At 37.9% G+C, this 72,089-nt stretch overlaps 1 long non-coding RNA gene across 1 annotated transcript; it reads left to right on the top strand.

The window, feature by feature from the left end:
* Nucleotides 1-41,070: 41,070 nt before the first annotated feature.
* LOC139358819 (uncharacterized) lies at nt 41,071-45,133 on the top strand. Its single transcript, XR_011614323.1, has 3 exons — nt 41,071-41,101; nt 42,860-42,955; nt 44,507-45,133. It is a non-coding gene; the product is annotated as an uncharacterized lncRNA (long non-coding RNA).
* The last annotated feature ends 26,956 nt before the right edge of the window (nt 45,134-72,089 follow it).

Here is a 72,089-nt window from a genome sequence, read left to right as displayed (position 1 = left end):
TTCAATTTTAGGCACATTTAAAATCTTCTCCAGTTCTTACTCTTTATGATATCCAATATGATACTCATTAAAATAATTTTTTTTAAAAAACACCTTTCATTTCATTTTACTCTAGGAAAACAAATCCACTTTACAAATTCCAAAGAATTCCATCCAGACACGATGTAATTCATGCCAAGCTGGAAGAGGGTGCTTGAAATTAAAGGCTATATTTTCTGGTAGGGTGGGGTGTAATGCTGCTTGTTAAAAGATAATCGCTGTGTTATAAAACGTCAGCTAGGCACTTCTGAAGAACAGACCCCCTAATCTGAAGAGGCCAGGCGTGGTTCTCTAAATGTGGAAACATTTTCAAAAAAATCAACAAAAGAACATCTCTCTGACTGCTTGGGGTGCTTTCTCAAAGGCAGACTATGATTATGGCAAGATAGTGAGACTTAGAGTTTCAGGACCCCGGATGCGCTACATACATACCACCATCAAAGCTACTGCTGCTTCTGCTAAAAATATTAATAATAACAAGAGTTAATCTAAAGAGATAAGAAAAACCCAAAGTGTTTTTTCCCTATGCACACTCACCACTCAATACAACACTTCTGATATCAGATGTGTGGAGTTTTTTTCAGGGGAAAAAACACATCAACCAAGCAAACCTGCATAGACTCCCCAAGTGGGTGTCTTCTAATTCAATTCAATTCTGACACTATATACCCAGAGATACATCAAATCCCACAAGTGAGGGCTCAGTCAGTCCCACAAGATTGATCCCCACTTCAGATGCCAGTCACACATGGTAGGTTTTCACCTGTATTTCTGACCCATCAGCTATAAGTTGGGGGTTTGTTCCCATGACCCCCTTCTCAGGCTTGGTTAATTTGCTAGAGCAACTCACAGAACTCAGGGAGACATTTGACTTATGTTTACACACTTGTTATAAAAGCTATCAGAAAGGATACAGGTGAGCAACCAAACGGAAGGGATGTATGGTGAGAGGTCTAGGAGAAGGAACATGGCTCCCGCATACCCTCTCTGGGTGGCACCCTCTAAGCACCTCCAAGCGTCCACGTATCTGGGAAGCTACACCATAGTTCAGGGATTTTTACGGAGGCTTCACATGATCAACTATTAAGTCCATTTCTAGCCCCTTGCCTCCCTCTGGAGAATGGGAATAGAGGCTGTAAACCCCAAGCTTCTCATCCTGGCTTGGGCTTTCTGTTGAACAGCCCCCATCCAGGAGCCCAGGAATAGTAGCCTCATTAGAAAGTAAATATTCTTAATACCCAGAAAACACCAAGGGATTTAAGAACTCTGTGTCAGGAACTGGGATCAAAGACAAAATATTAGAACAAAAGATTGTCCTAGCACTACTATTGCTCAGGAAATTATAAGAGTTTTAGGAGCAGTATGTCAGGGACTGTAGTCAGAGAACAAATAATCTATTTCTTATTATATTACAATATCATAGCTAATATTTATTGAGTGCTCACTATATGCTAAGGAGTGTGCTAAGCACTCTAGTATAAATGATCTCACTTAGTCCTCATAATCCTATTATGTTCACTTGGAGAGTGATGAAACAAAAGCATATAGGCTTAGAAACTTGCTCAGGCCACACAGCTCATTCATGGACACAAACCTAGGATATCTGAAAATAGCTTTGATTTCTGCAGCCACACTACAGTTTATCGCTTTTGGGAAACTTTCAGTTAACAGCTCCATTTTTACTTCCCAGAAACTTGTAACAAATCTACATGTTGGGGATAAGGTGGAGTGCCATGGTGCCTTATACACATCCTCCATCTTTATTAGTCAACCATGAATTTGGCACCGGCCCTGGACATCTCAGGTGTGTCCTCTGTCAAAGGAAGACTTCATTCACCTGGGCATTCCTTCATTTTCTGGGTAGGCTTTGACTCCTTTCTCTGTTTGAAATTATTTGACTTGGGATTCAATTTTAAGTTTAAGGGAGCTTTCTCTTCATTGACTTTTTCAGAAAAGCCACCAGATCCTTTTGCAAAAGGAAAAACTTCTAGTGGCTCAACTGAGCATACTTGGTTTCTTCCCAATAGCATGTTTATGAGACTGCCTTCCTGACAGCTTCATGATAAATATTATCATCAAATAGTAGCCAAGGACTAAGGTCCAATTCAAACTCTACCCTTCCACCAACTGGCCAACATGAGCATATGTTCCTGGTACAGCACTGACCTTAGAACAATCATTTATCTAACCATTTATCTCTCTTTCTATTCCCTGGTCATAAGAGTATGAGAAGTCATGCTATATTTTTGGGAAATGTTACAAACACATTTACTAGACTAAGGAAGGTGTTGAATAAAGCCATCACAACTTATGTTGGATAAAAATTTAAGAGAACATGGTCAAATATGTCAAGTTCAATACACTTTTAGTTTTGTTTTATTTCATTCATTTTCCAGATAAATGAAAATTTAGAAATTCATGACATCAGAGCTATAATTCAAGGGCCTGTGGAAGATACTAACTTTTCCCACCAATTGCTTATTTCAATCAAATGTACTTTATAAGACCAAAAAATAACTTAACGTCTTTGTATCAGTATTTTTCAATATGGGGTCAGTGCAGCAAAATTCTTTGGGTATCTGGCTAAATGCCAATTCCTGATCTTATTCCAGGCATATCAAAGCAGAATTTCTGGAATGGAGGCTTAGGAACCTCAGATTTTATATTTCCCTTAGTTAATCTTATTGACTCTTATTCACTGCTCTAGCATCTCCCCTCACGTTGCAGGCTCAGAGGAACTGCATACAAAACTCAAGTGCCAGAAACAATGGAAGCTGACCTGTCATCAATGCTTCTCCTAAAATCTGGGCAGATTTCTGCCCCACTCTAGGCCTTTCTGTCTTCCTGACACTTTTGGTAAAATTCATGTAAGTCAGGAGAATTTCCGAGTAGATTAACTACGACACAAAAGACTTCTAGGTGGCTGAACCTACCACAGAATAAATGATTTTATGAAACATTTTATGAATGATCTCAAACACCCCTGCTGATCTTCTCTAGGAATGAAAATGAAAGGATGATAAGGATTTAACCAGTAGTCCTAGAGAACCACTGCTGAGAGAGAGAGACACAGGGTGGAAGAGAGGTTAGACAAAATTTTGAAAACACCTGCCTGATTCTGTGGAAGGAGCAGCAAGTCACTTCTAATCCCTGGAGTTATGCTGCCTCACAGGGAAGTAGAGTTGGATTTTAAATGAAAATTTTATGAGACATTCTTGATCTCAAATATTCTATACTAGGACCCCGTTACCGTACTAAGGTCTATTGGGTTACGGGTAACAATTGTGTATTTAGAAAATATCACCACAGTAATTTCAAGAGAGCGCTGAGCTCTTTGATTTGTTTGGGCTTTGTTTTAGAGGCATGTGAGGCAGGAACATTATTGTAATTCCTTAAGTGAGAAATCCTGCCTTTCTTGTATGCATCTAGTTTCCAATCCCATTGTAAGGATGTGAAATAATCAAAATCAACAGCACCTGTGATTAGTCACTCATTTATCCTTGAATTCACTCATTTGCCAAATTGTTATTGATTACCTCCTATATGGATCACAAAAATTCTCCTCATTGTTGGGGAAAAAATGTAACCAACAGGTGCAGTCCCTGCCTACATGGAGCTTATGGTCTGATGAGGGAGTATATAAGTAAATAGGCAAATTTAATATGGAATGAATGCTATGAAAGGATTAAGTCTCAATGAAAGGGAGTCAACTAAGAGAACAAAGAAAGCAAGAACTAGAGACAGGAGACTTGTTGGGGTCTTTGGCAACCATCCAGGTGAGAGCGGCACCAGTGAGCATGAAGAACCATTGATTTCTTTTGATGGATTTTTGCTCATTTTTCTTTCTAAATATTGGAGGTTAGGCAGAGCCTAATCATTCACCTCTGTTAATGGCTTCTAACCAATTAATCAGTGTACATAGGCCAGATGTGAACCAAAATACATCATCACTAGTAATGCTGGGCTTCCTCTCTTTCACTCCAATTTGAATTTATCCACTCAGCTCTAGGGCAGGCAGTCAAATAAAGAAGGAGTCTTCTAAAGAGGAGTCACATCCAACCCCGTATTATGGCCACCATTTTCCATGCCCCCTGTGTTCATGCACCTTGGTTGTGTCCTCATAGAAGACTCTGGGCCTGGCCTTACATTCTGCATTGACCAACAGGATGTGCAGGAAATGACACTGCTGAATCTGCCTGCAGCCTCAGGAAGCCTTGTGCTCTTTTTTCACACTCCTTCGAAACCTCAGATACTTTGTGAAGAAGCCTGGGCTACATTGCTGGAGGATAAGCAACCAAGAGGAAAAGAGCCAAGTTGTCCCATCCAAGGTCATCCCAACCATGTGAAACTGTCCAGCCAAGATGAGAAGAGGTGTTTACCACAATTGGCAACCATTGTATCCGTGAGCAGAGATGAAATCAGAAGATCCATGTACTTGACCCATATATCTTGTGAATGATAAATGCTATTGTTTTAAGCCACTGAGTTTTGATGTGGTTTGTTACACAGCAATATCTAGATGATATATTTCGTGAGACCTAAGAGATTCAAGAAACACAGGGACAAGACAAAGAAGAACTGGTACTGCTATTTTATGGCTGTAATTTTGTGGCTTATATTACTATGGCCAAGTTCCCAAAAAGTTTCTCTCTAGTTTAATCAACCATGAAAAAGAAGAGCTCAGAGAGGGAGAGAGGTCACATATTTCCTCTGACACTTCTTGAGCCAGGGTCTGAAGCAAAGTCTTAGCTGGAGGAAGAACTTCTTTCTTCTGTGTACCTACGTCATTCACCACCATACTTGCATTCTTAGTCTTCTTGTGAATAACGCACTAACTTGGATAAACCACTCTTTAAAGAATATAATAAGCTCATTTGAGAGCTGTGCATTGGCTAGGACAAAAAGAAAAACAAAATAACAAAAACACAGAAAGTTAACCAAAGCTTAACTAATAGACTTTTCATCTTATTTCTTTATTTCTCTCCTAAAACAGTACCCATGCTTGAGTGTAACAAAATATATATAAAAATAAGCTGCCAGGCTTCTGACACAGTAGATGCCTAAAGGCAAATATTTCTGCTAAAAGTTTTGATGGAGCCCTGGGGAGAGGAGAAAAGGGTCCCAAGCTGAGAGGGATTGGCAGCTGGCTGGGAGCGCAATCTGACGCTCCCTTCCCATTTCACAAAGAAGGTTTTGTTTGGATTGTGGGGCATGGTGAGTGACTCCTTAGCACCATGGGATTATGCTGGATTCTGGGGGAACATCTGGGCTGCCAGTTCAAGCAAGGCTGAAACCCTATCCTGGCCAGAGCTGCTCCAATGAATCAGGTGTAGGTGTATTTTTCCAGGATGTTCAAAACCACGTCTTACTCTGAGAAACAGGGTTTTGTCCATAGAAGCCTCATTCAAAAGGGCAAGCCATCCTCCTTGGTTCCCATGAAGGGTATGTTTACTGAGGCTTCATGCCCAAAGAATCAAATCCAATAACTGAAAGTATGACCTCCATACATCCTTTTTCAAAGTATGTTAGGAACCCTCACCAACAAAATCTCTATTCTCACTCCATGCCATTCCCACCTTGTGTTTATAACACGGTTTCAAAAGATTGATCTCTCGTTTGGAGCTGAAATACTGTATTTTTTTTTCTTTAAGTTCCAGGATACAAGTGTAGAACATGTATGTTTGTTACATAGATATACGTGTGCCATGGTGGTTTGCATGCCTATCAACCCATCATCTAGGTTTTAAGCCCCACATGCATTAGCTGTTTGTCCTAATGCTCTCCTTCCCCTCGCCCCCCACCTCCTAACTGGCCCCAGTGTGTGTTGTTCCCCTCCCTATGTCATGTGTTATTATTCAACTCTCACTTATGAGTGAGAACATGCAGTGTTTGGTTTTCTGTTTCTATATTAGTTTGTTGAAGATGATGGCATTCAGCTTCATCCATGTCCCTGCAAAAGACATGATCTCATTCTTTTTTATGGTTGCATAGTATTTCATGGTGTATATGTACCACATTTTCTTTATCCAGTCTGTCATTGGTGGGCATTTGGGTTGGTTCCATGTCTTTGCTATTGTAAATAGTGCTGCAGTAAACATACATATGCAAGTGTCTTTATAGTAGAACGATTTATATTCCTTTGGGTAAATACTCAGTAAAGGGATTGCTGGGTCAAATGGTATTTCTGATTCTAGATCCTTGATGAATTGCCACACTGTCTTCCACAATGGTTGAACTAATTTACATTCCCACCAAAAGTGTAAAAGCGTTCCTATTTCTTGACAGCCTCACCAGCAGCTATTGTTTCTTGACTTTTTAATAACCACCATTCTGACTGGCATGAGATGGTATCTCATCATGGTTTTGATTTGCATTTCTCTAATGATCAGTTATGTTGAGCTTTTCTTCATATGTTTGTTGTCTGCATAAATGTCTTCTTTTGAGAAATGTCTGTTCATATCCTTTGCTCATTGTTTGATGGGGCTGTTTTTTTCTTGTAAATTTGTTTGATTTACAGAAACAAATCAAAGGGGTAGATTGCAAAAATTTTCTCCCATTCTGTAAGTTGTCTGTTCACTCTGATGCTAGTTTCTTTTGCTGTGCAGAAGCTCTTTAGTTCGATTAGATCCCATTTGTCAATTTTGGCTTTTGTTGCAATTGCTTTTGGCATCTTCATCATGAAATCTTTGCCCATGCCTATGTCCTGAATGGTATTGCTTAGGTTTTCTTCTAGGGTTTTTATGGCTTTGGTTTTTACATTTACATCTCTAATCTATCTTGAGTTAATTTTTGTATAAGGTGTAAGGAATGGGTCCAGTTTCAATTTTCTGAATATGGCCAGCCAGTTTTCCCGGCACCATTTATTAAATAGGGAATTCTTTCCCCATTGCTTGTTTATCAAAGATCAGATGTGTGGTGTTATTTCTGAAATCTCTGTTCTGTTCCATTGGTCAATATGCCTGTTTTGGTATCAGTACCATGCTGTTTTTGTTACTGTAGTCTTGCGACATAGTTTGAAGTCAGGTAGCTTGATGCCTCCAGCTTTGTTCTTTCTGCTTAGAATTGTCCTGGCTATACAGGCTCTTTTTTGGTCCCATGTGAAATTTAAAGTAGTTTTTTATAATTCTGTGAAGAATGTTAATGGTAGTTTGATGGGAATAGCATTGAATCTATAAATTACTTTGGCCAGTATGGCCATTTTCATGATATTGCATCTTCCTCGTTATGAGGATGGAATGTTTTTCCATTTGTGTGTGTCCTCTCTTATTTCCTTGAGCAGTGGTTTGTAGTTCTCCTTGAAGAGGTCCTTCACATCCCTTGTTGGCTCTATTCCTAGGTATTTTATTCTCTTTGTGGCAATTGTGAATGGGAGTTCACTCATGATTTGGCTCTCTGCTTGTCTATTGTTGGTGAATAGGCATCCTTGTGATTTTTGCACATTGCTTTTGTGTCCTACTACGCTGAAGTTGCTTATCAGCTTAAGGAGTTTTTTGGCTGAGACGATGGGGTTTGCTAAATATAGAAACATGTCATATGCAAATAGAGACAATTTGACTCCCTCTCTTCCTATTTAAACACTTTTTTTTTTTTTCTTTTGCGTGATTGACCTGGCCAGAACTTCCAATACGATTTTGAATAGGAGTGGTGAGAGAGGGTATCCTTGTCTTGTGCCAGTTTTTAAAGGGAATGCTTCCAGTTCTTGCTCATTCAGTATGATATTGGCTGTGGGTTATCATAAATAGCTCTTATTATTTTGAGATATATTCCATCAATACTTAGTTTATTGAGAGCTTGTAACATGAAGGGATGTTGAATTTTATTGAAGGTCTTTTCTGCATCTATTGAGGTGATCATGGGGTTTTTGTCATTGGTTCTGTTTATGTGATGGATTACATTTATTGATTTGCATATATTGAACCAGCCTTGCATCCCAGGGATGAAGCCAACTTGATCATGGTGAATAAGCTTTTTTTTTTTTTTTTTTTTTTTTTGAGACAGAGTCTTGCTCTGTCGCCCAGGCTGGGGTGCAGTGGCCGGATCTCAGCTCACTGCAAGCTCCGCCTCCCGGGTTTAGACCATTCTCCTGCCTCAGCCTCCCGAGTAGCTGGGACTACAGGCGCCCGCCACCTCGCCCGGCTAGTTTTTTGTATTTTTTAGTAGAGACGGGGTTTCACCGTGTTAGCCAGGATGGTCTCGATCTCCTGACCTCGTGATCCGCCCGTCTCAGCCTCCCAAAGTGCTGGGATTACAGGCTTGAGCCACCACGCCCGGCCATGAATAAGCTTTTTGATAAGCTGCTAAATTCAGTTTGCCAGTATTTTACTGAGGATTTTTGCAATGATGTTCATCAGGGATATTGGCCTGAAGTTTTCTTTTTTGTTGTTGTGTCTCTGTCAGAATTTGGTATTGGATGAGGCTGGCCTTGTAAGATGAGTTAGGGAGGATTCCCTCTTTTTCTATTGATTGGAATAGTTTCAGAAGTAATGGTACCAGTTTCTCTTTGTACCTCTGGCAGAATTCAACTGTGAATCTCCCTGGTCCTGGGCTTTTTTTTTTTTTGGTAGGATATTAATTACTGCCTTAATTTCAGAACTTGTTATTGGTCTATTCAGGTATTTGACTTCTTCCTGGTTTAGTCAGGGAGGGTATATGTGTCCATGAATTTATCTATTTCTTCTAGATTTTCTAGTTGATTTGCATAGAGGTGTTTATAGTATTCTCTGATGGTAGTTTGTATTTCTGTGGTGTCAGTGATGATATCCCCTTTATCATTGTTTATTGTGTCTATTTCATTCTTCTCTCTTCTTTATTAGTCTAGCTAGCAATCTATTTTGTTAATTTTTTCAAAAAACCAGCTCCAGGATTCATTGATTTTTTGAAGGATTTTTGTGTCTCTATCTCTTCCAGTTCTGTTGTAATCTTAGTTATTTCTTGTCTTCTGCTAGGTTTTGGATTTGTTTGCTTTTGCTTCTCTGGCTCTTTTAATTGTAATGTTAGAGAATTGATTAGCGATCTTTCTAGCTTTCTTATGTGAGCATTTAATGCTACAAATTTCCCTCTCAACACTGCTTTAGCTGTGTCCTAGAGATTCTGGTATTCTTTGTTCTCATTGATTTCAAAGAACTTCTTGATTTCTGCCTTAATTTCATTATGTATCCAGGAGTCATTCAGGAGCAGGTTGTTCAATTTCCACATAGTTGTGTGGTTTTGAGTGAGTTTCTTAATCCCAAGTTCTAATTTTATCGCACTGTGGTCTGAGAGATTGTTTGTTATGATTTCAGTTATTTTGCATTTGCTGAGGAGTGTTTTACTTCCAGTTATGTGGTCAATTTTAGAATAAGTGCCATGTGGCACTGAGAAGAAAGTGTATTCTGTTGATTTTGGGTGTAGAGATCTGTAGACATCTACTAGGTTCACTTGATCCAGAGCTGAGTTCAAGTCCTGAATATCTTTGTTAATTTTCTGTCTTGTTGATCTGTCTAATATTGACAGTGGAGTATATAAAAGTCTCCCACTATTATTGTGTGAGAATCTAAGTCTCTTTGTAGGTCTCTAAGAATTTGCTTTATGAATCTGGGTTCTCCTGCATTGAGTGTGTATATATATATATAGGATATATATATATAGGATAGTTAGCTATTTTTGTTGAATTGATCCCTTTACCATTATGTAATACTCTTCTTTGTCTTTTTTGATCTTTGTTGGTTTAAAGTCTATTTTGTCAGAGACTAGGATTGCAACCCCTGCTTTTCTTTCGCTTTCCATTTGCTTGGTAACTTTTCTTCCATCTCTTTATTTTGAGCCTATGTGTGTCTTTGCATGTGAGATGGGTCTCCTGAATACAACACACTGATGGGTCTTGACTCTTTATCCAATTTTCCAGTCTGTGTCTTTTAATTGGGGCATTTAGCCCATTTACATTTAAGGTTAATATTGTTATGTGTGAACTTGATCCTGTCGTCATGATGCTATCTGGTTATTTTGCACACTAGTTGATGCATTTTCTTCATGCTGTTGTTGGTCTTTATGTTTTGGTGTGCTTTTTCAGTGGCTGGTACCAGCTTTTCCTTTCCATATTTAGTGTGTCCTTCAGGAGCTCTTGCAAGGCAGGCCTAGTGGTGACAAAATCCCTCAGCATTTGTTTGTCAGAAGATTTTATCTTTCCTTTGCTTATGAAGCTTAGTTTGGTTGAATATGAAATTCTGAGTTGAAAATTCTTTTCTTTAAGAATTTTGAATATTGGCCACCACTCTCTTCTGACTTAGAGTGTCTGCTGAGAGACAGCAGATGGGCTTAAGTCTGATGGGCTTCCCTTTGTAGGTTAGTCTGATGAGCTTCCCTTTGTAGGTTACCTGGCCTTTCTCTCTGGCTGCCCTTAACATTTTTTCCTTCATTTCAACCTTGGAGAATCTGATGATTATGTGTCTTGGGATTGATCTTCTCGTGCAGTATCTTAGTGGTGTTCTCTGTATTTCCTGAGGTTGAGTGTTGGCCTATCTTGCTAGGTTGGGGAAGTTCTTCTGGAAAATATCCTGAAGTGTGTTTTCCAACTTGGTTTCATTCTCCCCATCTCTTTCAGGTACTCCAATCAATCATAGGTTCAGTCTTTTTACATAGTCCCATACTTCTTGGAGGTTTAGTTAGATCCTTTTCATTTTTTTTCTCTAATCTTGTCTGCATGCCTTATTTCAGCCAGATGGTTTTCAAACTCTGATACTCTTTCTTCCGCTTAGTCGATTCAGCTATGCTTCACAAAGTTCTTGGGCTGTGTATTTCAGCTCCATCCATTCATATATGTTCCTTTCTAACCTGGTTATTCTAGTTATCAGCTCGTGTATCCTTTTATCATGGTTTTTAGCTTCTTTGCATTGGGTTAGAGAATGCTATTTCAGCTCAGTGGAGTTTGTTATTACCCACCTTCTGAAGCCTACTTCTGTCAATTCATCTATCTCATCTTCCATCCAGTTTTACATCCTTGCTGTAGAGGCATTGCAATCATTTGAAGGAAAAGAGGCACTCTGGCCTTTTGGGTTTTCAGTGTTTTTTTTTTTGTCGATTCTTTGTCAGCTTTATGAGTTTGTCTAGTATCAATTTTTGTGGCTGCTGACTCTTGGATGAGGTTTTTGTGGGGACTTTTTTTTGTTGATGCTGTTGTTGTTGCTTTCTGTTTGTTTTCCTTGCAATGTTCAGGTCCCTCTTCTGTAGGGCTGCTGTGGTTCGGTGGGGGCTCACTTCAGGCCCTATTCATCTGGCCTGCTCCTGCACTGGGAGATGTCACTGGAGGAGGTTGGAGAACAGCAAAGATGATTGCCTGCTCCTTCCTCCGGGATCTCTGACCTCAAGGGACACTTACCTGATGCTAGTAGGAACGCTCCTGTATAGGGTGTCTGACAACCCCTCTTGGAGGGTCTCATCCAGTTGGGTGGCACGGGGAGCAAGACTTGCTTAATGTAGCACTTTGTCCTCCATGGACGGGTTGTGCTTCACTGAGGGGAAATCTACTCGTCTGGGCTCCCTGGATTCCTCAGAACTAGCAGAAGGAAAGACTAAGTCCGCTGGTCTGTGGAGACTGCGGCCACCCCTTCCCCTAGGGCCTCAGGCCCAGGGAGATCAGAGTTCTGTCCTGAGGTCCTGGCTGGAGTTGTTAAAGTTCCTGCAGGGAGGCCCTGCCCAGTGAGGAGGGATGGGTCAGGGTAGGGCCTGAAGAAGCATTCTGTCTGCAGTTTGCCACAGCTGGCGTGTTGGGCTTTGGGGGATACCTCTTGGTACCAAGTGGTCCAGCCTCCCTGGCTCCAACAGGGGAAAAGCATGGCCTGGAGTTATAGAAATGGCTGCTGCCCTTCCCCTGCCCTGGGTGCTTAGTGTGTTAGGCAGCTATCAGTCTCAGTGTTGGCTGTCGCCCCTCCCTGAAGGAGCTCAAATGACTTACACAGCAAGCAGCCACAGCTGTAGTACTGGTCACCCCTCCCCACTGGGACCTTGGCAAGCTTAAGCAGATTCTAGCTGAGTGACTGTTGAGAATCTGCATGGCTCCATGGTTGGGACCCTAGGCCCTGGTGGCATGAGCTCACGAACGTGATCTTCCAATCCATGGGTAGCACAGCTCTGTGGAAAAGCCCATTTTCCCATGCTACGTAGCACTCTCACTCACTGCCTTTCTCGGCTGGGGGGGTGAACACTCCCCTCCCCCATGTGGCTGTCAGGTGGGCCACCACACCACAGTGGTCTTCTTTCCTCTCCGTGGATAATGCCAGCTGCTTAGGCAGTTCTGATGAGAGAACCTGGATACCTCGGTTGCTGGTGCAGGATTTGCAGACCATTATGGTTCTTTTCAATGGGAGCCTCTGATCACACTGCTTCTAGTCGTCCATCTTGGTCCCAACCCTATGCATTGCAGTTTTAAATATCCCTTTTTTTCTACTCCAAGGACATTTTCCATAACATTGTCTGATTCTCCACTTCTTATTCCACTTTGACAGTGTTCTATTGCTAATATTAACACTTCTATTCTTATCAGTATATGTATTTAAAAATCCCTTAATATTTAAAAAATTTTTACATGGATGAATTTAACTTGATACTATTGATGAATCTGAAAAAACTTAATTTTTTTTTTCTGTATTCTATGGCATCTTAAGGTTGGTAGAGAAAGTGTTTTATTTTATTATAAATATGGTAACTGATTCACAGATCGAGATTGATCTAGGAACACATTCCAGAGTCTTAATGTGAGTCACTAAGAGTGGCTTATTGGTGGCTGGAAGATTGGCAGCCAAGGGGGAAAGGGCCAGGACAGCTGCCATGGGGAAGAGCAACAAACAGGATGATGGGGAGATATCATGTAGAATATGGACCTGCACTCATCAGCAAAGAGCTTTGGCCAGATCTTGGAGTAGCAGGCTAAACACAGACCAAAGACACAGTAACTAATGAGCCTTCCTGCAAAGTATAATAACTGATATAAAACTTGTTTAGGAGCTGCAATTTATGGGAAATACCAACATAAAACTAATTTTTACAAAACATGGAATATGGAGGTCAGATTATAACATTTATTGGCATACTGATTCCAATTATTAACAAAATTAGAAGCTCTTAGATGTATGCATATTTGGGTAGGTCAATTAACATCATACTTACCTCGTAACCTACTGTGTTAGATGTCTGCTATTTGCTGCCCCCACATTTAGTTCTCTTCAATTAATCATAGTGTACTGATTTTATTTGGGGGATTAACCTCTTTTCCATTCCTGCTTTTGTAATTAGATAGTGAGGGACGCCAGCCTCAACTGTAGATGTGGGCTTAGACTGGCTTAAGTCAATCAGATTAATTTTTTATTGTTTTGTTTGCTTTTACATTTTTTGAGACACGGTCTTGCTCTGTCACCCAGACTGGAGTGGAGTGGCATGATCTCGGCTCACTGCAATCTCCCCCTCCCAGGCTCAAGCCATCCCCCAACCTCAGTCTCCCAAGTAGCTGGGAACACAGGTTTGTGCCACCACTACCAGCTAATTTTTGTATTTTTTGTAGAGGCGGGGTTTCACCGTGTAGCCCAAACTGATCTCAAAATCCTGAGCTCAGCCTCCCAAAGTTCTGGCATTACAGGTGTGAGCTGCCACACCTGGCCCAGATTTTTTTTTTAATCACTGTGATTGGCTCAGACTCGGGGATATAACAAAATCACTGCCAATGAAGTTCTAAGGAGATATTTCATGTGACTTCTGTTAGGAAAGGACATTTCATTCACCCTTCCAACAAACATTTTCTGAACAAACTGGGTGCCCAGTCATGGCTAGGATTAAGAGATATTGATGGAAAGAAATTACACTCTCTACCCTCAAGGTACTCTCAATGGAGGACACAGAACTATGAGTAAATAATTTGAATAACTAGTGCTGTATCTGGGGTATTGATGGATTGCAATAAAAGTAAAAAGTGGGGAATTATCCTTAGTGTTCATGTTTGAAGAAAAGATAGATAGGAAATCACTTCAGTATGTAGAGACACCAGCAGAAATTTCCAGAAAGATATGGTGTGAGGCTCAGGGTTTTCTGGCTTCCCATTGGCTTCAGACACTTTCTTCCTGGATCGTCTGATTTGTCAGATAGTTTGTGTCTGTCCTTGAGAGATCTCCGTTTCTGATTAATATTAATGGGTTTGGATGGGTAGACAATAAAATCAGAAGTGATAATATTAATGGTAATGAATGGGTAGATATTAGAATCTGAACCACAAAAAAAAGGTAGATTTTGGAACCTAAGAAAACATAAGTTAACCAATTTTTTTCTTGATTTTGTGGTATTCAACAAACATTTATTGAATGTCTAACTGTCATGAACTGGTAACTGATTCCTTGAACTGGAAATCATAAACTGAGCTGGAAAGGAGACCACTGAAAGTTATTTTTTTTTAAATGGAAAAACCAAAGTATCAGATCAAGATAATTACACACTATACATTAACAAAGAACCTTTGCTGATGGGGCACAGTGGCTCATTCCTGTAATCACAGCACTTTGTGAGGCCAAATCGGGGGGATCACTTGAGCTCAGGAGTTCAAGACTAGACTGGACAACATAGTGAGACCCTGTCTCTACAAAAAATACAAAAATTAGCTAGGCATGAGGGCACATGCTCGTGGTCCCAGCTACTTGGAGGGCTAAGGCATGAGGATCTCTTGAGCCTGCAGGAGGTTGAGAGGCTACAGTAAGCTGTGATCCTGACACTGCACTCCAGCCTGGGTGACAAAGGGAGACTCTGTCTCAAATAAATAAATAAATAAATAAATAAATAAATAAATAACAAAAAAGAAAGAAAAGAGAAAAGAAAAAGAAAAAAAGAACCTTTGCTATCTACTTGAGTTAGGCACCAGATTTGCATTTTCAGTAAGTTCTTGTTATTGCTCATTAATAAATTATGTCTTATTTTTTATTATAGCATCTGAGTACTGGAAAGATCACATTGTTATATAGGGAGCTTGGCAGTCTCTCAATTTTGCATGTAATATGTTTAGTGTGTCAGAGCACACATGTACACAGTGTGAAGTTGAGTTCATTTTCCATATATTTATCATTAAACCTCAGGTTTTGAAGTCAGCAAGATCTAAACTAGCATTCTGCCGAGCTTAGTTACTTGCTTAAGAAAGTTATTTATATTTTCTGAGCTTCTATTGTTTTATCTCTAAAATGGAGGAACAATACTTAACCTTCAGTTATTAGAATGACTAAATAAAGTTCCTCCTTAAAATATAGAACACAGTGTTTGACACATAGTAGGGCCTCAATGAGAATTTAATGAATGAGGAAATAAACAAATAGATAAAGAATAGAAATAAAACAAGACAGAGGAATAATTTGCTTCTAGATTTATTTATTCATTTATTTTTGGAAACCATTTCTCACCGCAGAAAAATGTTAGTTACATTATAGGCAGGATGAATAGATGTCTTAAAATTCATGGTATATTCTTAATTCTGGTTAATTTATTCTAACAAAAATTATACATTAAAATCGTCACAAAATATAATTTAAGTTGTGTGTCAAGCTATACTTTTTCATAGTAATGAATTTATTTTTCAGGGTATGCTGGGTGCATATAGCTTATTTACATATTTAGATATATTTCTTATTTATAATCAGAATTTGAATTACTGGGCCAGTTTTGACCTAAATAGTTTATAGCTAAATTGTTTCCCAGTAAGTTTTCTAGTTTTTATCTATGAGAGGGTCAATTTGCCTGCATCCTCTTTAAATTATTTCTTAGGCCAAAGGGTTATCTTTTACTTAACAAAAAAGTGTTTTAATAGTTTCCATCAAATTCACTAAAACTATATATCATGGCTAATGAAACAGGCTTTACTAATTTTTAACTACACTTCAAATAAATTTCTTGGATAAGATAATTGGGTTCAATTATCATATAGAAAATATATGATATTAGCAGCAAAATTTTAAAACAATAGACACTGACGTCCCGACTAGCACCCTAACAACTATGAATCTTTAGTATCTATCTTTGTGTTAAGCTTCAAGAAATAAGGCAGAGAAGAGGAGGGAGAAGACACAGTATTTCAGAGATTCTTTACAACTAGACAAAGTGCTATTATGTCACCTTTCAAATCCATAAGCCATTATTCTGCACCTTGTGGAGCAATACAGTAGTGCTCCAGATCCCACAGAATCACTTATCTTTAAAGTCTTCATATACTTTTCTCAGTCTATCCTTCCCTCAAGGGAAGGTAAACTTCTCTAGCTTTGGGAACAAGTAGGTCTTAGGTCTCAGCTATCACTTCTGCAGAAACAGGACACAAGATAACAAGCAAAGTGACCTTTGCAATTGTCTTTCTCAAAGGAAGCTGAGTCATTTTTCTCTAATGTGGTTTAAAAAATAAAAAAAAAGATGTTTTTATTATATCGAGAGTTAGCACCATAACTTCTCCCATGGAGGAAGTTTTTCTTGTGAAAATACCTTCAAGAGGCATTTTGGCGTGGATGAGCCAGAGTGTGGTAGATTGATTGCAAAAATAGCACAAACATTCCCCTTCCCTGTACTCATTCCCCTTGCAATATGACTTTGCAGCTCCTCCCCTCAAGAGAAAAGTCTCTTTGTCCACCATTAAATCTAAACTGGGTTTGTGACTTGCTTTGGCAGTAGAATGTGGTGAGAGTGACAATCTACCACTCTGAGGCTAGGTCTCAAAGGCTTCTTCGCGCGTTGTGCTGGCTCTCTTGAAACCCTGCTCTGCTATGTGGATCAATCCAGGCTACTCTGCTGGATGAGGTGCAACCCATGACCCAAGCATGTGCATTTCCATAGCCAATATTCAGCCAACAATTCCATTGAGGCCACTCTACATTAGCCAACTCCTACCTGACTACAAAAGTGAGCAAAGCCAGCTGGGATCAGCTGAACCCACCCTAAAGACATGCAACTCACAAATAGATTAGTGACCAACGATAAGTGTTTATTTTAAAGTCCCTGAAATTTGGCATGGTTTATTACTCAGCATTAACTAACCGATACATTCACAAGCAGGAATAGCAGTAAGTATCAGGATATCAAAGACTGTGGGAAGCTACTCTACAGTAGCAAGAGGGGAATCTTGTTGGCTGTTGCTGATAGTTGCTTGAAGTGGTATAAAGAAAAGAGATGAGGATGAGAAGGGGGGAAGATCTAACAAAATGGGGAGTATATGTGATTATATGTGTGGGGTCCAGGGACTGTTAATAGTGACAGGATGGCCAAAAAGTATGTAAGAATGATGAGTGTTGCCAGAAAGTGAGCATCCACTCCACTTTGCCTTCTACATTTTGAACACAATCTATGCAACTGATAAATGCAGCACGAGAATAGATAGAGGTCCTGTTCTTCTTTGTGAAAACTAAAGAGAGGGCTGAGCATTTCTACTGGGTAAAGTGATGTGATACAAAGATAGCATGCTTGGACATAAGAGCCTGCAATGCTCAGCCACCTGGAGGAATATGACTCTCCATTTCCACCCCCTCACATGGAATTCACAGGGAATACTGAAGAGTGTTAAGACTTCCACAGACCATTGAATCCATTAGGTGGGAAGAAGGGAGGTTGAGTCATGTTTAGCTTCCTCTCCAGTGGAAGAGAGATCTGTAGCTGACATCTGAATAGCATTCCTTTCATGTAAAGGGTGGAGAGAAAGTGTCAACACCAACTGAACACCTAAGCCTTATCTCATGTAATTCTCACAATTGCACAAAGAAATTATTGGTTATCCGGGTTATGCTTAAAAGGAAACTAAGTTTCGGAGACATCAAGGAGTGTACTAAATTTCACTCAGTTGGTGAGTGATAAACGGTATTTTAAATCCAAGATTGCTTGACCCTGGCCCAATAATCTTTCGATTCCACCACAACTGCCAGAAACGTCTATCCACACGTCAGGTGTATCCACAGCTGTTTGGTTTGTTGTTGCTGAAATTTAAGTATAACACCTCCCTTAGCAACCGAAAAGGCCCTTAGCTACCTGCAATATGTAACAGCTACTTTTTACATAACCAGCTTCTGAAGGTTTTATCTTACAGCATAGTGGGTTCATGACAGCTTTTATCTGAGATGATGAAACAACAAAAATGCCTGGACTATGACCTAGAGCCTGCCTGGGAGGGGGATGGTCAGGTGTAGTCTCTTGGGAAGTGCTGGGGATGCAGAGGTTCCATATGGTTGAGACATTTCTTTCACTAGAGCATGGAGTATAGAATTAGCCAAAATACCCAACCTCTAGGAGGGAAATACAGATGTTCTAAAATTGTTGTATCCAACTCTTATTTTTCAGATCTCTAGGGTTCAACAGAGGTTCCTGAGAGGCCATTGCAAATGTCGGGGGGGAAGTAATTCAATTAACAACAACAACAATAACAACGTAGCTTATAATTGAATATTACCAGGCAGTGTTCTGAGAATTTTGTGTAAATTACCACATTTAACCATGTTTTTATCCTTATGAGCTACATATAACATTATCAATAGCCTCATTTTACAGATGACTAAACTAAGACAAAGAGGGGTTAAGGAACTTATTCAAGGTTTTGCAGTAAGTGGTCCTACTAGAATTTTTTCACAGGCAGTTTTGTTTCATTGACCATGCTCCTACCCACCATAATGTACTATTTTTCAGGCAGAGAAGTATTTATTTTTTTAATTGCACACACACACACACATACCTTATGTCTTCATGGGATTAGTATATTGGACCAGCAGGACTCACAGGATACAATCCCAAAGCAACTTCATTTCCCCCGTAATTGCTCACTCAAACCTGTGCCATGGATCAGACCCTTCCCTAACCCTGGATGAATTCCTGGGCACAAAAGACCACACAGCTTCCTGATTCCCTCTGAAATAAGCAAAGAAACTCCAGGCGCTTTAGTTGCCTAAAATAGTGTCTGTTCACTGATGAATATCCCGAGTCCAGTATAATATTTGAAATTCTGAACTTCACTCAAAGTTAAAGACTGTCCCTTAACTTGAACTGCAATAGGTTGGAAATCCACTGATGGGGAAAGAGGGACTTTGTCTTTACCACTCTGTTGTCTCCTTCCATCCCCTACCACATCCTGGTGTTGACTTTGAACCTCCTGGTTGAAGCCAGGAGAGAAAAGAGGTGGAGGCTTAAAAATACCTTAATTGATGAGCACCCATATACAGATAGTTTAATATTACATTGCAATTGTGAAAGTATTTCAAAATGTTATTTACACTTATCAATGTTTTAAAATTATGAAAATAATGATAGTTATTAGGACTGATGCTAAATCTGGTTGTTTAATATTATAAAAATTTTGAAATATTTTGATAACTCTACTTAAAGAGGATTCCTCTGGCAATTCTATGGATTTAATTTATGTACTTAAAAACAGTAACCTAAGAAGGCGTCACCTATTGTCAAAGACTGCTGAGATAGTTTATAGCATAAAAGCACCTTGGTTTTGTGGGTTTCTTCTCCACCATATAATGTCTCAGCTGTTGTCCTATCTCCCTTCCAGGCAACCTTCTTGGGTAAAGTCCCTTTAAGGTGATAAGGGTCAGTTCTCTTCCTCCTGCTCACATGGCTGACATCTCCATGGGATATGTGCACCTTTACCAGTGATTGGCAGAAGTGCAGGTACTCTGTAACCCCAGCAGCCCCTACTCCATCTGCTGTTCAGGTCTGCTAGTTAACTGATATACACTAGTAGGGCAAACTGGCTTTGCATGTCTTGAAGTCCCCTTGTAACAACTGGTAAATAACTTCTGCTCTGAGCTCCCCTCAAGCCCTCTGCCAATACCCTTGTCTCCTCAGCCTCTTCCCAGGACTTCCAGACCTCCCACTCTTCAGGAACCTAAGAGAAAATACTTAGCAAAGCCAGACCCTGCAAGAGCTGACTCCAAATGCACAAATGATTTTGGTTTTCACTTGTCAGTGCTCAGGCCTTACTAGTTGTTGGAACCCCGTGAAACATCCACACTATTCACTACATCCAAAGGAAGCAATCTAACTCCCTAATTGGGTTTTTCCAGCCTCTCTCACTAGACTTGAGGGAAGGGGACCACATCTCCTACCCCTCCTTCTTGGAATGGCAGTGGGAAAAATACTCCAACACATTTTCCCAAAGAAATTCTCTCTTTAATCTAGCACCTCAATCTTTTTATACCTTTCATGTGGCTTTTGAACCTTGTATATTGAGGGTCCATATTAAATGTTCATTCACTGAAATTACTGCTGACAATCAATCCCTACACACCACACACACACACACGCACACGTGCACACACACACACCTACCTCTGCTTGGCTGCAAGAATTTCCCATGCAACGGACTATTGAACTACAGATTTTTCAGCACTGGCATTTGGAAAAGCCTCAAACCTGAAGGCAGAGAAAACTAATAGCCTAAGGCCTCCAATCTAAAGATAGATTCTACTAATCCTAGGCTGGCCGCCTTGTATAGCTTTGCAATGTCTCCTCCACATATGAGCCTGGCCCGCTTGCCTCTCCTGTCTCCACATTCTCAGTTCCTTGGCTGGCTCCCCCAGGAATAACTCTCAGCGCCTGCCTGATCTGTGTTACAAAACAGACATGAATAGCCAGGCCAGAGAGCCATGTACTAATTTCCTGGGTGGCCAATCCCTCTCTCTCATATCCTAGTGCCATTTTAAGAGGAAAAAAAAGGCAGGACATGGAATAAACAGGGAAACTTCCTGCTTTATTTGTTGTTAATGTGTCAGTGTTTTGTTTTGTGGGTTTAACTTGTAGAGGGCAGGCCTTTGTCTTGTTACTCTCTGGCATTTAACAGGGCCTGCCTTCAATGACTCAGCCACGGTTTCCTTAGACAGAAAACAGCCACTTAGTGCCTTTTACACCACCAAGAAAATGAGATTACTCCTTGAGGAGATCAGCAGCTCTCGGCTGCTGTTGAAAGGGCGCTTTGCCTATTTGTTTGGCTGCAAGGCACCACGCAGCCCAAGCTTATTTAAAATTAGCTTCCTCATAAATCACTTGCACAATGAAGTGCCTGCCTCTGCCCTCTGACATATTTGTGTCTCTGTTTATTTTTAATGATGACATGGCTTTTTCTGTTTCCATTTGGCTCTTTACTCTCCACACTCCCAAGCACTAACTTCTGTGCCAAAAGTACAAAATCTAAGAAACTACAGGGAAGAAAGAGTTCCTTTTCTACCAGCACATAAATGTAGTGGGGAAACTGAGTTAGCCTTGGGGGTATTGCTGGAGGAAATTGCCTCCTTTCCAACTTTCTCGGATTATAATATCCTAAAATTGTAATTTTTGAAAGAGTAAGAGGGTGATGGCAATATTCTGTAACTTGACAGGGGTCTGTGTTGCACACGTGTATGTGTTTGCAAAACTCAATAAATGTACATTTACCTCACATATAAATTTTCACATAATAAAGAAAAAAGTAAACAAATAATGAACTCTAGTAATATTTATACAGAACTATTTAAGAAGTATACTAGTTTCTCAATTTACTTTGAAATGTGTCCAAAACTGTGATAAATTAATTGATGGATAGATGGACAGACATGTGATAAAGCAAGTAGAAAAAAATGTTAAAGGTAAAATATAGATGGTAGGTACAGTCTGTTCCCTGCAAAATTACTTCAACTTTGCTGCATGTTTGAATTTTTTTTACAATAAAATATTAGAATAAATGCTCTCTTGGCGACCCACGCTGAATCCTTGGAAACATCAGAGAGCCACAGCTTCTAAAATCCTATATTTCACCCAAGTTTTATTTTTAAAAATCTATATTTGTATAGAGTTAAATTTCAGTAATTTATGACCACAAGGAAAACAGTATCCTTGACCCAGTAAAAAGTACAAAATACAGAATATTTTAAGAGACAGGGAAATGTTATTAGTTAGACACCTAAGAACCTTCTTCAATTTAAATGGCATGTAACTAGAAGTTCTTAATGCAGCTCTCCAATCCAATATGTAAAACACAAAAGAAGAACACTAAAGGGTATACCATGACCAAAACCCATATAGGATGAATTCAGATGGGCTTGCGGTGAGAACGTCCAGTCTTAGTGAACCCATAGTTACTGTTGAAACAAACAAACTAACAAAAATACACAGAAAAGTCTGAAACAAGGAAAAAACTGGAGAATTCTTCTATGAATGCTACCTTTTTGAGGCAAAGTATTTTTCTTTTCTTTTTTTTGAGATGGAGTCTCGCTCTGTCTCCCAGGCTGGAATGCAGTGGCCCGATCTTGCCTCACTACAACCTCCGCCTCCTGGGTTCAAGTGATTCTCCTGCCTCAGCCTCCCAAGTAGCTGGGACTACAGGCATCCACCACCATGCCCGGCTAATTTTTGTATTTTTAGTAGAGACAGGGTTTCACCATATTGGCCAACCTGGTCTTGAACTCCGGACCTTGTGATCTGCCCGCCTCGGCCTCCCAAAGTGCTGGGATTACAAGTGTGAGCCATGGCACCTGGCCGATGAGGCAAAGTATTTTTATTTTCTTATTACAACTTTTGGAGACTTCAACTTCCAGAAAGCAACCAGATAATTAGAAAAGAAGAGCTTTTAGCATGTATTGCCATGGTACACTATAAAATTACACTGCTTTGGCAAGAATGTGGACAGGAAAACTCATAATAGTACATTGCAGAGGTAGTAGTTTGTTGTGCTTCAGAATGTCAGTTGGAGTTGAAAAAGCCACCTCTGCAGCAGCACTCAGTAATAAGAAAGTTGATTATTTTCCAATATGATACTGGAAATTGTTCTAGTTATTATACAATTAACCTGTCTTCTGGGGAAAAGAAATATACTCCTCCCATGGAAGAGAGTAAGGAACTGAACAATAAGCTAATCGACCTTAATATCTAAATGAATTTCTTTTAACGATTGAAGACCATGTACCCTTATTGACAAACACCAGCTCTTGATAAATGTCCATGCATTCATGGATGAGTAAACTGAAAAATATTTTAAAATATATTTAATTGGATATAAAATATACCTACAAAGTAATCTTCAAAGACGAGTCTTAAAAATGACATAAGAAAAAGGATCAGACAAAACTTCAAATCATACAAAAACAAAGTCTGCATTTGAGGTAGTAAAGAAACACTACTTGAACTTAAGATGTGAACACAAAGAGCAATTTGAAAAGTTCTCAAAAAGCATTGATGAAAAAGACAAAGGGAGAGAGAGAAACAGGATACAAACCATAGACTTGAATGTATTCCTCAGGAAGTACCCAAACAGTTAGAAAGGAAACAACAAAAATAAATAAATAAATAAAGTCAGAGAAAAGGTCTGAGAGCACATTGCCAAGGAGTCAATAGCATTTCGGGGAAGTTAGTGAAGAGGAGCCAAGTGTGGTTCCCCGCACAGCAGCCACGCAAAATGAGTTCAAAGGTTAAGAAAATGAGGATTGGAAAGTTTTGGTAGCTTGACCAAAGCCCAGATCTAGAATGGAATCTCAGGACTTTTATTATAAGAATAATAAATCAGAAATATCAAGTCTGTAATATTATTTGAAAATGCTGAAGTGCCACAAGTGACCATTTTGAGACTGAACTCCTCAAAGTTGTCACCTCTCTCTGAAGCTCATTCTGCTTTAATGTTCTTGCCCCATTGCCATGGAACAACTAAATAACTTCCTTTGCCTTATTTCATTCATCCATTTCTCTTTACAAGCAGCATTAATGTTGTGCTGCTTTATTGGACACTTTAAAATAGATCCCTGACCAAAAAAAGCACAAATTTCAGTAGTGTAGGTAAACAACTTCAATATAACGTGTGGAGTACAGAGGGAGAGCGAGAGAAAAAAATGAGAGTCAGCAAGAATTTATCATTTGTGTTTTATAGTATTTTTCCCTTATAGTTTACCCACATATTTATCATTTTCATAGTTCTTTTTGCTTCTTACCTTTCATGCGGAAATATTTTATAATTCCCATTGGTAGCATCTTCTTGTGTTAAACTGCCTTTCTTGATTTTGATCATAAAATGACTTTATTTTACTTTTATTCTTGAAAGTTATTTCTCTGGGCATTAAACTACAGGATGGGAGTTTTTTGTTGTTGTTTTCCTTTTTTTTTTTTTAAGCACATTAAATGTATCTATTTTTTGTTTCCATTGTATTTGAGAAGTCAACTGTCAGTAAATGCTATTTGTTTGAAAGTAATCTCTCTTCTTTTCTCTGCCTCCTCTTAAAATTCTTCTCTTTGTACTCGGTTTTCTTTAGAATCCCTATGATATGCCTGAAAGATTTTTTATTATCATTTGATATTTTTGAGTTTTCTGAATGTGTAAATTAGTGTCTTTCATCAGTTATGAAATCTTTTACACCCCTATCTCTTCAAACATTGTGTCTGCTTCACTTTCTCTCTTCTTTTGCTTCTGGTATTTCTATTTCTTATATGTTGGAATCTCTATATATCTCCTCTATATTTGCACCGTTCAATATATTAGTCTCTAGTCACATGGGGGTATATAAAGTTAAACTTAACTAAGTAAAATTAAATAAACTTAAACTGTCAGTTTTTCAGTCTCAATAGCCACATGTCAAGTACCCAACAGCTACATGTGTATAGTGGCTACTGTATTGGACCGCACAGATACAGAATGTTTTTATTATTGCAGAAATTTCCATTATACTGATCTCTATCTGTTAGGTGTTCTGGTATATTTTCAATCTTTCATTTATTCTTCATTCCTGATTTTTCACAGATTTTTGACCAATCTTTTTGTTCAATAGTTCTCTATCAACTCTTCCTAATTTGCTGTTAATTTGATCTTTTTAGTTATTTCACTTTAATTCTAGAATGTACATTTTGTTAATTTTTTAATCTATGATGTCACATTTTATGGTTGCTGGTTCCCTGCCAACATTTTAAAGCTTGACTTTCATCTCATTGTATATAGTGAGCACAGTTGTTACATAGTCTGCCTGGTAATTCTATTTTTTGAACTTTATTATGTTTGTTCCTATACCATATTATTTTTGCTGGGATTTTTTCTTATGGTATTTCAACTCTTTGTGTATCCAGTTATTTCTGATTATGTGCTAGGCATTGTTTTTAAAAACTAACTTTTAGTAATAAATTCAAGACTCGATTAAAGTTGTCTTCCTCCAACAAATATATTCATTGCTTTTGCCAGAATCCTGGGCACACTATTTTCGGCTATTAAATACAGGTTCATGCTTTAGGTTTTCTGAAGAGTAAAATGATGTAAAACTGCCAGACTTCAACCCTTAAAGTTTCAGTCCAAAGTGCTAGTGTCCTCTCCAGATCCTACCCACAAATGTACAGAAGTTGCTAATAACAGAAGAGAAGAAATAAAGAGATAGGAAACATCAAACAATGGAGAAAAGTATCAAAAACAAAAGCTCATTCTTGAGAATTATTAATAAAACTGTCCCTTGAGAGACTGGCCAAAGAAAGAGAAGGCACAAGTTGAAATGTAAGAAACTTGCACAAATAAGAAATACTAGAAATTGATTTGAAATCTTGACATAATCAAGAAACACAATAAATTGATAATATTAAAATTTTATAATAAAAATAACGTTGAATTATGAAACAATAGAAACTACAAAATGCCAATAATTAATTAATCTATGCCTTTCCACCCTATAAAATAGTTTTATAAAGGGCTAACTACACTTTCAAAAGACAAAAATTCTTATTTTCTAAAACCATTGTATGTAATATAAAGAAATGTTCTTTAACAAATTTTCTGAAAATAATGTAGCCTTTGTATCAAAAACCAGAAAAAAATAGCATGAGAAAGTATATATTAGTCAATATTAGGTAACATGGATGAAAATATCAGTTATTAACAAAATACTTCTCATATCCATCAAACTCACATAAACTAAATTTCTAGCAACTTCCAGTGCCACTGAAGTTATAGGGTACCTGGAACATTCATCTATTGTCAGTAGTAGTATAAATAGTACAACCATTTTTGGGAGGGATTTGGAAATATCCACTAGAGTAATGCCCAGTAATAGTGGAATGGATTGATAACTTGCGTGTATTAATATAATGGCATAATATATAACTGTTACACTTTATGCACAATTTCTTTCTGACTCAACATACACACATTTCAAAAATGCAAAATCAAGTAAATAAACCAAGGTGTCAAAGAACATTAAAGAATTATACTATTTGCACAAATGTAAAAAACATATAAGACAATACAATATGCTCTGTGTGTGTGTGTGTGTGTGTGTGTGTGTGTGTAGATATACAGAGAATATTTATACATCAACTGTAGAAGGGCAATTGTCTTCTGGGAAGGAGACTAGGAAAGGAGATCAAGAAGGGATACAACAGGGGCCTGAAGTTTGTCTGAAAAGAAATATTTAAAAATAATTTGAAGCAACCAAAGCTCAATATAAGCATTTTAATATTTAGGTAGACAGTGTTTATTAGGTGTAATATTAGACCTTACTTTATAAAGTAACTGTGAGGACTAAGTGAATTAATGCATATAAAGGGCTTAAAGGACAGAGTAGGCACTCATTACGTGCTGATTTTCATAATTGTTACTCATTAGAGATGTGAATTTCTAGACAGCAAAGCCCACCTATTATTTATCACTGTCCCTTATGCATACACAGGATCTAGCACAGAGGAGATGCTCAGTAATTTGGTTGAATGTGTCCACACATCTTAAATTGCTCTCTTCATCTCAAACTCCCTAATGGTCCTTGCCTACTTGCATGGATTTAGGTGAATGAGACAGTGTAACAGATTGGCATAAACCACTGGTAGAAATGTTAGGGCTTAGTATTTGACTCTTACAACCAGTTCCATATGTGACCTGGTTTATGGTTTCAGGGCAAGTGATTACTTTTAAGTAACCAACCAGCAGAGTTTATATGTGTTTTGAGATTCTTGGAAGAAGGTTGATTACATAAATGCCAACTATATTAGTATTGATTTCTCAAAGAATAAAAAGAAAATCCAAAAAAATGGTCAGCTCAATCGGCTATTTATTATTTCTTCTGTTCTTTAAAATTGTAAGAATTTCTGAGGGGTGGGAATTTCAAAGCTATTTCAAGATCATCGTATATAAAGCATTCTTTAGTATATTAGGCCTTAAGGAGGAGAAATGGGCTTTGGCTGACTTCACCCACAAGCTGAACTCCATAAATATTATATAGTTAACACACGATCCAGATACTTTAACTTCACAGAATTCAGGAAAGAACAGCTTTTGTTTATGGTGAGTTTTCTTATGTGTTGAATATAAAGTACCAATTAAAGTGTAATCGGAATAGCTGTTTGAATTTTTGGCAGTGTATCAGAAGGAGTTACGGAAAGCAGGGCCTTTTCAATGATAGATATGATTTTGCAGAGGTCATGCTATGGCCTGGATAGGGCATGCCTGGCCTGATTTCAAACCATAAATGCATGTGGATGTAGGGAAATGAATCCTATTCCAGGGCCTATATCTTCATTGCCTTAGAAATGGTTTCTGTATTTCCAAAGCAATTCTGGTTTTCAGAATAATTTGCCTGGAACTCAATCCCTACATGCTGATGAGATCAACTGAGGTCTAGAATGGCTAAGACACTGGGGCATTTTATTTTATTATTTCCACTGTCCAATTCTTTGTAGATTTTGATTTGGAAAAGTACTCAACCCATTGGAACCTAAACCGTTCTCCCTCTCCCTAAATTAACTTAAGTTTTCATAGAACTGAGTTCCCCTTATTTTCAGAGTTCTTACATCAATTATACATAAAGCGAATGCCTGAAAGGATCAGGACTGATTGCAGGGAAGAAGTGAAGTATGTTATGGAATAAAAGACTAGAAATGGAAAATAAAAGACTAGAATAAAAGACTAGAAACAGAAAAAGCAATGAAGCAAACATGCGTGGTTGACATAAACATGGAGTAGAAACTACAATAGGTTCTTGGATAGTGCCTCTGAATGGGACAAATAGTCACTCTGGAGTCTCAGTAAAAATCTAAAGAGAGAAATCTGATCCAAGTTAAAGGTATAGTCAGTGACTATATACAAGCTCAACTTGTAACAGCTTCCAAAAACCAAAAATATGCAGTTGACCTTGTAACTAGGATTGCATATGGCACCCAGCCAAAACCCGCCAGCCCTCTCCAGGGCAAAGAGTGACAGCTTTGCTGCCCTGCAGCTGAAACAAGTGGGAGCTCATATTAGACTGTGCCAAGCAGGGCCTGCCACTAAGCTGAACACCTGTAATTCACCCATCTGTGTCCCTCAAGTCCTCACCCCAAAGTAAATTGATTCTGAGCTCTAACAGCTGTCTGGGGGACTCTGCTGGGCTGTTCCCAGCAGGAAAGGCTGTGGGAGATGATAAAAGCTGTGGATGTGTTTCCAAGGTCAGAACCCAAAGAGGGAAGTTTTTTTGATTCTTTCATTTGTAGAGATGACAAAAGTGGTAGTGGGTGGGATGCATAATTTCCAGATCATTTAAGTAACTACCAGACGTTGTTTATCCCATCATATGATTTGAAAATTAAGATAATCATAGTTGATGAAAGAGGAGAAAGCCTGGGCAATGAGGGTCACTTTCATCTAGGAGTGTAAAACAAAGAGTAGGAGAAATGGGGTACAAACTTAGAAAATGAAAGTCATATGCAGTGTTTCGGTAAAAGTAAGAGAATTTCGGGAATATTTTAAACATACATTCAATGTAGACTACCATGTTCATGTCAATGATAGAAAAAATGGATATGTAAGTTTTATGAGCAATAAATTCAATTTTGGAAGAAAGAAACATACACATATGGTCACCTGCTTTGGGTATTTATAATATTAGATGTAAGGTGTTTATAATAGCAGACTCTTGCCAACATCAGCAGTGATTGACATAAATAGATTACTATAGATTACTAGAAATAAATGAAACCCTTGTATTCTATATAGGTGATATTCCAAAAGTAAACAGAATCTTAAAGGCTGAATAGCCAAGGCTCCCTTGGGACTTGAGCCATAGCCACACTTTTTTTTTTTTTTTTTTTTTGCAAGCTTACTTACTATTTCATTTCTGGAATTTTTTACATGCTTTTGGGTAAAGAGCCTTGTTTATTGTTCAGATAACTTTTTCATCTGCTATTACTAAACAGGGAATCTTCATTTATTCATTACCAGTCATACACTTACTACTTTCATTGAAAACTATTTATTGTCCTGGTCCTTGGTATATAGTGATAAGTAAGAGAATTAGTCTCTGCTTGCAGGTTGGTACTCAACAAGTGGTGACTTTCAATGTACTTTTGTGTTTATGCACACATGGGAAAACTAGAAGCAATAGATTGTGTCTAAAGCATAATGCTAAGAAAACAGCTTCTAACTGAAGGCATCTCTATGAGAAGTTTGACTGAACTCAACTGATTGCCATTATCACAAACACTTACTGAATAACTACCTATGCTTAGTCTTTGGTGAGCCACAAAAGTGCTGAGATTCATTCATAGGGCCCCATTCTAAATCGGATCAGCCTAGAGGGAAAAGATTCTGCAGTCCTCTTTGCATGCGCCATCAATTTTTCCTTCATCTGTGTACAATTGAGTTGTCAAGCACATACATTTAACTGCCTATAAGATATTAGGTACATTGCTAGGCAGTGGGAATAAAGAGTGCTGTTAGTCTCTGTCCATTCATCTGCACATCTATCCTTTCATCCATTCATCCAATTCAGACATTTAATGAATGGTGATCATGTGCTAAGTGTTTATGCTAGACTGTGGAGAAAAAATAAAACAATATCAACAAACTTTATGACCTCAGGGAGCTTACATTACAGAAGCAGACATAAACAAAACATAAGAAAAACAACTAGATATACATGAAATTGACAAATTCTGGTATTTGGAGAGATTTCTATTTTTAGAAGTATAGATGTCAAGAAGTTCTGAGAGACCCTCCTGCTGTACAATGAACAGTCTATGAAGGTAAACATTTTAGAGAAAATGTGGATTCCACAATTATTAGGAAAGATGTCAGAGGCAACCCCAGGTTCCCTCCCCTATACACACACACACACACACACACACACACACACACACACACAGCAAACAAACAAGAAATAAAGGAATCAACAACAAATATGAGTTTGTCCTAGAATAGCTTTGAAATGAAGAATCTAAAGTTACCAGAATCAGAATGCTGGGAGTTGATATTGCTGAGGCTGGGCACCTGGATTTAAAAATATTTTATAATGTTTCATAATTTTTCTCTACATGGCCTAGTAAAGAGAAGAATGCCCTGGGCATTCAGTTGGTACCCCACAGGGACGACTACTCAAGAATTAGGGTTTGAGATGAATCAGCTCTTACAAAGACTGATTTTCGTGAATGGACCGTTTGCTCTCTGCTTGGATTAAGGTGATTTTTCCCTAAGCTAAATGCCTACCAGGTACACAGTTAGATCTTCTCTAGAAGAGTATAAAGCCATGCAGGGCCTTAATTATTATATTTTTTCAAACTCAATATCCATTATTTAATAAAATATAATTACTGGGCATATAGGGATAGAAGGACAAATAACTAATGATCAATACAGAGAGAGAGAAAGCAAGAGACTAGAAGCAGACCCATAGAAGAGACAAATATTGGAATTAATAGATAACAAATTTAAAAATGATTATGATTAATATGTACAGGAAATTAATTGGTAAGATCGATGCACAAAATACACATGGAGCATGGTGAAAATGTCAAACACTCTTGAGTCCAGTTGGAGTTCCAGAAAAGGAGGAGATGCAACACGTGACAAAGCAGTAAGGCAAAAAAAAAAAAAAAAAGAAATACACCAAAACACTCTCAACAAACACGCAAACACAAACACATTTTAAAGTGTACATTGAATACTTACCAAAATAGATTATAAAATCTTTCTCAATTTTTTTAAAAATTGAGATCTTAGAGTATGTTCTTTAGCCACAACAAAATTAAACTAAAAATAAATAACAGAAATCTTTCCAGAAAATACTTAACTATGTTTTTCCATTTGTTTGTGTCCTCCTTATTTCCTTGAGCAGTGGTGTGCAGTCCTCCTTAAACAGGTCCTTCACATCCCTTGTAAGGTGTATTCCTAGGTATTTTATTCTCTTTGTAGCAATTGTGAATGGGAGTTTATTCATGATTTGGTTCTCTGCTTGTCTATTATTGGTGTATAGGAATGCTTGTGATTTTTGCACATTGATTCTGTATCCTGAGACGTTGCTGAAGTTTCTTATCAGCTTAAGGAGATTTTTGGTTGAGATGATGGGGTTTTCTAAATACAAAACATGTCATCTGCAAACAGAAAATTTGACTTCCTATTTGAATAGTCTGCATTTCTTTCTCTTGTCTGACTGTCCTGCTCAGAACTTCCAATACTATGTTGAATAGGAGTAATGAGAGAGGGCATCCTGTCTTATGCCAGTTTACAAAGGGAGTGCTTCCAGCTTTTGCCTATTCAATATGATATTGGCTAAAACATTACATCCTCATGGATAGGAAGAATCAATATGGTGAAAATGGCCATACTGCCTAAAGTAACTTATAGATTCAACGCTATTACCATCAAACTACCACTGACATTCTTCACAGAATTAGAAAAAGCTACTTTAAATTTCATATGGAATGAAAAAAAGAGCCCAGATAGCCAAGACAATCCTAAGCAAAAAGAACAAAGTTGGAGGCATCACGCTACCTGACTTCAAATTATTCTGCAAGACTACAGTAGCCAAAACAGCATGATATTGGTACCAAAACAGATATATAGACCAATGAAACGGAACAGAGACCTCAAAAATAACACCACACATCTACAACCATCTGATCTTTGACAAACCTGATAAAAACAAGGAATGGGGAAAGAATTCCCTATTTAATAAATGGTACTGGGAAAACTGGCTAGTCATATGCAGAAAACTGAAACTGGAGGGCTTCCTTACACCTTTTACAAAAATTAACCCAAGATGGATTAAAGACTTAAATATAAAACCCAAAACCATACAAATCCTAGAAGAAAAACTAGGCAATACCATTCAGAACATAGGCATGGGCAAAGACTTCATGACAAAGACACCAAAAGCAATTGCAACAAAAGCCAAAATTGACAAATGGGATCTAATTAAACTAAAGAGCTTCTGCACAGCAAAATAAGCTAGCATCAGAGTGAACAGGAAGCCTATAGAATGGGAGAAAATGTTTGCAATCTACCCATCTAACAAAGGTCTAATATTCAGAATCTACAAGAAACTTAAACAAATTTGTAAGAAAAAAAACCAAACAATCCCATTAAAAAGTGGGCAAAAGATATGGACGGACACTTCTCAAAAGAAGACATTTATGCAATCAACGAACATGAAGAAAAGCTCAACATAACTGATCATTAGAGAAATGCAAATCAAAACCACAGTGAGATACAATCTCAAGCAAATCAGAATGGTAATTATTAAAAAGTCAAGAAACAATATATGCTGATGAGGCTGTGGAGAAATAGGAAAACACCTTTACACTTTTGGTGGGAATAGAAATTAGTCCAATCATTGTGGAAGACAGTGTGGCAAGTCCTCAAGGATCAAGAACCAGAAATGCCATTTGACCCAGCAATTCCATTAATGGGTGTATATCCAAAGGAATATAAATTATTCTACTATAAAGACACATGTACATGTATGTTTATTGCAGCACTATTTACAATAGCAAAGACATCAAATGCTAATCAGTGATAGTCTGGATAAAGATAATGTGGTATATATATATATTGATATACTACGACTATTTGGAATATAAATTATTCTACTATAAAGACACATGTACAAATATGTTTATTGCAGCACTATTTACAATAGCAAAGACCCAAATGCCCATCAGTAATAGACTGGATAAAGATAATGTGGTACGTATACACCATGGAATGCTATACAGCCATAAAAAAGAATGAGATCATGTCCTTTGCAGGAACATGGATGAAGCTGGAAGCCATCATCTTCAGCAAACTAACACAGAAACAGAAAACCAAACACTACATGTTCTCACTCATAAGTGGGAGTTGAACAGTGAGAACACATAGGATAAAACAAGGAAGATTAAAATATATTTTAAACTGAATAATAACAAAGACACATCATTTCAAATGCTCACAGAATATCCACCAATATAGATTATATATTATATATGATGAGTTCATAACAATTCTCAGTAAGTTTAAAATATTAGAAATTTTACATAGCATGTTCTGTAACACAACAATATTAAAAAATTAATAGCACAGAGATTTCTGAAAAAAACACTAAATATTTGAAATGTAAATATTATACTTCTAAATACACGATTCAAGTAAAAAGCAGCATAAAACATAACATATATTTAGAATTAAATGATATTGAAAACACAGCATGACAATATTTGTGGGATCTAACTAAATCTGTACTAGAGGGAAATTCATGGATTCAACTTCTTATATTGGCAAAGAAAAAAAGGATTTTCATTTCAGTGATCTGGTCAGGTGTTAAGAAACATCTGGAGGTTACATCACTCTTGATGGTGAAATGTAACCATGTATATTCAACATAATCCTGGAGAGCCTAGCCATGAGACTCCATATAGAAAACTCTAAAAGAAAATTTTAAATACTAAAACCTACAAGTGAATTTAGTGATGTCATAGGATACAAAGTCAATACACACAAATCAATTGTATTTTATATAATAGCTGAGGACACATGGAAACAAAATTTAAGACCACGCCAGTCACAGTAGCACAGTAGCTTCAAGAAGAATGTAATATTGAGAAGAAAATTGACAAAATATGTGCAAGCCCTATATACTGAAAAACACTAAATAAATCTTGGTGGATTTAAGGCTGAAATTTTTAAGATGTCCGTTTTACTCAAGTTGATCTAGAGCTGATCGAGAGATTCAAACACAATCCCATTCAAAATCTCCACATGCCTATTTTACAGATATTTAAAATTTTATTTTTTAATTTATATGGAAAGTTGAAGAATAGCCAAAGTAATGTTGTAAAAGAATAACAAAGTTGGGGAGCTCCTTAATACCTTATCTGATTTCTAGATTTACTATAAAAATAGTTATCAAGATGGCATGATATTGATGTAAGCATAGATACATAAATCAATAGAATAGTGAGCCCAGAAATATATTAACACATATGAACTAAACTGATTTTCTACAATGATACCAAGGTGATTTAATGGGGGAAATGATAGTTTTTCAAGAAATGGTGCTGAAATAGTATCCACATGAAAAAAATCTCAAATTTTACTTCATCCTCTATGTAAAATTGCTCAAAATGGATCATATACCTATATAAAACCTAAAACTCAAAAGTTTTGAAGAAAATATAAGATAAAATCTTTAAGTACTTGAATTTGGCAAAAATTTCTTTGATAGAAAAAGGTTTACACTAACTCTAAAAGAAAATAAAATGATAAACTGGACCTCCTAAAAATTAGACTTCTTTTCAGAAAGTGCCATTAAAAGATAATGAAATGGCAAAGGCACAGACTGGAAGAAAATGTCTGTGATGTATATATCTGAGAAAGACAGAGTGAGGAGTACGAAAGATTAATTGGGGAGGAGAGACATGCTAGAGAACAAGAATTTACTGAACACTTTTTATGTATCTGATACTGTGCTTAACTTTGTTTTTAAAGATAAGCTATTGGAGCTTAGAGAAGCTTTCCCAAAGTATAACAACTAAGGTATTCAGTCTTTCCTGCCAGTCTTTAACAGATGAGTCTCCCTTGGTCTCACTCAGAAATTACTAATAAGGGACCACGTTGGTCCTTTAGTGTTTTTTTAAGGAAGACTGGAGGATGGGAAGCTGGGCATGGCTACATGTGAGATCTTGAAGACACTTATAGAAATCCTTTTCCTTCTTATTCTGTCCCTGAAACTGTGTGCATTTATAGTGGTTTTTGTTCTTCCTATTTTGAGGTCTACCCTAAGCTATAAGCCGTAGGATAAGTCTATTCAATCTACAAAATCTAACTAGAGTTGGTAATTTTTTGGGGAGGACAGGGGACCAAGTCTCACTCTGTCACCCAGGCTGGAGTGCAGTGACGTGATCTCAGTTCACCACAACCTCTGCCTCTGGGGTTCAAATGATTCTCCTGCCTCAGCCTCCCAAATAGCTGGGATTACAGGCGCCTGGCACCACTCCCGACTAACTTTTGTATTTTTAGTAGAGACAGGGTTTAGCCATGTTGGCCAGGCTATACAGCCAATAATTTAATGCTAGATAATGTTTAACCACTATATTTGAATTTCACCATTAATTTCCACTTTTTCCTTTTAAGTCTAAGATGTGACTCCATAACAACAGATTTCGGTTTTGTCCTTCATTCTTGCTACTGGAAGTGTGAACCATGGCCCAATAGCATTGGCATCACCTGGGAGCTTATTAGAAATGGGAAAGTCAGGACCCACCCTATACCTACTTCATCAGAATCTTCAGTTTAATTAGGTCTCAGCTAATTCAAATACACATTAAAATTTGGGAACCCTGCTGTTTATGACCACACAGAAAAACAGGAAACAGGACAGCTTCCTGCTCCTGTAACTACAAAGGTATGAAAGCACATCCTTGGGATGTCTAGACTATAGTCTACCCCTCTACTGGACTTTACCACTTGTGGACCATGTAGAAAACTTTAGACAGGTCGTTTAGCATCTCTCAGCCTCAACTTCCTAACTATAAACAGGATGACTACGTTGTCTTCATAGACTTGCTGTGAGGATTAAATGAGATAACATTCATAAAACACCGAAGGCAAATGCTGACATGGTGTTGGTTTTCAATATATGCAGTCTTTTCAAGTGGTCAATAAAGAATGATTCTATTTTTCATTAAATAAATAACAAAAGTCAGTGCCTCAAAGCCAATGCAAACCTTTGACATTTCCTCACATCAAGGAGCAGGATCATTTGCCTCTTTCTATGTGTTATTTTTTTCTTTGTGCAGTGGTCTCAGTCTATGAGTGGGGGCAGGCAGTGCTAGGAAGAGCCATTGCCTTTTAGATTGTGGCCTGCCTCCCATCCAAGTCCCCAAACAGCCTGCTTAATAACAACAGCAATAACGGGGTTCATTATGCATGCAGCTCTGCAATCATTGCTGAGGAGAAAATTAGTTTGATGCCCTGAGCGACAGTTGAACTCTAGAAAGTGCCTAAATAAAATAAAAGACAAGGAAAATATATACATATACATAAATATAATAAAGAGTGCAATGAGAAAAGTTATGAAGAGGCCAATTTCAAAACTTACCCTTTTCCTGGTGCTGCTTGATTTTTTAGGAATGGTGTGTTGATTACTAAAAAGTCTGTATATTTAACCAAGAGTTGCCTTGTCTCTAGCATTGTACAGGTCCATGAGAGGTCTGGGAGGCTCAAGCATGTACACACATGCATATTTTTAAACAACACGGATGAATCTGGAAGCCATCATCCTCAGCAAACTAACACAGGAACAGAAAACAAAACACCACATGTTCTCACTCATAAGTGGGAGTTGAACAATGAGAACACATGGACACAGGGAGGGGAACAACACATACCGAAGCCAGTAGGGGCACGGGGGCGGATGGGAGGAAGAGCATTAAGGCAATTAGCTAATGCATGCGAGGCTTAAAACCTAGATGATGGGTTGTTAAGTGCAGCAAACCACCATGGCTCACCTATGCCTACATAACAAACCTACAAGTTCTGCACTTGTATCCTGGAATTAATAATAATAATAATAATAGGTTGCCTTCTATGAGACTGTAAAAAAAAAAGTTTTTTGCCATTATTTTTGGTTTACAGAAGAGTTGCAAAGAAAGTACAGTGTTCTCATATAACCTTCACCTAGCTTCTAATATTAACATCTTCCATAACCACGGTAAATTTATCAAAACTAAGACATTAACATTCATAACTATTAACTAAGTTTCATAGGCATTCTTTGGATCTCCCCTGTTTGTTTTTTCTGGACCTGGATCTAATCCAAGACATATTGCATTAAGTAATGTTGCTTAGTCTTCTCCAGTCTAGAAGAGTTTCTGTCTTTCCTTGAATTTCATGACCTTGATGCTTTTGAAGAGTACCAGTCTGATATTTTGTATACTGTCCCTAATTTTGAGTTTATCTGATGTTTTCTCATGAACAGACTGAGGTTATTAATTTGGGGGATGAATACCACAGAGGTCATGTACCCTTCTGATATAGTTTGGATGTGAGTCCCTGCCCAAATTTCGTATTAGAATATAATCCCCGGTGTTAGAGGTGGGGCCTGGTGGGAATTGATCGGATCATGGGGGTACATTTCTCATGAATAGTTTAGCACCATCCCCCTTGGTACTGTCCTAGGAGGACATAAGTGACTTCTCCTGAGATCTGGCCTTTTAAAAAATGTGTAGCACCTCCCCTTCTGTCTTTTGCTCCTGCTCTGGCCATGTGATATGCCTGCTCCCCCTTTGCCTTCCACTATGATTGTAAGTTTATTGAGGCCTCCCCAGAAGCTGAGGAGATGTCAGAATCATGCTTCCTGTATAGCTTGTAGAACTGTGAGTCAATTAAATCTCTTCTCTTTATAAATTATCCAGTCTCAGGTATTTCTTTACAGCAAAGTGAGAACGGCCTAATACATCATCTCATCACATCTTATCAGTGGCATGTGATATTAAAATGTCTTATTACTGGTAAAATTAACCTTGTTTATGTAGTTAATGAGTGTCTCCAAATTTCCCTGCCGTAAAGTTATTTCCCCCTTTCTCTACCCTGTTATTAATATTTATAAGCAAGTTACTAAGTCTAGTTTACAGTTAAAGGGAGGAGAATTAAGTTCCACTTCTTGAAAGCAAGGTTATTAAAGAATTTTTGATCACGTGTTAAAAATCACCATAGTAATTAGTAAATTTTGGAGGCGATAATTTGAGCTGATACAAATATTCTGCTCTTCCTTAGAGTTCTACATGCTGCATTTTAGCATTTGTTGATAGATTGTCCCTTCAGCAACTAGTTCTGTGGCATTCCAACAGTGATTTTTACTTATTTCCCCACTTTTGCATTTATTAATTAGAATTATTTTGTAAGCCCAGGTGCAGTGGCTCATGCCTGTAATCCCAGCACTTTGGGAGCAGAGGCAGGTGGATCAATTCAGGTCGGCAGTTCAAGATCAGCCTGGCCAACATGATGAAACCCTGTCTCTACTAAAAATACAAAAATCACCAAGTATGGTGGTGGTGGACGCCTGTAATCCCAGCTACCCGGAGGCTGAGGCAGGAGAATTGCTTGAGCCCAAAAGGCAGAGGTTGCGGTGAGCAGAGATCGTACCACTGCACTCCAGCCTGGACAACAGAGTGAAACTGTGTCTCAAAAAAAAAAAAAAAAAAAAAAAATTAATAGAATTATTTATAAGAAAGAAGCGTTCCTTCTCTTCCATTTATTTATTCAATTATTTATTTGTATCAATATGGATGTTTGAATTTTACTTTATTTTGGGGGTTATAATTCAATGCCAGCATTTTTTATTTTGTTGCTCCTATTATTCCAGCATTGGCCATTAGGAGCTCTTTCTGGTTGGCCCCTGCAACCCTTTGACATAATCCTATCCTTTTGTTCTTTGAACAGTTTTTAAATGTTCTGGCACTACGAGATGTTCCAGGCCTATATTGTAGTTCTGTTTTCCCAGCCATTTCTCTAAATGGCCCTAGTTCCTTTTACTGGAGAATGGTAATTAAAAACAAAGATCTGGGTGTACAGTGAACATTTTAAATTGCTCAGTTATTGCATATATACTTAGGGCTGAGAATTCTACAACTTGTTTACATACCCATGCCTGGTTAAATTCTTACCACTCAGAGAAGGTAGCTGAAGGACAGTTTTCTTTCTCCCATATGGTATCTCTTTCTCCCAATAAGACCCTAGTCTGCATCCAGCTGTAGGCTAGTCTTCTCTGCATTGCGTCTTTCATTTTGGATTCATGGGCTTCTGTCTCCCCAGATTTGTAAATGTTCTTCCTTCTTTCTATAATGTCCTTTAAATCTCTGCCTCTTTTTTCTGTCCTGTCCCTTCAAAAGGAACCTGATGTAAATGACGAGTTGATGGGTGCTGACGAGTTGATGGGTGCAGCACACCAACATGGCACAAGTATACATATGTAACAAACCTGCACGTTATGCACATGTACCCTAGAACTTAAAGTATAATAAAAAAAAGAAAAAAAAGAAAATGTGATAGATAGATAGAGATTTATTACAGATACATAATACATATGATATATATGATATATCACATATATATCACAGATCTGTAATATGTATGATATATATAAGTCAAAATACACTGATGAAATCAAATACACCATTAAAGACATTTTCAATTTAAGATAGTTATCAAATATTGGGGTGAGTGGAAAAAAGTTTTCTTTCCAGCTTCATCAATGAGTCAGTCCTTGACTGAAAGAAGTGACCTGAGCTTTCCTAGGTATTAATTGTTTTTATCTATAATACAGAGATATTATTTAGAAAAGAATTTATAAAATTATCAAAGGAATTCTGTCCTTTAGGGAACCAAAGGATTTATATAGACTGTCTAAAAAACAATTAAAAAAAAAACTGACAAAAAAAAGGAACAGACACACACACACACACACGCATACACACATGCACACACATGCATACTCTCACATATACACTTTCACCCACATGCAAATGCTCATATACACATGTGCACACACACACACAGACACACACACACATTAGAACCCTCTGTTTATGCTCCTGCCTCAACTCTTGTCACCAAATTACCTTCCAAAAATTAGGAACATTTATTTGATATTTGCTGACTTCTGAGAGAGCTACTTCAAAGGGTAGGAGAAACACCAAACTGTATCATAAAAAGGATATGTGTATGGAACAGGGGCTTATGTGGAGTGAAGTCTCTGCTCAAGAAATTTTTGAGTGAGGCTTTCATGCTCAGTAAGAGTTCAGTAGGTATCAGAAGCATTGGAGTCATTCGTGAATTTATTCAATTACTAATTTATTCTTCCCCAAGTTATGAAGGGCTTAAAATGCACCAGGTATTGCATAGGAGTCAGAATTGCAAAGATGTGTAGAGGAATTCTCTTTTTTGTAGGGACTTACAGTCAAAGGGAAGTAAGCCTGAAAACCACTAAGTGACACGGTGGTCTTCCGGAAACTTGCAAAGACTCGGGGAAGGAGGGTAGACACTTGGGAGATGGGAGGTGTAATGAGACAAGACCTCTTATAAAGACAAGATGCATGTTTCAGAAATCGTTAGTTCACCAAGAGGCCATGACAGGATGGACTTTCTATTCAGAAGGAGTAAAAGAAAATAAGTCATATAGTTGATAAACACATGATTTGGTGAGGGCTTCCATTTAGGCGATGTTGTTGCCCTTCAATGATGATGACTTTTTTCTCTCTTCTGAGATTTTTTTAGTTGTTTTAATATTCTGGTGAATTATCATGGCGATAGCAGCATTTTTGCCTTGTGTGATGCTTTAAATGTTATAATGTACACACACACACACACACACACACACGCACACATATTCATACATATAATCCCTCCTACCTTTTTTTTCTAGTTTTTCCTTTTGCTTTGAAAACCATACACTTCTCCAGCATACTGTTAATACTACTTAAAAAGTATCTTAGCCATTTCTTTTTCAACTTTTAATTTCAGGGGTACAAGCGCAGGTTTGTTACTTAGGTAAACATGTCATGGGGGTTTGTTGTACAGATTATTTCATCACCGAGGTATTAACCCTAGTATCCATTAGTTGTTTTTTTTTCCTGATCCTCTCCCTCCTCCCACCCTTCACCTGCTGAAAGGTCCCGATGTGTGTTGTTCCCCTCCACGTGTCCATGTATTCTCATCATTTAGCTCGCACTTATAAATAAGAAGATGCACTATTTGGTTTTCTATTCCTGCGTTAGTTTGCTAAGGATAATGGCCATTATCTTAGCCATTTCAAAATAATGATTTAACCTCTCTCACCTCCATTGTCATTTTAGGAGAAACTATCAATTGGTGTCCTGCTGAGAAAAGGCATGTAGTAGTTCTAAGTTTTGAAAATTAAATGTTTAGGAACATATTTGTGTTACTATAACATTAATTTTACATTGCCTATCTTTGCAAAATGCTGAAATTTGCACTTATTTTAACCAGGCAGAAAACAGGTAGGACTGGATTTTTAAAAACTGTTTTTGGTGCTTTATTGAGAGTTATTTTCCCCCTTTCACCTTTATTTGATATGAATTTTGTTTCTTGTCTCAACCAAAAGGAAGCACGTTTTTCAAATTTATTTTCTTCTCTTCCCATACTTTCGCTCCTTGCAACCATGAACAGCATAGTTTTCTATATTTTTTTATTTTACAAAGAATTATCTTTTCCGTTAGGGTAAAGCAACTTGGATTCATTCATTAAAAGGAAAAGCAAAAATAAATAAAACACATTTTTAAAAAGCAAACAAAAAAGCACACAGCTTATTCTTGTCAAAACTTTATCGACACGGCTATTTTCTATTCTAGCATTTCAGGTTTTAGATTAAAAGTCTCAGATTAGATAAATTTTTGTTCCTCCCAAGGTGTCAACATATTTGTATTTAGATATTTTAAAAATTCTTGTAAGTTTTATTATTTTTAACAAAATGATTTTAGCATTTAAAAAAATCCTTATCATTAAGAAAGGTAAAGAATATAGACCATTAATTCTATTATTTTTATGTACTTCTCAGTAAACCTCTGCAAATTACCAATACGGTTTCTCCCCCATATTATGGAAATGTCTTTTATTACGAATGTGGTTATTGTCTTTCTTTTCATTTTCCTAATCTTTCCAAGACTCTTTCCTCAGGAGAACCTATTATTTCTATTTTAGGTCTCCATTCTTTGTTCATTCTAAAATTTTCTTTCTTGCCATTTTTATCTCATTGTTCTCCTACTTTTTATTCTCAGATGCTTTCTCAAAATATCCTCTACGCCACTGATTCAACATCCCTACAATCTCAATTATACTCTTTTCTGTGCTCAATGTGAATATTGCTGGGATTTTAAAAAATGTTCACTAATCCTTAATTCAGTTTATCTCTAAAAATGTGTGTGTGGGTGAGTGTAGGGAAATGTGGGGAAAAGAAATAATTAAGGAACACACACTATCTCCTTAATTATTTCTTTTCCCTACATTTAAGGGTCATATCTTTCTACATATTTGGGTATAATAGTTTCTTAAAACTTTCTTTTCAATACTACAATTATTGTTAGTAGCTTACTTTTTTTTGAGATTTCTGAAACTTACCTTTTCTATCTATCGAGCCTTATATGTTCTCCTTACGTGTATGTTTATGTCTATATCTGCTTGTCTATTTGTGTATCTATCTTTGTGGAGAGAAAGACTTGGACAAGTTACTTACAAGGAAGTTATTGGACAGTTGTGATTTTTTGTGAAATACTGTCTATTTTCATCTTTGAAAATGTGATGATAACTGATATTATATACATATGAAATTTTTAAAAATTAATATAGGCATCAAAATGGTTTTACATTTATTAATTATTGGAATTTCTTCTTTAATACATTGCCTATTGATGTATTTTCCTATTTTTTTCTCTTGAGGCATTCATAATTTTATAGTTAATTGGCAAAACTTCTTTGCTTACCAAGAATATTAATACTTTTTCTGGAAAATGCCTAGCAAAGACTTTTTGTCCGTTTAAAAAATTTCCACTGTTTCTTGTTATTTATGATTTAATGACATTTCAGAACTTTAATATACTAATATCCATAAATCTCTTCCTTTTTCCTTAGAAAATACTTTCACAACTCAAGGCAATTTAAATATCCACTTGTGGGAACAGTGCTGAAGGCCTGGACTAGGATAGTAGCAATGGAGACAGACCAAAGGTCAGCATAACAGTCAACATTAAGGGAGTTGAATCAACAGCACATAGTGCCTGATTGGAAATACAGAGTAAATTATAGTGAGAAATGAGTTGCTGTTCAGGTTTCTATCTTGAATACATAGACAGATGATGGTCAGCAAGCAAGAAAACCGGCAGAACAATTTTAGAAACTAAGAAAATGTATTTCCAATGGAACTAATTAAATCAGAGTCAGTAAATAACATTCTAAGATATAGGAGGCTGATACAGTTTGGATTTGTGTCCCTGCCCAAATCTCATGTCGAATTATATCTCCAATGTTGGAGGAGAGGCCTGGTGGGAGATGATTGGATCATGGGGGTGGATTTCCCCTTTGCTGTTCTCATGACAGTGGGTTCTCATGAGATCTGGTTGTTTAAAAGTGTGTAGCACCTCCCCCTTTTCTCTTTTCCTCCTGCTCTGACCATGCAAGATATGTGACTGCTTACCCTTTCACCATGATTGAAAGTTTCCTGAGGCCTCCCCAGCCATGCTTTCTGTACAGCCCATGGAACTGTGCGCCAATTAAAACTCTTTTTAGAATAAATTACCCAGTTTCAGGTATTTCTGTATAGTAGTGCATGAATGGACTAATACAGAGGCAGAAGCACATTTGCAGGCAGAAATGGGGAAAAAAAATATCGGAAGATAGGATAAGAGAAAGAGCTTAAGAATAAGAACGTGCAAATTTTTGTTGATTCTGGACTGGGGAGAGGTGATAATGGATTCAGATCCTGGGGGAATCTGGACAAGGATATGATCCAGAGATCAATGGGAAGGAGAAGAAAATTAATAAATTTGACTTAAGGGCTAGGCTCTATGTTGAGAAATGTAATATTTATGCTAGTATTTTTACAGAAAAAGCTGTTACCATTCTCAGTTTTGCAACCTGGTTCAGAGAAGCTAAGCCATAGGCCCCAAGCCATATGGACTATATGGTGGCATCTATTTAAACTCATATTTATTTGTTCTTAGCACTTTTGTTGCTGTCAGTATGCTACCTCTAAGTAGGACTTTGATTTCCTACAAAATTCACTATTACACATCCAGGTAGATGTGAATACATGCTGCATTAATGTCTGTCACCCACAGTTACTGCAGGGGAAGTTGGCATCACAGCATTGACAGCATGCCTACTATCTTTAGGTTAAAGTGGATATGTTATCATTACCCTATGCAAAAGAATCTGATCATTGCCCTGAAGACAATTTTGTTATCTCACATTGCATATGTGATCATTACCCTGAGGGCAGAGATGCAATCATTGGCCTATAGGAATACCTATCATTATGGCTTGGCAATTGGAAAAGTGATAATTAACTTGCACAAATAGATGGGATCATTGCACTACAGATAGAACTGTTATTGCATTTTCTGAAGAAATGCAATCTCTAGTGTGTAAAAGACAATGTGTTATCTACATTTATGGTAGAGATATGCTCCTTATATTGCCCATAATGATGATATCAACTGCATTTCAGGTGGAAATTAGGATTGTTGCATTGCTGATAAACTTGTTATAATTACATTGCAGAAAGAGATGCAATCATTCTCTTGCATATGGTGCATATGAAGATGGGATCATTACAGGAAAGGTGGAGGAGATGCAGTCATTATGCTCTATACACACCCATTTTCTTGGCCAGCGGCTGAAGATGGGATGCTTTCTTTGCTGGAAGACCTATTACCAGTTAGGTTGCAGAAGATGTGATCATCATCCTAAACAATAATTTAGAGTCCCATAACAATTTTAAGTGTGCTGTTCATGAAAATTTGAATACATTGTACTGGCAATGTAATGGAAGTGAGATGCCTCATGTCATGAGAAAATCTGACATAAATTCCTTAAGCAGGAGAGGCCATGTGGGTATGGAAGCCCTGAAGGGGAGCAAAAAACAGCCAGACCCTAGCTGTTCCAGTCATCCCAACTGAGGTGCCAGACTTGCGAATGAGGCCATCTTGCATCATTTAGGCCTAGGAGAGCTGCCAACTGACTGCAAACACATGAGTCAATCCAGCTAATACCACATGGAGCAGAGACAAGCCGCCCAGCTGAGCCCTGTCCAGATGATAGAATCATGAGCAAATAAGGTTGTTGTTCTTTTAAACCACTAAATTTTTGGGTGATTTGTTACACAGTAATAAATAACTGAAACAACTATGTACAGTTTAATGATCTGAAATCAATCCATAGCGTTATTATAGCCTTTTTAACCAAATTGAAATGATAACTTCTTCATTTACAATGCAAATCAATTTAATGGCAATAGTTACAACTGCCCTGAAATGATCTAAAGCCTCATGAAGTTGATTTAATATATAGCTATCCAACATACTTAATCACATGTTCACAGTTGATGAATAGTGACTGAATCTCCATGAGCAAGATAATAGTAAGAGCTCTTCTTTTCTCTCTCTTTCTCTTTTTTCAGATGAATAATTTTACATTTACACTGAGAAAAAGTTAAAGTTGCAGCTCTGTTTTCACACTACCTGAGGGATCTTTGTAGGTTACATAAACCATAAGCCTCCTGTGTAAGTTGAGGAAAAAAATTCCCGATTCACAGTGTTATTGAGAGGATTAAATAAGATAATTTGTGCAAAGTCTTAACCATAGTTGCCAGCATTTAAACTTTAGCTCTTGTCCATGTCTCTAATGTATTGTAAAATGAGCTTACTCTTCAAAGGTTGATCTAAAAGAATATTTGTCAGACACAAAGACCAAGATTTGTCCCAGTTGTTGAACCCTGAGTATAACTCAATAGTATATTGGCAGTTTTTTTTTTTTTCTGTTAAGTCTGGATCCATTCAATTAGTGATTTATTTCTTAATTTGTCAAACATTACATTAACAAAGTAACACCTTTTCTATCCATATTATACTGTGGTTACAAAAATGGATAAATTGTATTTGAATTAAAAAATTTAATTGCCACCAAAGAAGAAAAAAATAACTAGAGAAAAATTAAAGAGATATGTCAAGAAGGAATCAAGAGGCTGATAACATGAGATCTCTTCTAGCTTTGAAATATGTCTTGTGAAATGACTAAAATTTTAAAAAGCTAGGATCAAGTATTGGTGAGGAGATGAAGTAATTCTAAGTCTCATCCATTGCTAATGGGGTATACATTGGTTTAACTGGTTTGGAGGACTGTTTGGTAATGTCTAAATATTTATTAAAGTTAAACCTACTCCTAAGTCTTATGCCCCAGAAATTTCAAACCTAGGTAAATACCTAAGAGAAATAAGAGTATATGTCTTCCACAATATCTATACAAAAATGTGCATAGCAGCCATAGTCATCACTCCCTAAAACTGGAAATGACCCAAATGTCCATAAAAAGGGGAATGGATACATGTATCATTATATATTTATCTAATGGATTGCCATATAGCTGTAAGAATGAGCAACCCACTGATACATGCCACAATATCATGAATCACATAGACATTATGCTGCATGAAATAAGCCAAAATAAAAAATGTCTTATTTCACTTATATGAAGTTCTAGAATATGTAAACATTATTTATGATGACAGAAATTAAAATAGCAGTTCCCTTTGCATGGGGGGGTATTGATTATGAAAGTGTATGATAAAACATTGTACATTGGTGGAATGTTCTATATCTTGACCTGAGTGGTTACTAGGATATATGTCCACAAAAAAGTTATCAATCAATACTTAAGATTTGTGCCCTTTACAGCATGTGTGTTATATAGCCATTGAAAATAAATTGATAGATAAAAAGTAATGTCTTCTAGGTTCCATATGGAGAGGACTCCACCATTAGGCATGCTGGAGATGTGCATAAATGTGTATGTTATCCACTGAGACACAGCTGCTGAAGCACCAGAAGATTAAAGGCACTTCTATTTGTTTCTTCTACCCAGCTGAAAGGACAGAACGCTTCTTCCACAGAACCAGGACAGCCCAGGGTAACATAATCCTTCAACTGAAAGCTATGCTTCCTATTTTCTAACAAAGAGGCTAGCTCACGTTGACCACCCAGTTTTGGCCTGCCTGGCTTGCTTTTTATCCCGGCCTGGAGGACTTTCAGGGTTGAATATCCACTCAAGCCAAATCCCAAGAAGCATAACCTGCTATTAGACTCTTGTCACTCACCGGGTGAGGACTGTGCGGCTGCTCCAGTGCTTCCCCACTTGGGTCTTGTGACATACCCTGAGGCCAAGCCAAGCCCTGGCGGTTAGCTTCTACAGTCTTTCCTTAAAGAGAGCTCAGGGATGTCTGGACAGGACCTGGAGACAGTACCCTGGGCAGAGACCTCTGATCTCTAGGCCAGCAGAGTCACCATGCAGACAGATTTATGAGCCTTAGGCAAAAGAGCTAGCATTCCTGTGGCCATCTTTCTACCCCTTCCTTTCCACGTGACCATATCCTTGGCCAGATCTTCATGTCCTTAGATGGCTGTTGCCTTTGGGTAAATTGGCAATTAAGATACATAAGCACATTTATCATGGCCTTGTGGTTGCCCATCCTGAAGCCCTCAGGGTGGCAAGCTGCCTGACCCTCCTGCTATGAACTTAGTAGCTTTAAAACAGAGAGTATCTCTTCCGACCCAGCTGAAATTTCCTCCCCAGGGGACCTAGTTTTAGGATTAACATGCGGGAAAGTCTGCAGTTTTGTTTTCAGTGAGGGTAGTTGTGTTTTCAAGGAAAGAGGTAGTGCCTTACAGTCAGATTCGCCAGCTTTGTTTCTTTCATCAACCCTTTACTGGCTTTCTAAATTTTTTCAAGTAACTTTACCTCTCTGAGTTTCATTTACCTCATTACCTTTATCAAGTAAGATGACATATGCAAAGCCCTTCTCAAGCTACTGCAAAGTTCTAATTAATAGAAGAAATTGTAACTACTATTTGTGTTTGAAGTGGGATCATTTTTCTTATTTGGAATTTTCACCTATTAAAAATATGGATCCTTTACACCTGTATGCCTTTACTCTCCAAATTGATTCATTCCACTAGTTCTTCTATCTCATTACTAAGTTCAAATAATCATCTTCCTACAAATCACTCAGTTTAGATGCCTTGAAGGCCTGTTTGAATTCTTGCTCCTGTTCACACCGGACAGTCAATCATCAAGTCCTGTGGAACTTGTCCCTGGTCAGCATCAGTTCTTCTCCATTCCTACTGCCATTCACCACACAGAGGCCCTCATCATCCCCTCCTGGGATGTCTATCCTTCCCTCAGAATCTTTTTCTTCTCTATTGATACCATAGACAACTTCTCATCTCATATTCTCTAAACTCAACTTTCAGGATATCACACTCTTATTCCATAGATCAGACCTCTCAATGAGTTTCTCCTTCTTTCCAGCTCTTCATAACAACTCTGAAGATAGATTCAGTCCTTCTTTTTGGAATTGCCTCTTATTTCTTTTTCCTTCTGTGTCCATCATCAACCTCCCATTGGCAAAATGATCATGAACATTTGCTTGTGAATTCATTGCCATGGTTCATTGGTTCATGGATGGGCACCTCACCAGAGATGAGTCAATTAGAATATTACCCTGAGAATCTGGAATCGTATTTAAGAAGGTACAGATCTGCCTAATGCTTTGTTGAATGAAGAAAATACAATGTCCCAAGGGTGGCAGCCATTTTTCTGCCCTATGAACTTTTTTTTTTTTAATTAATTTATTATTATTATACTTTAAGTTGTAGGGTACATGTGCATAACGTGCAGGTTTGTTACATATGTATACTTGTGCCATGTTGCTGTGCTGCACCCATCAACTCGTCATTTACATCAGGTATAACTCCCAATGCAATCCCTCCCCCCTCCCCCCTCCCCATGATAGGCCCCGGTGTGTGATGTTCCAAAATCTATCTGGCATGTGAAGGCAGAAGGATATCAATGTAAAAACAAGAGGAATAGAGATAAGTAGAGAGAGAAGAGAGAGTGACTCCCCATGCTGCTTTTCTCTGAGGCCTAAATATTTTTATTTGTCATTGGTCTGTTTAAGATAAGTTATCCCCCCCTTTTTTTTAGACAAAGTCTCACTCTGTTGCCAGGCTGGAATGCAATGCCATGATCTCGGCTCACCACAATCTCTGCCTCCAGGGTTCAAGCGATTCCCTTGCTTCAGCCTCCTGAGTAGATGGGACTGCAGGTGTGTACCACCATGTCCAGCTAATTTTTTGTATTTTTAGTAGAGACTGGGTTTCACCATGTTGGCCAGGGTGGTCTCCATCTCTTGATCTTGTGATCCGCCTGCCTCAGCCTCCCAAAGTGCTGGGATTACAGGTGTGAGCCATCAAGCCTGGCCACCCTTTTTTATTTAACAACTTGGAGTTAGATTTCTATATTTGTGACCCTAGGAGTGCTACTTGTTTTAGGACCTACATACCAACTGTCATTTACTGAAATGATATTTAACCATACATTTTTTCCCATCTGATTATAAAACAAAAATCACAGATCTGGAAAAGTTTGCTCCAATATTCTAAAATGCTTGGAGCATACACAATAATATAATTGAAACTCTCTTCCCTCTTGGTTTTTCTGACCTTGAACTCTCCTCTTTTCTGATTCCTCAGCCCAGCACCACTCCTTCCTTTCCCTTCTTTGCCTCTCCTTTTTCTACTCATCTTCCAAAACTAAGTAATGTTCTGCAAACTGACCTTGGACTTACTCTCTTGTCTATTTGCAAGTTCTCCCTTAGTGTCTCATCATTTCCTGACTTCAACTATTATTTTCAGGTGACCGTCTCCTCATCTTTACATCTTAACTTCTTTTACTGCCCCATTCTAGCACTGCCAACTCTTCACCAGACATATCCATCTGGATTCTCTTCCTGCTCCTCAATCTCAAAGTGCCTAAATCAGTGGTTTTCAACTGGGGGTGATTTTGTTCCCCAGGACATTTGACAAATCTGGAGGCATTTTTTGGTTATCACAACTGGGGTCGGAGATGCTCCTGGCATCTAGAGAGTAGAGGCCAGGGATGCTGCTAACCATCCTAAAAGAACAGAAGAGCCTCTTACAACAAAGAATTATCTGGCCAACAGTTCTGAGGCTGAGAAGCTCTTCCCTGAAACAAATCTCACCATGCCCTCCCTGTGTTTCCTCTATGGCCTAAATCTGATCATTTTCCTGTGTCCTCTTGCCTGTTAGTGACACCTTCAACCTTAAATCACCCAGGCCGTAAATTTCAGTAGGTCTTGTTCAACTATTTGTCAAGGATGATTTATAAAGTATGCCTACAGCAGGAAAAAATTAAAGTAAATATTACTTCTAAAATACTTTCTATATCTAGGAGTGTTTGTATCAATCTTAAACATAAATGTTATAAAATTAGACAAGAAGACATTTAAACACATAAGAAAATAAAACATTTAATTTCAAATACCTTATCTATCAAATAGATTCTGGTTAAAGCAACTAATCTTCTACTCTTTAGAAAAACAAACTTATTGAGGCCACTCATATATTGCTGCAATTTTCCTGCATATTAAATGAAGGGGAGCATGGTGCAACTTCTGATGAAGATGACAAGCCTGTCTAGTACTCAAACATTGGAATGAGCGTTTTATAAGCTTTCTTATATGAGTTTTCAAAGGGCAACCCAAAGAAGATGCAAAGAAAAAGGGGATGGTCAACAGATAAAGTTTTTATCAATTTCTCTGGGTAAGAAAGTAGCTTCCTATGAAGCTAATTCCCTGCATAGCATTTATTCCTGTCTGATGTTTGTTTATTGTTAATTTAGCTTTTTGTTTTTTGTTGCTTTCCACTAGAATGCAAGACCCACGAATTCAGAGGCCTTATATATTTTGTTAGCTGTTACATCTCCAGATTTAAATCTATGCTTTTGATTAGGCATTCTATTTGTTGACCAAAGGAATGGATGAATGAATACATGCTTGAATAAGTATGTGACTTATATGAGGTCCTGTGAATGTCCACATGACAAGGGCTTCTGCTCAGGGTGCAGATCTATCTAAAGATAGTGGAAAGGGCATGGAACTTGACTCAATAATTCATCTAAAGCTGTTACATTTTATAGTTAGATGTTTCAGAATTCAAATTTCAGGTTTGCCCTGTTAGGTATGTAACTTTGAGAGAATTATTTATCATTCATTCATTTATTTAGGCAGTAGTCATTGCTTGAGTTCCTAATTTATGCCAGGTCCTAGGCTAGACTCTGGAAATTAGTAGCAGAGATGGTCAACAGAAACCTGCCCTCAAGGAACTCCCTACTAATTGGGGAGACAGCCATTAAATGTATTCATAACGGAATGCATTGCTTTGAAGGGGAGAAATCACAGGATACTATGGGATTACATATAGGGGATATAGGAGGAGCTACTTATGTCTGGTGGGTTTTCTGTATCTATGCTTATTAATCCATAAAATAAAGGTCATACAAACTTCCTCAGTGGTGTTCTTGTCAAGATAAACTATGAAGTGATCTGGAGTTCATATTTGTTGCAGGAAAACTACTTAGTAAATATTGGATCCATTCTTTCTTATTCCTTCTGAGCAGAGGAGCAGCTTTGGGAACTGCAATGTGGGGCTGGTGCAACTCAAGCACATAGCAATTAAACTCATCTAGGTCTTTTCTTCCTTCTAGAATAGTGATAACAGATGTGAGGGAGCCTAATCAGCTGATTGCTCCATAAAATCATAAGGGCTACAGGTTTGCCCCAAATGGTTAAATTGAAGGCTTCTCCATTCTGCAACATTCATTGTTTGGCCCCTCTTCATGAAATTACTTAAGTCTTCTTCTACTCTTACCTGAAATGCTCACAGTTGGGTGTGATGGGTCCTTGTATATGCAGTCTATCTGGCTTTCTAGAGGTCATAGAGGTCATAGCAGGCTCTAGATTATTCCTTTTGTCACATCTTCTTGACCTGGCAAGCATTAGCATTAGCATTAGCTCCTGAGCCCTCCTTAAGAGGAGGAGCTCATCTGGGTTCACTGAGATTGCAGGAGGCAAAGTGCTGTAGGGCACCACCTCATTCTAGTGCTACGCCTTATGACTGGCTGACCTCTCAGAGACCACACAGAGGCCATGGAAACCTGCCTTTTGTAGGATGCCCTGAGAAAGTGGAGAATATTAGAGAGGAATATAAAAGTAGTAAACACAACAAGACTTTGTTCAACTTAGTAATTGCCCTCACTGGGTTAGATGAGCAAAGGAAAGGTTTATGAAGCTGTGTAGGCATGGTTTTAATCATATGAGGCCAGATTGATTAGGACTGGCATCTCAGTCTGAACAGATGAAAGGGGGTGTGATGAAACCCACATTTGTAGGAGGTACCTCGTTGGGATGGTCAAATCTTTCTTACATGTCCTGTGAACATGGGCAAGTTACTTGCCCCCTCTACATCTCAGCTTCCTTACTTGTAAAATAAAGATGGTAATAGCTATCATGTAGGGAACAGAGGTCCCATGTCAACACTGTGCCTAGAACCTCACCTGCATCAGCATGTATCTCACTCCTAATCATCCTGTGAGGTAGGCAGATTAGGTGTCTATGTTTTACAGATAAGCAAATTGAGTGTCTAAATGGCTAAATAACTCTTCCAAAGTTACACAAACGGTAAACTGAAGAGTTAAGATAGGAGTCTGGCTAATATAATGCCAAATCCATTCTACAAATTACTGAATCATAATGACCTTATAGAGTTGATGTGATTATTTAATGAGATGTTAAATGTAAACAGCTGCTCAGAAGTAACTTTTAGCTGCTGTTGTTCTAGCTATTTTCATTAGCATCACCATCACAATCAGATAATTGTGGAAGGTTTCTTACTTAGATTCAGAAGTACAGAATATGCAATAGCATTAAGTGTAGAATAAAGGAAAGGAGCTCCTATTCATCAGCAAGGATGTAGCAGAAGGAAAGTTTAAAATATTGACTGTACAAGGTCCAACTTCTCCAATGGGCTTGGGCCCGCAGCACTCACTTTCATCTTGCATAAGTTATTGCAATGATGATGCTGTGTAAGAAACAAACACAAAACACAATGGCATACCACAATAAGTGTTTATTGTTCGTGTGTCTGACGTGATCAGCTAAATAAATCTGGTGTTCTTGGATTTATGCATCTGAGAATTGGTTGTCTGCATATCTAGACTAGCCTCCTCTGAGATATCTGGAATGGCTTGGGTCTGTGTCTCTCATCCTTCTCCTGAAACTAGCAGGCTAGTCTAGGCAGATCCTTGCTGATGACAAAGGCTCAACACAGCAAGCAGGCATGCGTAAGACCACTTGAGGAAGTAGAAATCCTTCCTTCTACTTCCTTCACTTAGCTAAAGCAACTTACATGGGCAAACCCAAAAGCAAGAATTAGAGTTGGCCTGTTGACTTTAAGGAACTTTGGTGAAAAGAACTGCAAAGTCATGCAGAAAAAAAGAGTGGTTATAGGAATAAGTGAAAAATTAAATAATGTCATTATCTGCCCACATCTTTTCTTAAAAAATGGAATCCATATGTGTTTGAATTTTATTAAAGGAACCCCACCCATATAATTAGTCTAGTTTTATCTCCAAGATCAATATATAACACATTCAGCAAATGGGTTGAAGTCAGGGTCAGGTTGGTTCCTGTTTATTGTCTCACCCAAGATGAGCACCCAGAAGTTCAGTTGTTCTCACATGCCTGTGTGTTGCTAGCCTCGTTTCTTTAACAATTAATTCATTATGAGAACAGAGCTTAATCCACTCTGTTTACTCTCATAATATGTGTGTGGGTGTGGCTGTGCGTGTGTAAACTAACGTGTGAAAGACTGACTTTTTTCCTGGACTCATCAGCCTTGAGGGTGGCTCTGAGAGGTCCTCGGTTTATACTGGAGGTAGTAGAGTGGTTGATTATACAGGCTCGGAAATGAAACCAGCCAGGGTTCAAATCTCAACTCTTATGTCTTAAATATGAGGTATCTACTTAGTTACTGAATTTCATGGATTTTAAGCTTCTTTGTAAAGTGAGTAAAACTTCTAATTCAGAGAGATATTGTAGGACTAAATAAGATATTTTGTTTTGAAAGTCTTTTGCAGTGTTTGACAAACATATAGTAAACTATCTTGTTAATATAGAATATTTTAAAGCATACGATTTTAATAATAAATGAGTGTTATTGGTTATGGTCTCATTATCATCATCCATCCATCCAACCATCCATTTCCCTGCAGATGATCTACAGGAATCCTAATCATCTCTAAGTCACATTACACAAGATTTCCTTTGGTCAGGAAAATGTTTTCACTTAGGTCAGACCATTATCTTCTTTATTCTTTTTCCTCTGCAATTGCCATGAGAAGAAAGTGCCATGAAGAACCATGAAAGGCTTCCCTCTTGTCTCTGTTTCTGCAAGCACTGAGATTACATGCTTCTGAGCATCCTCATAAAACACTTTATAAAAACTTTCATAGATTTACAGATAGAAAATAATTCACTCTGATCGCCTGAAGACTAGATGTCAATTACTCTACACTTTCTCCATTGGATCCAAATCTCAGAAAAATTGTTGTTTTGCCGTTTTATTTTTTAAAAGTAGTAACTAAACTAAAAAGAAACATAGGAGTATATTTTTGTGCATTTGGATTATGCAATAGTTTCTTAGATATAACATCAAAAAGGATGATTAACAAAATTAAAAACGTAAAAAACTGGACTTCATTAAAATGAAAATACTTTTTTCTTCTAAGGACACTATCAAAAGGAAAACGCAAGTCAAAGACTGGGACAAATTATGTGTATATCATGTATCTGTTAAAGGTCTTGTATACAGAACACATAAGGAACTCTTACAATTCGAAAAGAAGAAAACAATCAACCTAAATTTAAAATAACCAAAACATTTAAATGGACATTTTGCCAAACAAAGGTACACCGGTTAATAACCACATGAAAACCTGAACAACATTATTAGTGATTAGGAGAAAGGAAAATACCACTCCATACCCATTAGAAAAGCTATAATCCAAAAGACTGACAATAACAAACATTGGCGAAGACACAGAGAAACTAGAACTCTCATATATTTCTAGTGGAAATGTAAAATGATACAGTAATGTTGGAGGAAAGAGAGAGAACTCTAAATCCTAACCAATGGACACCATGTAAGATATGATACAGCCATTTTGGAAAACAGTTTGATAATTGCTTAAGAAGTTAAAATTATACTTGCCTTACAAACCAGTAATTCCACTTCTAGGTATATACCCCAGAAATATGAAAACGTGTTCACATATAGACTTGTAAGCAAGCATTCAAAGCAACATCATTCATAATAGCCAAAATGTGAGAAAAAATGCAAATGCCCATCAATCAGTCAACAGATAAAGTGGATCCGTACAATGGAATACTACTCAGCAATAAAAAAGGACAGATTATTGATACATACCACATTGTGAGTGAACCTTATGTCACTGTGCTATGTGAAAGAAACCAGGCATAAAAATTGCATAGTGTATGGTTGCGTTTATAAGAAGTTTCTAGAAAAGAGAAATCTATATGTAGAAAAAAACAGATTAGCGATTGTTGGAGACTGGGATTAGAATGGGGATTGATGACAAATAGGCACACATAGAGTTTTAAATGATAGAAAAGTCCTAAAAATTGGATTGGGTGATGGTTGAACAAATGTATACATTAATTTAAAAACACTGAACACAAAATTGGTGGTTTTTATGGTATGTAAATTACACCTCAATGAAGCAGGTTTTTTTTTTTTCTTTTTTTAAGTTAAATGGGATCTAGAACTCTAGGCAGGACTGTTAAAACTGCTAACATTGGAGTTGTTTTCTTCCCAAAACAATTCAAATAATGCTGTTCATTCCTATTAGGCAATACATATTTCATTTCTAGTCAGCATGTGGTGAGGTGATCATCTTATTATTTTCTTTCCTTCTGCATACTCTAGATGCACTTTTGACTTAATATCTTCATCGTATCCTCTTAATTAGGTTCTTGCTGTTTCCTCGAGACCATACCTTCAGTAGTTCACGCCTAGTTTAAATTTTATCCTCCACTCAGATTTAATTCAGACCACTGCATTTTAAATGCCTTACAGTTTATTTCTGTGAATGTAAGAAACACATCCTTGGCTTGCTTTTACAAATTCATTACTGAAGAGATAGACTAGAGGGGCCAATGATTGATTCTAAGAGACACCAATTGCTCTATTCCCCTGCCTGATAATGAGCCCATACCCAGAGGGAATCCGCCAGTGTTAAATCTCATAATGACAAACAGAAATGTGCAGCATCGTTATCAGTAAGCCAACACCATTAAAGGCCAGTGTTTATTGACACTTCAGGTGACTGGATGATGCCTCTCCAGGCCGAGCTAATGAGGAGAACCTCTCCATTACCTCTTATCGAGATTTAGCAGCCTCCATAGCTACCCAATGAAAGTGGAAATTACTGGGCAAGCATTGACATTTACCAGAGACTGGCCTTCAGTCATAATGCATAATGCACTCAGGGACAGATTTGTAGACTCAGAAATCCAGTTTATAGAGGCTTTTGTTTTACCCTGTTGTTTGCAAAGCCTGTGCCCTGAAACATTTTTGCTGCTCTCCACAGTCTAGTGCAAAAGTGGTTGTTTTCATGGATGTATTTTCTGCCACTTGTCTTGGGCATGAAAAAAAGACCAAAGCACAAATTAGAAAGTCTTTTTGGTTCTTGCATTCTTTAGAAGCCCACCATAGTTGTTGTTTTCTGATGGGATTTATTCACTCAATCCCAATCATTCATGGACCATCTCCATAAATTTGCACTTTCCATCTACTACCAAATTACTTGCACTTTCAAGTAATTAATTATTTTTAAAAATCAATTCATATTTTTTAAAAAATATTTTTCAGAAAAGAAATGTAATCTTACTACCATTAATGAAAGATAAGATTAAAAATATATTTAAATAAACACATAACTATTAATTGCTGTTTCCCTAGCCAATATGCTTTCTAACCTAATATATTAACCGACCATGTTTTGCTTTGTTTCGTTTTGCTTTGCTTGTTTCCAGAGTAGCGATGTGAACAGATATCAACTACATTTTCTAACCTCTTTTGCAGTTAGGATGGTCGTGGATATGGTCCTGGGCAACAAGAATCAAAAGAAGATGCTCAAAAGAGATTCTGGGAAAACCATAAAAGGAGGGTGAGTCAACCGACGTATACCTTTGCCTGTCCTCTTTTTTCCTGCCCTGAAAATGGTCACAGTGTTAAAGATGAAGTGGCAATTTTGGGTCACTGAGGCAACAAGCATGAGGCTGAAAGTCACACTCAGGTCAGAGGAATAAATTCAAGATATCTACCGTACAACATGGCACCTATGGTTAATAATATGCTGTATTCTTGATGATTGTCAAGAGAGTAGATTTTGAGTGTTCTCACCACATAAAAAGGTAAGTATGTGAAGTAATTTATATGTTTATTTGCTTAATTTGGGCATTCCAAAATGTATTAAAATATTTCAAGAGGCCATGTTTTACACAATACATATATATAATTTTTTTATTTGTCAATAGAATTGTTTTAAAAGATGGCCAAACAGAAATATAGACAGAATAGGGTCTTCGATTATTGTGCAAGAAAAAAAGAACTCTCCACTTGTTTAAGCAACTTCTAAATCAGGTTTTTTGTTACTAGAGGCCAATGAAGTTCTCACTGAGACATTTATCTCTGTCCTACTTAAAATCACTTCATGTGCCACCATCAGCATGGGCATCACATTTGGATCAACATTCTGCTCATTGAATATGGTATGTGCAGATTGTCTTTCCTGAGGACAGAGATCATTTTTTTATTTTCTACTCACTCACATCAGGCCAGAGCTAAGTTTGAGAAGGCCCAAAGTGGTCTCTTTCCCATCTAAATATGTATATTGTGGGTGGGCAGCCTCTGTATCCTTCCTCTAATTGAAAGAGATTTAAATGCTTATGGTATGAATTCAAATTTGTTCAAATATGAATACTCACAATATTTACAGGCCAGTCCATAGCCAGCCCAGCATGGAAAGAGGACTACAGGTGTCCGTGCAGTTTGTCGTAAGTTATGGCTGCAGCTACTGCCTGTCTCTGAGCTTTAAGGATGATGTCTCTGGTGATTTCATCCTTGCTTACTTTAGAATAAGTTTTTCAGAACAAATAAGCCAGTGAGCAGTGATTTACATGGCCAAAGGTTCTGAGCTTGCTAAATTTAATCTTATTTATTCTCCTAAACAACAGACATCTAAGCATGTATAGTTCTTGCTCACAAATGAGTAACAAAAATTCTTCGAAAGATACTATAAATTATTAGAATAGTAACAACAGCTGCCACTGATTGAATTTGCTCTATATGCTAAGAGTATAGTCTCACATTTGATCTTTAAGCAATCCCATGGGTAATTATTATGGGGTTTTTTTGTTATTATTATCTCTGTTTTGCATTTGAGAGCATTGAATCTTAGAGAATCGAACCTCTTGCCCAAGATCACACAGTGAGTAGCACGAACAAGAAATAAAATTCTCCCCTGTGTGAACCTAAAGCCAGGGCTTTTAACTATGGCTAACTTTGATGGGTCTTAATATAAAAATATCCTGACATATTTTTATGTTAGTTCATTTCTATTAATTATTTATAATTAATATAATTATATATCAATATATAATATAATTATATAATTATTAAATATTGATGTCTATTCATATTTTATATTAATTCAATAAAACTCTTAATAAACCTCTCATAACATAAGCCAATTAACTGAATGACCTTGGGCAAATTATTTATTTATTTATACTTAATTAACACATACAGCCTTTGTGCTAGACACTGTTCCAAGGAGTAAGTTTTCACATTTAATTCAAATTTCAACTCAAAGAACTAAGTAATCCATTTATACAAGAGGAAACCAAGGCATAGAGAGTTGAAGCAACTTGGCAAAAGTCAAATGCTATAATAGACTTACATAGTCATACCAGTCACATAGCTAGTCACATGACCAGTAATGGCAATGCCCTTATCTGCAAAATGAGAAGGTTGTAGTGGGTAACCCCTGAATTCTTATCACCTCTGGCATTCTATAAACTGTAAATTTTGAATTTCTGGCTTGATTAATGATTGATTAATTGATTTTTGACTGAGCATATAAGAAATATGCTGCCACAGAGCAAAACTGGCTTTTGTAGCCTTTTCTGACCACGGTGTTTCTTTCAGTTCAACAAAAGGCAACATCAATGTATATGTAGAGTACATATCTATACCCTCAATGTATTTCTGACAAGTTCAGCTTGTGACCCATGTGGGCATAGCTGGTAAGTTTAAACCATCATTTCCCAAAGACAGAGCTGTGATGAAATGATTACTTCCCAGACACTGGAGAATACCACTCCTGATGCAGTTTGGGGTGTCTTTGTGATAGGCTGGCAAGAAGCTCCAGAATCAATCATAGGAGACAAGGCACAGTAACAGAAGTCAGACGGCCTGGCATAGTGTTTGTTGACCATAACCTGAACTGGAGCCTGGCCATTGATCAGTGTTGAGAATTCAACTTTTGGTAGTTTAAACACACATCCTGAGGAAGATCAGAAGCTTCCCTGTGTGTGAAAAGTAACCTTTGCTGGCAGAGCAATGACATAACTTACTTTCCTAGAACCCTCCCAATGTGCATAGAGATGTCTTCCACGTGAACTCCCTAAGTGGTGGGATGCTCTCTTATGGAGCAAGCTATTTTGTTAGTTATGACTGATGTGCTCAGATATTTGTAGCTCTAACTACTAATGAGTTTCGGTAGCAATCCCAGCATGAACTCACTCAGCCCAGTTTATTTCAGCAATACATGACTGTGACAGGTGATGTTGGTCCTCCACCTAGTTTCTCTTTACCAGACTGGTGCCCTTAACTTTGTTCTACTGGGGGTGTTGGCTGCTCATGGCTCACACTTTTATCCTCTTCTGGAGGATTTTCCATGGCTGATAGGGCCTGCCTTCTGCATATACCTGGAAATTTTTATTCCTTTTCCTGGAAGTGGCCCATTGCCAGTAACCAATGCAGGTGTAAAAGAGTGTAACCCCCTTTCCCTGGGAGTAGAAAAGTGATGGGGGAGCTCTCTGAGTAGAATTCATCCTTTGGTTCTCTTTGTGGCATTGGAGTGAGGTGAACCTCCTTCTGGATTCTTTCTTTTCTATCCTGCTCCCCTGTAGCCTTACAGGTTTCTCTTGAAAGCAGCCCCTCAATATGTCACTTACACAAGAATCCAGATCTATCAAGCAAGATGAGTAAGTTCAAGTTCATAAGATTCTTGTCTTTAACTGCTGGGCCCCACCCCCATTCTTGACTTGTGCCCATCTGGAATGTCAGTACTCTTTGATTGCCTCCTGGCTGAATTACCTTCATGTTTTACTTTCCCCTCATATCCCTTTCAAACAGTAGAAGGTTCTTTCACTGAACATAACTGCAGCTCCTTCAGGAGAAGGGGGAAGAAGACAGTGTCAGAAGGGAGACTATTCTGTACTCCCTGGAGAACCAGTGACCAGAGGGTATGGTATTTAACTTTACCAGGAGCATGCATCAGAAAATAGTCCACAATATTTCACACACAGAGTCATATCCAGAACAAGGAAATTAAATAGGTTTTAATTGGAACCTATGTGCTACATTTGAGAAGGAAGGTCAGATTGAAAGAAAATTGATTTCTGTAATTGATAATTCTTTTTCCCACATATCCCTGAGCACAATAATCATAATTCTTAAGGAACCCAGAAATGCATGGTACACAAGGGAGTGACCTTAGTACCCTTATTTCAAAATGGCGAGTGAGATTTCCTGCCTTGAACTATCCCAGATATTTAAAGATTTGGAACATTTAACTAAATTTTTGGTAACTCAAATGTTTTGCCACTCATTAGACACAAAATTTGTTTTCTATCATCTGTCAGTTTCACTCTACATTTTATTTCATGGATGAGACAGAATGATCATTAGTAGTTAGTGTAGTTAGTTTGTCGTAAGGGGAAACACAAAATAAAAATAGAGGCTCATGGGAAGGATTTTCCATGTGCATCTGCATGAAAGTAGGTTTCACCCGGAAAAATTTTAAGGAAAGGGATTTAACGTGCTGATATTTCAAACTACCTTTTCATAGGATGAAATATGATTTGCCTGTATGTGATTTTGAAATTTAGATAATAGAAACTCTGTGGGCAAAGCTATCTCCTCTAGAAGTTGGTAAAATAAGAGGCAAGTCTTATTAAAAATGATTCTAATCCTTTTCAACCAATATTTATCGATGACTCACTCAGGATCAAAAGAATATATATTTTTTAATGGTAAGAAGGTACAAAGAACAGTATGATGCCAAGGAACACATGCCACTTTTTGATGGAGAATATGAAAGCATCCTGGGGGAAGAAATAGATGATGCAGACCATTCAGAGCAGGTAGGATTTGGATAGGTATAAATTGGTGTTGAAAGGAAGGGACTAGCAACAAGAAATAGAAGGGCTATAGGCTCATTGGAAGGAAAAGGTAGGCATTGTTCAATGAAATGCCAAAAAAAATATTTGGCACTTCGGATACTACAGGGGATGTGGAAAAGTAATCTGGAAGGGTAGGTTGGAGCTATGGAAAGAGAATCAAGGTGTTTATTGTTTCAGCGAATGTCAAAACATATGAGTGTGTACATGTTGGAGTAGAATGAAGAGACCTCAAAGGTGGAACATCAGTTAGAGTGATTGATATGGCAGTGATCTAAAACAACAGTCCCCAACCTTTTTGAACCTGGGACCAGTTTCATGGAAGATAATTTTTCAGCAGTGCAGGGGGATGGTTTTGGGATAAAACTGTTACACTTCAGTTAGATTCTCATAAGGCGTGTGCAACCTAGACCCCTTGCGTGTGCTGTTACAATAGGGCTTGTGCTCCTATGAGAATCTAATGCCACCGCTGATCTGACAGGAGGAGGAGCTCCGGTGGTAATGCTCGCTGGCAGCTCACCTCCTGCTGTGCAGCCTGGCTGCTAACAGGCTGTGGAACAGTACCAGTCCACAGCCCAGGGGATGGGGACTCCTGTTCTAAAATAAGTAAAGGAGGCATGAACACACAGGTGATAGTGGAAGTCAAAGGAAACAAGAATTTTAATAGAGAAGACAAGATCAACACTGGCACAAACTATAGAGAGAATGAGGAAAAGGAAGGTCAAAGCAAAGTAAATGGATCTGGCAAAGAGAAAGTCATTTTGTCAACCAAAGCCAGTACTTAATCTATACTGTCATACTGTGGATTCCTCTCAAAGCCAGCCTCAACACCAGAGGTTGAGTAGTGGTAGTTTGTTTGAGAGGTAGCCCTAGGAAGAACAAGGAAGGGGTTCAGAACAGTGAGGCAGGAATAGCAGGAGCCAACAGAGGATACATGAATGAGCCAGTGAGCAAACGGAGATCCTGCAGAGGGATCCATAGAATGTATCCAGAATTGTTCCACTGAGGGAGGAGGGGTAGAGCCCAGGGATTTATACCACGACTTCGGTTCCTAATTGGTTGGGAGTTGCCCCTAGGGGCATCAAATCCCATCTTCTATGGACTGCTCTGCTCTGAGTAGGGCAAGCCCCTGTGGCCCTGCTCAAGTAGAAAAGCAGAAACATTCAAGCCGTTGAATTATGCAAGGCGTGATCCACTGCAGCCTCAGATAAACTTGCAGGTAAGCAAGGGTATAAATAGCAACTTCTTCAAGTAGCTACAAGTTCTAGGTGTTTGCAAGTGGCTTCTATTTTTGAGGTCACTTCACAGTTTAAGATGGTTGCTGGCATTCCAGCTATCACATCTATTTTGTGGACAGCAGGAGTCACTCATAGAAGGGTCCACTTCATTCATATCACAGAACATTCATTCACCGGAAACAGACATATGACCAATCTTGCTGGAAGGGAGGCTGGGAGATGCAATATTTTAGCTGGACATAGTATTGTTCCACATAAAATTGTGCTTGTTTTTAAGGAAGGAAAAGTGCACAGAAGTTGCGTGATAGTCAGCAGTCTACCATAACATATAAAAACATATTTAAGTCAGAGTTTTAATTTCTTTTTTATTTATTGATTCTGTGTCCCACCCACTAGATTTCTAGTTCCTTGAAGACAGGAACTGGGTTAGCTTTACTGTGTTATTACTCAATGTGACTCATACATTGAGGTTTATTTTTTTCCCCCAGAACAGTCTAGCCCACTTTATCCCTTTTGGCTTTTTAAGTAAGGATATCAGTATCATTACACCAATTAGAGGGAAGAGAGGTTGAGGATGCCCAATAGCCAGCCATAATGAGAAGTCAGGAATTCCAAAACTTCAATTTTAGACTTTATCAAAGAAGCAGGTGGCCCTGGAGATGAAAATTATGGGTTATCTGATATATTTAATTATTCAGAATGGTAGACAAATGTACTACACAGAACTCCTTATAATGAATTCTTCATTTTTCAGCATACACTCACCCCAACATAAACCTACACCACTATTCTCTAGCCGGAGCCATATCTGAAGGTATTTTTAATGCCTTTCATGTTAGTGAAAATATCTCTCTAGTAGCTATGGACTTGAACTCAGCAGACCAAGATATGAGTCTCCATTTTCTATTACCAGCAAGCAAGCACTGACAAGCTGTTTATCATCTCCTATCCTTTGTTTCCTCCCTTTTAAAACAAGGATAGTCACACTGCAGGGGCATTTGAAAGGAATATTTGAAAAGCTCCTGTACAAGTCTTAGCAAAGTAGGTTAACAGAACACGAAATTTAATCTGAATCTCTTCTCTTGTGTCCAAGACTAAAGAGGAGTCTGACTTGATTTTGGCTCCTTTGACATTGGGAGATCACTGCTACAAACAACCATACCGTGAGAAGCCCCTGAGATTTGTAGAGATTCCTGCATGTCTGTCTCCCAAACTCTTAAGCATCTGGCCTTGACTTTCTCCAAAATGCAAAGGAGGCCTCCAAATGACAGATCTCAGGGGGAACATCTCCAAATGGTTCTTCCAAGCACAGTGAATCAATCCCTCTCCTTGCATATTCTGAGAATTAGCAGAAAGTACATACATATTTCAGAGTTACCTCTTAATACAATTACAGTTTATTCAGCCAGCAATTACAGTAATAGAAAGATTGGCAACTACTGCAAATCAGGTTTAAGGGAACTGATGGCCCAAGGGGCTAACGCTTTATTCTGTCCGGCTCTAGTAGCAGACTTGGTGGGCTAGTGACCCCCACGTGGTATGTGTGTGTGTGTGTAGAGAGACTGGGCACTCCCAGTGGTGTAGGTGGACGGATTATGATGACCATTTTATTATTTTTATTTTTATTTTTATTTCAACAGTTTGGGGGATACAGGTGGTTTTCAGTTGCATAGATGAGTTCTTCAGTGGTGAATTCTGAGATTTAGTGCACTTGTCACCTGAGCACTATAGTGTTTCATCCCTCAACCTCCTCCCAACCTCTCTGCACCCCCAGCCCCTGCCCAAGTCCCCAGAGTTCATTATATTACTCTGTATGTCTTTGTGTCTTCATAGCTTAGCTTCCACTTATAAGTAAGAACATACTCTGTTTGGTTTTCCATTTCTGAGTTACTTCTCTTAGAATAACGGCCTCCAGCTCCATCCAGATTGTTGCAAAAGACATTATTTAGTTCCCCTTTGTGGCTGAATAATACTCCATGCTGTATATACACCACATTTCCTTTACCACTCATTGGTGAATGGGCACTTAAGTTGGTTCCATATCTTTGCAGTTGTGAATGGTGAGTTGTGCTACTAGCTATAAACATGTGTGCTTGTGTCTTTTCCATATAATGACCTTTTTTTTTCTTTTAGGTAGATACATATTGGCCTTGTTAGACACTGAAAGCCTTCACCTCCTGTGGCTTTTATCTATACCAGCCTCATAGTCTGGATTCTGTGGTTTTAAGAAACTACTGTGAAGAAATAAATGTGGTCAGAGCAGTACACAGGTGAATGTATTAAAGGCAGGGGGCATGGGTAGTCCTCTAGTGCTTAGGTATGCCTCATTCCACTGTTGATCTCTAAGTAACTTCTCACTGAACTTCATGTAAGCCTTTGAAGTCAATTACTTCCAACTATGTCTCATTCTCTCAAATCAAAATCCACATCGGATTCATTCTCTCTTAAATACGTATGCCTAGATATCTAAATTCAAATGGCATCTAGTTGGAAGGTTCTAATACATGTTGGCTTCTTACAAATATATTCACAAAGAAGAAATGACTTTAAAGAACAGCAACAAAGACTAAAAAAACCTAATGACAAAAATCTAAAAAAAAAAAAAAAAAAAAAAAAGACGGGGCATGGTAGCTCACACCTGTAATCCCAGTGACTAGGGAGGCTGAGGCAGGAAGACAACTTAAAGCAAATAGTTTGAAACCAGTGCGGCAATCTCCTGAGAATCCCTCTCCTAAAAAAAGAGAAAAAAATAAAAATAAATTAGTTGGGTACAGTGGCCTGAACCTATAGTCCTACCTACTCAGAAGGCTGAGACAAGAAGATCTCTTGAGCCCAGGAGTGAGTTGGAGTTTGCAGTGAGTTATGGTTGCACCCCTGCATTCCGGTCTGGGTGACAGAGTGAGCCCTTTTCTGTTAAAAAGTAGTAAATAAATAATTTTAAAAGACAAAATAGTGTTAGAAAAATGGTAGATTGAATAATATTTATAAAGTAGACCAGTCTGGGTTAAAGCAAAGATGTAGAAAAAGAAACATAGAAGGCAGCTTGATACTGTGTTCCTGTTCTGTTCACTCTCCAGAAACCCAGCAACTTATCAAATGAAAAAGACCCAGCAGTTTACTTCTCTGTACCATAGATTGGTTTTTACCTCCACTCTGCTTTAGACTTTATCTCTACCATAGATTTTTAAATCTGTATTGAGAGAAAGAAAATATCTTAATGAATCCTTGTGGAAATAGAATCAGTGAAATGGAGAGCATACTTGAAATGTTCTCCAAACCTATGGAAGAAAAACAATACATAAAAATGATAAAAGATAAACTGATAGACATTGAATAAGAATACAGGAATTTTATCTATGAACAATTTATCCTTTGGGAATATGGTTTGAGATAAAGAAAGAATATTACAGTATATCAGAAGAAAGAAAGGTAAACAGAAAGGAAAGGATGGAGATAGAATAGAAGCAAGAGAGGAGGAGAGGAGGGAAGGGGAGAGGAAGAGAGAAAGAAATGGAACAAGGGAGAAAGGGAGGAAGAAAGGGAAGGAAGGAAAGAAGGAAGGAACAAAGAGAGGAGGGAGGGAGGGAAGGAAGGAAGGAGGAAGGAAGGGTGGAAGGAAGGAAGGAAGGAAGGGAGGGAGGGAGGAAGGAAGGAAGGAGAAAAGAAGGAAAGAAGGAAGGAGAAAAGAAGGAAGGAAGGAAGGAGAAAAGAAGGAAGGAACGAAGGAGGGAGGGAGGAAGGAAGGAGAAAAGAAGGAAGGAAGGAACGAAGGAGGGAGGGAGGAAGGAAGGAGAAAAGAAGGAAGGAAGGAACGAAGGAGGGAGGGAGGAAGGAAGGAGAAAAGAAGGAAGGAAGGAAGGAAGGAAGGAAGGAAGGAAGGAAGGAAGGAAGGAAGGAAGGAAGGAAGGGAGGGAGGGAGGAGAGAAGGAAGAAAGTCCTTTCCTGCGCTAAAGAAAAATTAGTACCTACAGGTGGAAATAGAGTTATAACTGACAATTTATTGATATCTAAGAAGAAGAAAAAAGGAAGGAAGGAGGGAGGGAGAGAGGGAGGAAGAAAGGAGAAAAGAAGGAAGGAAGGAAGGAAGGAAGGAGAAAAGAAACATGTTTTTTTTCCAATCATGAGGGCACAAAAATTTTTATATTGGCATCATACTTTACTGTTGCAAAAGTGGCCTTTCTGTCACTCTCTTAAACGTTTATTTCCTTATAATCACAGACAACTTTTTCCATGTGAATTCGCACAAACTGCTTGCTTAGAAGTCCTCACTGGCTCTCCTTCATCCACCCAGTAAGTCCCAGATTCTTGAACAAGACGTGGCCTATAACTCTCTCTCATGTCTCCCGCAACTGCCAACCCTCACTCTCTCAAGAGCCCTGCAAAAATCATGCTACTCAATATACCACAGGTGTCCTTTCTCTCTTTCTATGCCCACTTAATGTTACTTTTCATTCAGATCTTCTTTTATATCCCATCTCCTCCAGAAAGCTTTCTCTGTGCCCTCTTCTCAAACAAGAATACATCTTTGTATCCTGTGCTAGGATATAACGAAAACAGATGTTTACTTCCTGTATTAATTTGTATTAATAGTTTTTTATGTTAAGCTGAATTTTTCCATGTTTGTTCCATGAAGTTTCTCCCCCAAGATTGTGGGTGTTCTCAGAATTGAGTATGTGCCCTAACATTTAACATGGTATCTAGTCCATAATACGTGTGAGATTGTGCTTGTTGACCTGAATCATGGAAAATGCCTGGGCAATATATGAAGTACAGAAAGAACTCCATGTGCAAGGTAGTGCTTGGTAAGATAAAGACTTCAATGTGGCACCTGGTATTGTGAGGGCCACCTGCCTTTTCTGGGTCTTCAGCAATGTAGGAACTTCTTGGGCAGTAGTTTTAATTTAATCCTTTAATTTCTAACTTTGCAGCCCATTTAGAAAGAAAGAAATTACAAGCAAAGGTTTTTGTTTCCATCTTAATTGTATTACTTTGTCACCAGTATAGAACAGAGAGATCCATAGTGGATTACAGTAAGTGGAGAGGTCCTACGCCTGGAGCGTGCCTGCAGAATTTCTAAGGCGGCCGGTGTGTCTGCAGCATAGAAAGTAATGGGGAAGGGAAGTGGAGGATGAAGTCAGAATGGTGATGAGAGGCCAGACAGTGGAGGCTTTCAGGTCATTAAAGGCTTCACTTATTTTGAATGACATTTATTTTGACAACAATTAATGGGTTTTGAGCAGAGTAGCAAGAAGACATGACTGACATTTTATCAGGATTACTTCAGCACTCTTGAGTAAGCTGAAAAGAGAAATCATTTAGAAAACATCTACACCTATCCAGGTAAGACACGATGGTGGACCAAGGTGGTAGCAATGAAGAGGAGGGACATGATTGGATTAGCGATGTATTTTCAATGTTGAGCCAACAGAATTTGCTGGTGGGTTGCATGCAGGTCAGTACTTAAATGAGATCAGCCATGGAATACAAGAATCAAAAGTAAAGAGCAGAGATGATGAAAGTGATGGTAAGGTCTGTGCCATTCTAAGAATTCTAATAAAAATCAAAGGGGTAAGGGTTGATATCAGTTCACAGGCTATGGAACTGTCAAGACCAAAGACCCTGTGAGGTAGCTGAAGCAGGAAACACTTTCCTTTTATGTATCAAAGTCTCCAATCCTCAATGCTGTGCTGGAGAACTTGGACCTATGGTGCAACCTGGCAGTCAATGGATCAGGAAATGAGGGGTCAGCCTGATAGAACATTTAGAAGGGAGTGTGACTGATAGATGACAATGTGTTAAGAAGGTCTAGTATGTTTACTCTTAAGCATCAAGAAACAAATGACGATTTTCAATACTTGGAATATACTGGCAGAGGAATCCTGATCAACTGGCGTGGGTCTGCCACTGATGCAGGAAGTTGAACCTGGCAGCTGCAGCTAATCAGAGCTGAAGAACAGTCAAGTCAAGGTCTGGACCCCTCTTCTGGCCTTTGCTTGTTAGCTTCTGCTTCCCTCCTTCAGTCCTGATATTCCTTACCACTTCCACTTTCAAATAACTGAATTAGAGCCCCAGACCATCTTGTTCTCCCTTGGGCCACAGCAATACAATCCACCTTCTTCTTAATCCTCCTGCAGCTCCAGCCTGCAGCTTCAAGACAAGCGTCCAGAGTTCCTTAACAGTTTCCTCTCATTCAGACACAACCTCAATGAAGTGAAGACAGGGAACAAAATCCACTCTATCTACTGTCTCCTATCATTGGTCCACCCATCTCTTATTGTCTCAAGTAGGGATTCCCTGTTCTCATTCTTGGCTCTGTAGAACTCTGCTGCCTGGAAATCCTGGCCTTGTCAGATCAAACGTGAGGGGAAAATTTAGACAGATATAAACTTAGCCATCACGGTTTTGGGTAAATTTTATATTCTCAGTTGTCTGATTTGGTACTGTTCAAACTTTTTTATGACTAGGTCATAATGACAAAACTTTTAGGTCTCTTGGCCAGGAAATCAAGAAAATTCTTGAAGAAGCTAGTTATTATTTTTATATATAGATATCTATCTCTCTATATAAAAATAAGTGTACCTATATTTATATCTAAAACACATATATACATGTAAAAGTCTATGCTTACATATATTGTTTATCTAGTTATATGATCACTCTGCCCTTAAATGAGATAATTTAATTATGTTTGAAATCATGAAACATGAAACAAATATGAAATCTTGATTGTTACAGCATGATGTAACTAAAAAATAATTAATTTCCAGAAATTTTTATTCCTTTTTATAGTAATCTTATTTTACTGCTTATACTTATTGACATTTACTTCATGCAAGCTTTGTTTTAATTTCGTCTCTCTCTCTAGAAAATTATATTCTCATAGCAGCCCTGTGGGCTTACTGATAATATGACATCCATTTTACAGATGTGGACACTGAAGACTGATGAAAATCAAGTATATAATAAGTGTTAGGGTTGGAATCAAATCTAGACCTATTTATGCTCAGATTCTGGACTCTCGAAGAGTTCACTGTATGGTATTAACTGACAGTAAGCACATTTAAAGCACTCTCTTGGACTGGGGCATAAATGTAGCCCAACTATGTATGAATTTATTTCCAAACTAAATGTAGTTAAATTCAAAATTTTTCACAAAGGAGCAGTTAGGAGGGGTCTAAATCTCTGATACACTGTCTCTGAATGTGGTCCTAAAGGAAAAGAATCTGAAAATCCCCTTGTTTCTAAAGACAGGAAGTGGTTCTTGCAGGTTCTTCTTTTACAAGAATATTGGTCTCAGTAACCAGAACTCTGATTGCAACATGTAATGAATTCAATATCACTGGCCTTTCCAAGACAAGAAAATGAGGAATAGGTTATTCATTTTGCTGAAGAAGAGAAAATTTTCAACTAATGTTGCTTCAGTAAGAAACCTACTTTGACAAAGAAGTAAAAGATGCATCAATAAGGAGCACATTTCTGCTGTAGAAGATTAACATTTTGCATTGAAGTGTTGGTTCTGATAATTTTAGTAAACTTTCCTGTTGACCCATCTCTCCAAAGTTGCTGACACTTTAGAATTGTGTCCTGGTGGCAAAACTTGTCTGAAAGATGAATCACGTTTTCAGAGTTTCTGTCTTCCCTGCTGTTGACACACAGCAGCCCTTGCCACGCATTAGCAGGGCAAGGAATTCTTAAGGCCTTCTGTTGAGACCTTGCTGAGTGAAATGCTTATTATTGAAGTCCCTGGCAAGAGATCTCAATGGCAAAGCACCAGGCCACAGTCTACTGTACTCCTACTCTTTGAATCCATGGTGAAAATAATACTCTTTGAAATGTGTTAGAAAGAGAAAAAAAACTAATGTTGGCTATCATGCTAATTACAGAGCTTACCAGTAAGATCTTTTAGCTTAGACATGCAAGTTGTGCCTACACTCATTTATTCACTTAGCAAACATTATGAGGTCAATTTTACCAATTGTTAATGTCTTATGTATCCTGGGTTTATTGTGGACTCTTTCTAGACAAACTTCTTGACTAATAGATCTATGATCATTTTTCTCTGACATCTAATCCATTTCCAAACCCTACTAATCTGGCTTTTGTCATCACAATTAAAAACAAGCTTTGTGGTGTTTAGTCTCTTACCTCAACATCTCACTGCCTTTTGGTAAACGGAACACTGATTTTGAGCTGGAAAGACAGGCACCTTGAATAAAAGGACGACATTCTCCTTCCTTCATTGTGGTTAGGTATAACCGTTTTATATCTAATTGCTGGCCGATGAGAGATAATGAGTAGAAGCAGTGGTTTTGTTTTGTTTATTTTTTGTTGTTTTTTGGTGGGAGCAGCTATATAAAGCCAGAGGATACTGCTGGAAGTGCTCCACTGTGCCTTTCTACACTTAACTCTTCTTTTGGTCTTTAGCGAACATGATCACTTGGAGATGCAGTAACTATCTTGGACAACAAGGTGACAAGAAGCTTAATTTGACAACAATACAAAAAGATAGTATCCTGTGTCCCTGAAGACACCAAGAAGGTGCATATAAGCCTTGGCAGCCTACTTCTAAATATTTATATGTGAGACATAAATAAACTCCTATGTTAAGGCTACTCTTTTGTAAGGTTTTCTAACAGTGAAAGATTACAACCTTACTGGTCTGAGGTTATCAAAGAATACAGTTCAAAGCAGGTAAAGCAATCCAATATTTAGGAGAGAATTCTTGGAATTAGGAGAATTGCAGAAAGGCTGAGACTACATCTAAGTATAAACCCTTCCTGAACACCTTACTGACAATTAAACTATACATGCCCATGGGAGACACCAGAGGCCAGGCACAAGCACAGGCAAAAACGAAAGAAGTTTCTCCTCTTAGAAGCTAGAACTACATTGGGTGAGATTTGTTACATTTTTGACTGAGTGCATGCTGAAGTGGCAGAATGCTAAAATATTACTATTCTGAAAAAAAAAAAAAAAAGCAAAAGATCTTGGAACTGGCAGAGCAAACTGGAAATTTATGTTGAAAACCTTAAAAGCAGGGAATCACAGAGAGGGTGAGTCCCAAAATCTATATGTAAACTCTGTCCAAATCCCTGGCTGATAGCAAAACCACTCAGGTAAAGGGGAGACCCAAAGGAAACAAAGCTAAAAATACAACTGCTGGAAACACAAAGAATTGAGCAGAAATAACAGCTGTTGCTCACTGCAGGGGACAGAGTTTGCAGTTCAAGAACATGCCAAGTACTATCTGTGAGGGTTTTTTTTTAATCCTCAGAAGAACATAAGAGTATCCAAATCAGTAAGATATATAGACTGCAATATTTACCTTTCAACCAAAAATGAGTAGTCATGCAAAAAAACAAAAAAAACAAAAAAAAACCAGAAGAGTATGAACCATATACAGAAAAAACGAAGTCGATAGAATTTGACTGAGTGTGCCTGATGTCAG

This window comes from Macaca nemestrina, chromosome 15 (assembly GCF_043159975.1).
Source record: "Macaca nemestrina isolate mMacNem1 chromosome 15, mMacNem.hap1, whole genome shotgun sequence".
Taxonomy (NCBI): Eukaryota; Metazoa; Chordata; class Mammalia; order Primates; family Cercopithecidae; genus Macaca; species Macaca nemestrina.
The sequence above is the reverse complement of the archived record's forward strand: the minus strand, read 5'-3'. Positions and strand labels throughout refer to the sequence as shown.